At 41.4% G+C, this 67,226-nt stretch overlaps 1 protein-coding gene and 1 long non-coding RNA gene across 3 annotated transcripts in view; both read left to right on the forward strand.

Moving 5' to 3' along the window:
- LOC140610760 (uncharacterized) overlaps positions 1-5,022 on the forward strand; it is a 22,704-nt gene extending 17,682 nt beyond the window's left edge. The window contains exons 2-4 of the mRNA XM_072787160.1: positions 377-503; positions 705-765; positions 1,695-5,022. Of these exons, the coding sequence (XP_072643261.1) occupies positions 377-503; positions 705-765; positions 1,695-3,429 (1,923 nt within the window). The 3' untranslated portion in view covers positions 3,430-5,022. The remainder of the gene's footprint in view (positions 1-376; positions 504-704; positions 766-1,694) is intronic.
- A 20,578-nt stretch (positions 5,023-25,600) lies between these two features.
- On the forward strand, positions 25,601-56,845 carry LOC140610765 (uncharacterized). Of its 2 annotated transcripts, XR_012012290.1 has the most exons (7): positions 25,601-26,216; positions 26,926-27,075; positions 37,963-38,281; positions 38,611-38,846; positions 51,867-52,071; positions 54,883-55,000; positions 56,557-56,845. It is a non-coding gene; the product is annotated as an uncharacterized lncRNA (long non-coding RNA). The 2 variants fall into 2 exon arrangements; XR_012012289.1 differs by lacking the exon at positions 56,557-56,845 and having other exon boundaries at positions 54,883-55,536.
- Positions 56,846-67,226: the final 10,381 nt, after the last annotated feature.

Genomic DNA, 67,226 nt, shown 5'->3' on the forward strand with positions numbered 1-67,226 from the left:
TCGGAGTGCTGTGTGACATTGTGAGTATTTAAGGAGGAGGTGAAAGTTTTTCTCACAAGGAATTAATTGATGGTCTTAAGATGGAAATAGTTCTTTGATTCATACAGCATTTCTCCAAGGTGTTCTGTTTCCTGACAGTAGGGAGCAATGGAGGTTTAAAGTGATGACAATAAAAATGTAGCAGTGAATTCCTGTGGTCATGATGCTGTTAAATTCATGAGGAAGCAAGTGTGACCAGAGAGGAAGAGTCTGATGACCGAGTCATACAATAAATGTTGAAAGATCAGTCTTATGTGAATTTCTTATGAACTGAATATAGATCACCAGTGTTGTCCATCTCACTCCTCCTCCTGTACACATATATGGGATATTTTAGGACACAGTGGCCTTTGAGGATGTGACTGTGAACTTCACCCTGGAGGAGTGGGCTCTTCTGAATCCATCCCAGAAGAAACTCTACAGAGATGTGATGCAGGAAACCTTCAGGAACCTGGCCTCAATAGGTAGGGATGACATTATTCTTACTTACTTAATCAACCAGAAATCCAGCATCACTCACTCGCTCATCAATGCTGTTATAAGAGGTGATAGGTGGAAAGGGCATATGTCAGTAAATAAATCAGCCATGATGACAGTTCATCATGGACCTAGAATCTAAAAAATATTCTTTTATAATGTGTGCTTTTTCTTGGTCTGTATTTTAGGGGAAAAATGGGAAGACTGTAACAGTAAAAGTCTGTATAAACATCATCAGACAAATCTAAGGTAAGAACTGTGTCCCTGGCTAGCTCAGTTCGTAGAGTACACAACTCTTAATCTCAGGGTTGTAAGTTCAAGCCCCATGTTGGGCATGGAGCCTACTTAAAATTAAGAAACAAAACCAGTGTTCCCATGAGAAAATCTTTGTCATATTAAAAAAAAAACAAGCAAATAAAATGAATCAGAGCATTTCTAAGTTTATTTATTTTTAGGATATTTTCATCAAAATTTTTTTCCCTAATATGACCTAGATGTTCAGTGTTTGAAAGATAGTAACATGTGGAAAAATATCCAGAAACTATTTTTATTTTTTTATTTTACAAAATATTTTATTTATTTATTTGACAGAGAGAGAGAGAGCGCACAAGCAGGGGGAACAGCAGGCAGAGGGAGAGGGAAAAGCAGGCTTCCTGCTGAGCAAGGAACCCAATGTGGGGCTGGATCCCAGGACCCAGGGATCATGACCTGAGCCAAAGGCAGACACTTAACCGACTGAGCCAACCAGGTGCCCCACAGAAACCCCATTTTTTTTTAACAAGCTATTTATTTTTTTTAAGATTTATTTATTTATTTATGATAGAGATAGAGACACAGAGAGAGAGGCAGAGACACAGGAGGAGGGAGAAGCAGGCTGCATGATGGGAGCCCATTGTGAGACTCGATCCCGGGACTCCAGGATCGTGCTCTGGGCCAAAGGCTGGCGCTAAACCGCTGAGCCACCCAGGAATTCCCTAAAAACCCCATTTATGATTATCACTTTTGATAATAGCAATGATCATCTCCTTGCAGAACACTTAGGATATACTCACTTTCAAACAGTGTGAAAGCATAGGAAACATACACATTTTTCGAAAAATGGTAAAAAGTCATTGAAATAATTTAATAAATAGGAAATTATTAAGCCATTAATAACATGCTTCTCATTTTTACGACAGGCATGTGATAGAGAGACCCTGTAAAAATAAAGAAGGTAGTAAATGTGGAGAATCCTTCAGCCAGAATCCAAATCATAAGCAGATAAAGAAAACTCCTACTGGAATAAAACTACGTAAATGTAGCTTCTGTGGACAAGTGTTCAGACATCATTCATCTTTTAGCAGGCACATGATCTCTCACACTGGCCACAAACTATATGAATATCAGGAATATGAAGAGAAGCCTTATAAGTGTAAGGAATGTGGGAAGGCCTTCAAGCATCGACAGTCCATTCGAGTACATGTAAGGACTCACACTGGAGAGAAGCCTTACAAATGCAAGCACTGTGGGAAGGCCTTCAAGCATTGCCAGTCCATTCGAAAGCATGAAAGGATTCACACTGGAGAGAAGCCCTATGAATGCAAACAATGTGGAGAAACTTTCAGGTATCGCCACAACTTTCAAAAACATGAGCGAACTCACACTGGAGAGCAGCCCTATAGATGTAAGCACTGCGGGAAAGCCCTCAGTTGCCTTAGTTACTGCCGAATTCATGAAAGAACTCACACTGGAGAGAAACCATATGAATGTAAACAATGTGGGAAAGCCTTCAGTTATGCCAGTTACATTCGAATACATGAGAGAACTCACACTGGAGAAAAGCCCTATGAATGCAAGAAATGTGGGAAAGCCTTTAGTTGTCCAAATTATTTTCGAAAACATGAAAAGACTCACACTGGAGAGAAACCCTATGAATGTAAGCAATGTGGTAAAGGCTTCAGTTGTCCCAGATCCTTTCGAAGTCATGAAAAGAGACACAGAGGCGAAAAGCCTTATGAATGTAAAATATGTGGTAAAACCTACAGTTGTCCTATATACTTCCGAAATCATGAAAGGAGACACAGTGGAGAAAAATCCTATGAATGTAAAATATGCGGTAAGTCCTTCAGTTGTCCAAAGTATTTTAGAAAACATGAAAGAAGTCACACAGGAGAAGAACCCTGTGAATGTAATGAATGTGAGAATACCTTGAGTCCTCTCACTATATTCCAAAGACACATGATGAAGCACACTGGAGATGGACCTTATAAGTGTAAGGAATGTGGGAAAGTCTTTGATTGTCCAAATTACTTTCGATGTCACGAGAAGATACACAGTGGAGAAAAGCCATATGAATGTAAGGAATGTGGCAAAGCCTTCAGTTCCTCCATGTCCCTTCAAAACCATGAAAGAAGTCATAGTAGGAAAAAACCTCATGAATGTAAAGAATGTGGTAAAGCCTTTAGCTTTCCATGTTCCCTTCAAAAGCATGAACGAAGTCATACTGGGGAGAAACCATATGAATGTAAGCAATGTGGGAAAGCCTTTACTTATCTCAGTTCTATGCAAAAGCATGAGAGAACTCATAGTGGAGAGAAACCCTATGAATGTAAACAATGTGGGAAAGCCTTCATTTATCTCAGTTCTATGCAAAAGCATGAAAGAACTCACACTGGAGAGAAGCCCTATGAGTGTAAGCAGTGTGGGAAAGCTTTCATTACCCTCTCAAACGTTCAAAGGCACATGATCAAGCACACTGGAGATGGACCTTGTAAATGCAAGGAGTGTGGGAAGGCCTTTGATTGTCCTAGTTCATTGCGAACTCATGAACGTACTCACACTGGGGAGAAACCCTATCAGTGTAAACATTGTAGTAAAGCCTTCACTCGTTCTAGTTCTTTACGAAACCATGAAAGAACTCATAATGGAGAGTAGCTATGTGAATGTCAGAAATAGGGAAAAGTCTTCAATTGCTCCAGTTCTTTCTGACTACATGAAATAACTTGCACTGAAGAGAAACTATAAACAGAAACAATATGGTAAATTCTTTATTCCCTATTATGTTCATATACATGAAATTCATACTAGAGAGAAACTCAATGTAAGGAAAGTTATGAAAGCTTTCATTTATCACACAGTCTTTCAAGGACATGTGAGAGTGCACATGGGGGAGAAACCATATAAAAAACTAAAGAATCAGGGAAAGCCATCGCTGCATTCCCATGGGAAGCCATGGAAGAACTCACTGGAGAGAATTACATTGAATGGTAAACATTGTAGGAAAATGCACTTGCCCCACCTTTTTACAAAACCATGTGAGGATGTATAATGGTTAGATAGATACCTACCTTATAAATGAAAAATAAAGGAAGCTTTTTAGTTAGAAAAGGATTTTCAAAGTCACTTAAAAACTGCACTGTAAAGAAACTAATATAAGTAACATGGGTAAGCCTGGTGCAGATTACTGTATAATACTCCCCCAGGTTTGACAACACAATAGAAACATTATTAACATTTTACCTATGTTGTCTTCATCAGTGGCTTTTTTTTCCCTCCAGTTTTATTGAGAAAAGTTGACCCATTACTACGTAAGTTTAAGACATGTAGTCTGATGGTTTGATTTACATATATTGCGAAAAAGTTACAGTGGCTCAGTCTTTTTTAAAGATTTTATTTATTTATTCATGAGAGACACACAGAGAGGCAGAGACACAGGCAGAGGGAGAAGTAGGCTTCCTGCAGGGAGCCTGATGTGGGACTTGATCCCAGGACCCTGGGATCATAACCTGAACCAAAGGCAGATGCTCAACCACTGAGCCACCCAGGTGCCCCAAAAGTGGCTCAATCTTAATGTGATTCTCTGTTTGAGGGATTTCTACTTAGTTTTGCAAAAGCATTGAGGTGGGAAAATACTGTAGGTACTCATTAAGCAGTGGTTTCTAAGTCTGATGGGTTATTTTTCCCCCTCAGTAAACAGCTAACATTTCCATTTTTTAAAAAGATTTTATTTATTTATTTGAGAGAGTGCATGAGCAGGGAGGAGGAGACAGAGGGAGAGGGAGAAGCAGACTCCCCACTGAGCAGGGAGCCTGAGGTCTGGGGTTTGACCCCAGGACCCTGAGATCAGGACCTGAGTTGAAGACAGATGCCTAACCAACTGAGCCACCCAAGCACCCCGAGTGTTCCCATTTTGAAGACTGTTTTTCATCCATAGATGAACTAAAGTATGTTTTAACATGCAAGTAGTTTTAATTTTTATACATTTTTCTTTTTCCTTTTTTTTTTTTGGTAAGGATAGGACTTGAATAATGAGGTGTCATCCTTAAAAACTGCCAATTATTTTATCAGCAAAAAATGAGTTTATTCAGAATAGGAGAGAATTGCAATTCAGGGCAAAGATGCTATGCAATGCCATAGGCAATTTTGGAGAACAAAGGAGAGAAATACTCTATATAATAAAGCAGAGGACTTGGGAATGGCTGTTATGAACAAAACATTTGTTGGAATAAACTGGAAGTTCAGAATATAGTGGCTTCTCATTGGCTGAGTTGTTACTGTCATTGGTTGCACTGTTGCTGGGTGTGGAGGAACTCTTCCTCCTGCTGGAATAAAAAGGTGGTTGCTAAAGTGGTATTTCAAGATATGTCTCTTCCTATTGAGTGTGTAACTGAGGAGGAGTGGTAAGGCTGGAAACTTCTACTACTGAACTGATTCCATTTTCAACAGGTTTCCTTTTTTTTTAATTTTTATATTTCTTTTGATAAGATATTTTTTCCTTAAAGCATTACCAATTAAGAGTCAGGTTTTCTGGGATCCCTGGGTGGCTCAGCGGTTTAGTGCCTGCCTTTGGCCCAGGGCACGATCCTAGAGTCCCGGGATCGAGTCCCATGTTGGGCTCCCGCCATGGAGCCTGCTTCTCTCTCCTCCTGTGTCTCTGCCTCTCTCTCTCTCTCTCTCTCTCTCTCTCTCTCTCTCTCTCGTCTATCATGAATAAATAAATAAATCTTAAAAAAAAAGAGACAGGTTTTCTGAGGTGGTTTGATCTTTCAGTGCCAGGAAGGAGCATCCCTGGTTGTTATATCCTACATTAGAGAAAAATTCATAGTTGTACACTACTTATAGCCACATTTGAGTGACTAGTATGGGTAGGGGGGAGAACTCTCAGGCATTTCCCTTCCAAAGTCTGTATCTTCGTTGTCTTTTTTTTTTTTAAGATTTTATTTATTCATGAGAGACACACAGAGAGAGGCAGAGACACAGGCAGAGGGAGAAGCCGGCTTCCTGCAGCGAGCCTGATGTGGAACTCGATCCCAGGACCCCCAGATCACAACCTGAGCCAAAGGCAGATGCTTAACTGCTGAGGCACCCAGGTGTCCCTAAAGTCTAGGTCTTCTCAAGGTGGGAAGTAGTGATCATCTTGGAGTGTTGAGCCAGCATCACCTTATTGGGTACATTTTTAAAAAGAATTTTAAAAATTATTTGAGAGAGAACTCAAGCAGGGGGATGGGCAGAGGCAGAGGAAGAAGCAGACTCTCCGCTGAGCAGGGAGCCCAACACAGGGCTGATCCCAGGACCCTGGGATCATGACCTGAGCCAAAGGCAGATGCTTAACCAGCTGAGCCACCCAGGTGCCCTTGGGTATATTGTTTTTAAACAGCTTGACAGGCAACCAAATATAACCAAAGAAACATGACAATTCTAAATTGTATGATGGTTCAGAACCAAGACTCTGGTAGTAGCTAGTATTGACAGTTATTCCAACTCAGGAAGAAGGTACACTCTATGACTGCAAAACTTGTATCTCTCTTTGAAGTCTCTGCTTAAAGCAGCCATGGATGCAGAATAGTGACTATTGCAAAAACACATGGAAATAATTAACCACGTCCATTTGGGAAGATACAGTACAGGTGTAAACATGAAGCAATAGATGATGAATTTTTGGTAGAACAGCAAAGCTTCAAATAATTTTAAAAGAGTGTTCTTATCTCAAACTGTAACCAAATATGTTATACCCAGTAGGATTGATTGCTAATTCAGAGATCAAGAATTTGGAGGAGAATCCAGAATCCATTAACATTTCAGATGAAAGACTTGTGAATTTTGAATCTTCTAACCCTTTAGAGTAAGCTATTGAGAAGTTTCTCACAGGATTATGATTAGACTATTTTTGAAAGGCCATGGTTAAAAAAAATTTTTTTTTGCAAGGGTTTGGGAAATGCAGACAAGGGCTTTGTGTTTCCACAAAAGTGGGAAGAGGCAACAGTGAGAAAAAGGTATACTGTCCCAGTCCAAACCATTTGGGAAAGCTATCTGGTCAAATGTTGGCCCGTTCAATTATGGGAAATCTTTACCTTCCATCCACCAGAAGGTGTGTGGGTCCGGTCAGTGTTTGGTACTTTCTTGAGATGTATATGTATTCAAGGGTCTGTTCCCTGAAGTTTGGCAACCCAAGGGTTGGTTAGCAGTTCTGAAAAAGACATTTCCAATGAGGTTGAAGAGTCTTTCTGGAGTTGTCTTTTCCAACACATGTAATCTCCACATTGCAAGATGTAATATTTTAAGGTGGTTGACTCTCAGAAGTGCACTATTAAAAGATTGTGCTACCAAGGCATGATTATTATTTTAAAGATTTTATTGGGCATCCCGGGTGGCTCAGCGGTTTGGCACCTTCGGCTCAGGGTGTGATCCTGGAGACCCGGGATCGAGTCCCACGTCGGGCTCCCTGCATGGGACCTGCTTCTCCCTCTGCCTCTGCCTCTCTCTCTCTCATGAATAAGTAAATAAAATAAATTTTATTTATTTGACAGAGCATGCACAAGCAGGGGGAGTGGCAGGCAGAAGGAGAGGAAGAAGCAGGCTGCCTGCTGAGCAGGGAGCCTGACATGGGGCTCAATCCCAGGACCCTGAGATCATGACCTGAGCCAAAGGCAGACACTTAACCGACTGAGCCACCTGGGCACCCAAAGCATGGTTATTTTTAATAGAAGCAATTAAGCCTTTGCAGTATTGAAGTATATTTCCTATTAACTGGGAGTCACAGGAGGCAGGGCAAGTGCATTGGATGTCTTGTGACTCTCCAAGAGTGAGAATCTGTGAGTTTCAAAGAGGATGGTTCTGGGATTTTGGACTAATGGCAATGTTATTGCTAAGGTATTTGGAAGGTCTCTACAGATTTTGCCTAATGAGTCTTAATAGTGTCAGTGCGTTCAGCTAATTCTCAGGTTTGAGGACGATATGCATGATGACCATTGTAAAATCAGACAACACAGAGTTGTGGAAGCACCTGTTAACTTGGTTCCTTGATTGCTATGCAGTCCAAGAGGGGATCCCTAGGTAGGGATAATCTTCTCTAACAATTTTTTTTTAACAAAGTTGTTGGGTTTTTTTAGTAAAGATTTTATGTATTCATGAGGGAGAGAGAGGCAGAGAGGCAGAGGCACAGGCAGAGGGAGAATTTCTACAAGTTTTGGTAGGACTGAGTTATTTGACCCAAACCAGTGTTCTTTTAATCAGACCAATGATTATTAGATTTCTAATATCCTTTATTTCCTGGGGCCAGTGTTGGGTGTCTGATTTTTCTGATTATCATTTGGGAGACTATCCCTTTGGAACATGATGGAGGTTTGGCTATTGATTTCCTTGAATGGCATATTTTGTGGAAATATTAGTGAGGTGGTTTCCTTTTGCCTTGAGGGAATTCAATATGGAATGCCTTTAAGAATAGTCAGAGCGGCTGGGTAATAAATGACATAATGAATTTTGAGCATAAGAGACATTTAAAATTTTTTATTGGAGATAAGGACACCTTGTTCCCATAATATTGTGAGGTCAGGAGCAACCACAAGTAGCTCAGTCTAAGCATTTGTGTTTTTGCCTGTGGATAATGTATAATGTGAAATACAGGCTTATATAACATAGCCTATTTGGCTGAGATAGCCAGAGGTAATGGTGCTGTCTCATTGACTTCAGAAGGAGTTGTAATAGCATACCCAGCACAATAGTTTTTATCTTTTCAATAGGAATAATCAGTAAACCATTAAAAAACCTTCATTAGTTAGAGGAGTTTGCTATACATTTCCTTGAGGAGTCAAAAAGGTAATTTTTCAGCATTAAGCAGTTATGAGGGATTTTGTGTGGATCCATATATAGTTCTTGTTTTGAGATCAGATGCCCTTACTATCAAACTTGAATGAACAAAGTGCAAGTTTTTTGGGCACTTTATCTCTTGAAGGCCAAAAGTTTTGACAGGTGGATACTGTCTCCTGTGAAAGGGAGGCAGAGAAGCTAATTATCTACATCTGTAAGAAAGTAGAACCTACAGAAAACTATATCCTCCCAATCAGCTTATAAGATTTGTGAAAGGTTTCGAAAGACTGTCTGAAACCTGAAGCATGACTACCGTCCAGGTGTATTTCAGTCCTCACGTGAAAGCATAAAAGATACTGGGTATCTGTATCACCAGAAATACTAAAAATGCACTGCATAGATGAATTCTAGTGAAGAATTAGCTTTCAGTGGGTTGGACTGTATGGGAGTTAGAACAATGTAGGGGGGTGCTGGGGAATAACAATGTTATTGCTTGGAGGTCCTGTACAAACCCTCACTCTGCCCATTGCTTTTATTCATAAGTATAATAGGAATATTACAGGGACTAGTGTAGGGGATAATGAGGCCCTGTGCCCTGTGATTGTTTTGGGTGTGACCCCTTGAAAGGCTTATTTGTAGGTTATTGATTAATTCTGGAGAGAGGTTTTGAAGGATCTGGAGCTGGATCATGATGGTAGGTATACTGTGGATTCTACAGTATCAGTTGAAGATGTGCCCATTAAAAAAAAAAGTATGAGGGATCCCTGGGTGGCGCAGTGGTTTAGCGCCTGCCTTTGGCCCAGGGTGTGATCCTGGAGACCCGAGATTGAATCCCACGTCGGACTCCTGGTGCATGGAGCCTGCTTCTTCCTCTGCCTATGTCTCTGCCTCTCTCTCTCTCTCTCTCTCTCTCTCTCTGTGACTATCATAAATAAAAATTAAAAAAAATGATAGCAGTTCTAATAGGGAAAAGTGATGAGTGTTTCTAGACTTAGATATGGTGTCTTCAGAGAGGGAGCAAATAAAAGGTATTTAAAGGTCTTTTAACTCACCAGTTTAGCTATTTTGATTACTCTAAGTCAAGTTTTAGGATTATATGCCCATCTGGGAGAAAGAAATTCCAGGTGATGCTTTTGTAAGAAATTTTGGCACAGCATACAAATGGGAGCCAGGAACTCAGGAGAAAAGCATGTGCATCTCAAAGGGCTATAGAAAAGGGAATTCAGAGACAGGAACCTACTAGCATTTATTACACACACTATTAGGAACTATTTTAATAGTCTGAGGCACGGTTGAGTATTGAATGTGTAGCTCCATTATGCCAGGTCTTTCTCCAAGTTATTTAGAAGAAATGATTATGAAGAACCTTGATAATTTCAGAGCCCTGTCATTGAGAATTTGGAAAGACACTGGAAACACTGACTAGTGAGTGGGCTAAGGGCACCTGGAGGACTTAAATTTGTAATGGTCTTTTTTCCAGTTACTGGTCTGTTTGCAATGATAGAAGAAACTAGGTTTTTAATTTTATTTAGAGATCTTAATTTCGTGGAGTTGAACATTGAGAATATTTTTTAATTTTTATTTATTTATGATACTCACACACAGAGAGAGAGAGGCAGAGACACAGGCAGAGGGAGAAGCAGGCTCCATGTCCCGGGAGCCCGACGTGGGATTCGATCCCGGGTTTCCAGGATCGTGCCCTGGGCCAAAGGCAGGCGCTAAACCGCTGCGCCACCCAGGGATCCCAAACTTTGAGAATTTTATGGTCTTGTAGGTGACTGGTAGCAAGCAAATGAGCCGATTTGTCAGATCTGGAGTGGATATAGTTTCTCATTCCATCTTGGTCCTTTTATTTTTTTAAAGATTTTATTTATTTATTCATGAAAGAGAAAGAGAGAGATGCAGAGACACAGGCAGAGGGAGAAGCAGGCTCCATGTAGAGAGCCCGACGTGAGACTAGATCCCGGGTCTCCAGGTCCTGGGCTGAAGGCAGCACTAAACCGCTTAGCCACCCGGGCTGCCCATCTTGGTCCTTTTAACTAAAGGAGAAAGATTCTGGTTGACAGAGTTAAGTACTACCCTAGTGGATTCAGTGTTTAAAGACCAGGACTTTGTTTTTTTTTTAAGAGAGTGTTTGTGCACACATGAGAGGGAGGGACAGAGGGGGAGAATCTTAAGCAGGCTCCACGCCCAGTGCAGGGACCAACACAGGCTCGATCTCACAACCCTGAGATCAGACCTGAGCCTAAATCAAAAGTCAGATCTTGGGGCACCTAGGTGACTCAGCTGGTATAAGCGTCTGCCTTTGGCTCAGGTCATAATCCTGGGGTCGTGAGTTTGAGCCCCACATCAGGCTTCTTGCTCAGTGGGGAGTCTGCTTCTTCCTCTCCCTCTACCCCTACCCCACTCATATTCTCTCACTTTCTCTCTCTAAAAAATAAATAAAACCTTGGGACACCCGGGTGGCTTAGTATGATTGAGCATCTGCCTTTGGCTCAGGTTGTGATTCCGGGGTCCTGGGATTGAGTCCTGCATCAGACTCCCTTCAGGGAGCCTGTTTCTTCCTCTGCCTATGTCTCTGTCTCCTTGTGTCTCTCATGAATAAATAAATAAATTCTTTAAGAATAAATAAAATGTTAAAAATCATGCTCAACCGACAGACCATTATGAACCCTAAGACCAGGACTTTTTCAGAAGAGTTTGGAATTGTCTGTAATGGTCATGAATCAGATTCATCAGATTTTTGTGTAGAAGCCTCAGTTTTGTTTGAGTCAACAGGATTAGGGAAAAGCTGCTGTATTTGCTTAGTGTAGATTTCCAGTGAGAGTTCTAGAGTTTTGCTAAAAGATACAGGTTTGTTTCTCTAAATCTTCTTCTTCTTCTTTTTTTTTTTTTTTAAAGATTTTATATATTCATGAGAGTCGCAGGGAGAGAGAGGCAGAAACACAGCCACAGGGAGAGGCAGGCTCCATGCAGGGAGCCTGACGTGGGACTCGATCCCTGGACTCCAGGATCATGCCCTGGGCCAAAGGCAGGCACTAAACTGCTGAGCCACCCAGAGATCCCCTCTTTTTTTTTTTTAAGATTTTATTTATTTATTCATTAGAGACACAGAGAGAGGCAGAGACATAGCCAGAGGAAAAACTATGCTCCATGCAGCAAGCCTGATGTGGGACTCAATCCCGGGACTCTAGGATCAAACCCTGAGCCGAAGGCAGATGCTTAACTTCTAAGCCACCCAGGTGTCCCTCTCTAGATCCTTTTTTAATAATTTTTAAAAAGATTTTATTTATTCATAGAAACAGAAAGAGAGAGAGAGGCAGAGGGAGAAGCAGTCTCCATGCAGAGAGCCTAATGTGGGACTCGATCCAGGGTCTCCAGGATCACACCCTGGGTTGTAGGCGGCGCTAAACCGCTGCGCCACCAGGGCTGCCCTCCTTTTTGTGAGGTTTTTTTTAGGCTAGTTTCATTCATTGTCTGGCCTGGCCCTCGTGAAGCATGTAGACTGATTTTTTAAAAAAGATTTTATTCATGAGAGACCCACCCACAGACAGGAGGCAGAGACATAGGCAGAGGGAGAAGCAGGCTTCTCACAGGAAGCCCGATGTGGGACTTGATCCCCAGACCCTGGGATCATGCCCTGAGCTGAAGGCAGATGCTCAACCGCTTAGCCACCCAGGCATCCCTGGGCTCATTGATATGAATCTGGGAAACCAGGCTTGTAAGGTTGAATGACTTTATTAAACCCTTCAGGAAATCTATCAAGGACCTCAGCCATTTTAGGAAACATTTTTAACTATGGCTTGTAATTTACGTTTAGGGAACATAAGAAATCTGGGGTCTATTTAGATAATCAGAAGACTTAACTTTAAAGGGGTATTTTAAATAGGTCCTGGAGAAGTGGGAGTGGGGAGTTAGAGGGAAAAAATGTTCAGTAGATTGAATAGAGGAAAATGGTGCCAGAGTAGGAGACTGGGCACAAAATGGCTTCCATGTGTTTGGTTATAAAGAAGATGCAAGAGGGTAAAAAGAGGCCACAAAAGCCATTTAAACTTTTTTCAGCTGTTTGCCTCAAGTTAATTTAGGAGAATTTTGCTGAGAAGCAAACTACTAAATATAATAATAAAAAATAATATAATAAAACAGACATACTATTTATTCTGTAGCCATTTTTAATTTTGAGAGAAATGTTTAAATTTGGGGAGAATAGGGCAGCCCAGGTGGCTCAATGCTTTAGCGCCGCCTTCAGTCTAGGGCGTGATCCTGGAGACCTGGGATCGAGTCCCACATCAGGCTCCCTGCATGGAGCCTACTTCTCCCTCTGCATGTTTCTCCCTCTGCCTCTCTCTCTCTCTGTCTCTCATGAATGAATGAATGAATGAATGAATGAATGAATAAAATAAATTTGGAAAGAATAAAAGTTCACAATGCCCATTGAGGTTCAAAATTACTTTAGATTGAGTCCATCCACTTAGTTAGAAATGCATATGAGGAGAGACCATTGTTTTTAAAAAACATATATTTGTTCCACACCCAGGAGGCCTTGACACCCTCAAGGCATTTTCATTACTGGGATCCTATTTCTGAGAGTTTTTTTTCTTCAGAGCAGAGAGAAAAAAAAATAACATAGTTTCAATAGGAACAGCCTGGTTCCAGAAAGAATTGGTACAAAGCATACACAGTTGGAACAGGACCGCCCAGTTCTAAAGGAATTAGACCAGAGGTCATACAGTTTCAGTAGGGACTATCCAGTTCTGAAAATGAATCAGTTCAAAGTTAATAACACAGTCTTAAGTGCAATTCCAAACAAGAGAGGAACTGAAGGCCAAAAAGGTACTCACAGAAAGGCCATGTCCTGAACAAAGCCTAGAGAGCTTAGTCCTTGAACTGAAACCATAGCTTCAAACTCCAGGGATAGCAAAAAAGCAGTGAGCTCTGTTACCTCTGTGAGTACTGGCACATTTGTACACCATCCTGAGTTGGGGGTTGTCTCAGGATCCCATTTCTGACACCAAATGATATTAACCAGCCAGTTATTTTACCAGCAAAAAAGGATTTATTTGAGTGTAGCGGATTCAGGAGAAGCAAGCTCTGCCAAAGCCATAGGCAGGTCTGGAGAACAAAGGAGAGGAATACTCTTTTTATATAAAGGAAATGGAAAACAAGAAAAAAATAAAAGGAAATGGGAGGAACGCTTGGGTGGCTCAGCAGTTTGGCACCTACCTTCCACCCAGGGTGTGATCCTTGGGTCCCAGGATCGGGTCCCACATCAGGCTCCCTGCATGGAGCCTGCTTCTCCCTCTGCCTGTGTCTCTGCCTCTCTCTCTGTGTCTCTCAAGAATAAATAGATAAAATCTTAAAAAAAAAAAAAAAAGGAAACAGGAGGTTGAAGCCTAGTGAACTTTTATTGGCAGAATTGTGAGTCTCATTGGCTGGGCTGTTGTCAGGGGAGGAGAAAATCCTCCTAGGGTAGTTAAGTAGTAACTAAAATAGTTGTGTCTCTTCCTGTTGGGGGTGCTATAGTCAGTGAGTGGTGTGAGAGCTCCCCCTGTTGGCCTCCTGACTCCATTCTCTCTCTCTCTTTTTTAATATTTTATTTATTTATTCAGGAGAGACACAGAGAGAGGCAGAGACACAGGCAGAGGGAGAAGCAGGCTCCACGCAGAAAGCCCGACGTGGGACTCGATCCAGGGTCTCCAGGATCAGGCCCTGGGCTGAAGGATGTACTAAACCGCTGAGCCACCTGGGCTGCCCCCTGACTCCATTCTCAAGGAGATTTCTTTGTACTAATTTTCACAGAAACTTTGTTATTTATTTATTTTTTCCTATTGTATTATGGTATCAAGTACTAGATAGGCCTTACTTGTTTTTTTTTTTTTTTAAAGGATTTTATTCATTTACTCATGAGAGACACAGGGAGAGAGAGAGGCACAGACACAGGCAGAGGGAGATGCAGGCTCCACATAGGGAGCCTGATGTGGGACTCGATCCCAGGACTCCAGGATCATACCCTGGGCCAAAGGCAGGAGCTAAACCCCTGAGCCACCCAGGGACCTCCCGCCTTACTTGTTTTGAATATACATTTTATCTTTTTTTTTTTTAGATTTTATTTCTTTATTTATGAGAGGCACAGAGAGAGAGGCAGAGACATAGACGGAGAAGCAGGCTCCCTGTGGGGAGCCTTAAGTGGAACCCAATCCCAGCACCCTGAGATCACTACCTGAGCCAATGGTAGATGCTCAACCACTGAGCCACTCAGGTGCCCTTATATTTTTCTTTTTTAAATATTTTATTTTTAAGTAATCTCCACACCCAGTGTAGGACTCAAACTTACAACCTCAAGGTCAAGAGTTGCATACTCTACCAACTCAGCCAACCAGGTGCCCCTACACTTTACCTTTTTTCATCAAAAATGTTTTCATTGGCCTGAAGAGCCTTACTCTGTTTTCTTTGCCAGTAAATGTTTACCGTATATTTGTAAGTATGCAAAGTTGTTCATAGAGTATAGTCTCCTGTAAATATTTAATCTTTTCTCTTTCAGTTGTCTTTTCTTCTTGGGATTTGAACTACAGATTGTGAATTAAGAATAGAGACCTATGCAAGGACAATAAAATCTAGAGCTAGGAATGACTCTTCTTGACTATGTCAGAATGAGTAATGTTGGGAACTGTAATTTTTAGAATCATGATTTTGTGTTAAAATCCACCAAAGCCTCACACACATGAATCTTAGGATGCAGAAGTGAACTAGGATTTAGTCAGGTTTTGGAGCCAACTTTGTAGAAGGAGATAGAAGCATAGGGCCATTGCAAACATGTGCTTCCAACCTGTATTCCTTATTCCTTGCACTGCCAATCAAGTATATCCTCCAAACCACCATTGCCTGTTAGACTTCCATTTGATCTGAGCAGTAGGGATCTGCAGTTGTCTCCACAGTTCAACTTTGAAGATCCAGTGCAGTTTGGATTTCCTGCAAGTTGTCATGCATTCACCAGGAAACAGATTTATACAATCATGGTTGAGAATGTTTTCTGAAGCACTACTCTCCTCTTCTCTCGCTTATTTTTAGATAAGGTCTAATTTGTATAGTAAAAACTTTGTTCTGTTAATACCCCTAGTGACTGTGTGTTCCTGATTCCACTATGAGAGCTACATGGTGCAGTCCAAAAGAACTATGTGAGAGTTTTCTTCTGCACCGTGCAGTAACTGCTGTGACCCAGTCCTTTCCTGTGGGAATTGACACCTTTCTCATATTAGCAGATTCTGGGTGTTTTGTGTTATGACTCATAGCTAAGTGTAATCCATCAGTATTTTTTCAGTTAAGTTGGATTCTGTGTTATTAAAAGTATGTGCATTTTTTTTCTCTAATGAGTGTTTGTAATTTTTTCTTAGAAATATTTTATTAAATTATCCCTTTGATTTAGGGATTTTTCAGATCAACTTTGTCATTTTCTGCATACAACTACTATATATTCTGAATCAACTTTGTTTGGGATACAAGTTCAGGTATTTTTTTTTTCCTCAGGTAAATTTTATTTTATTTTTCAAATATTTTATCTATTTGACTTGGAGAGAGGGATGGGGAGAGCAAGCACAAACAGAAGGACTGGCAGAGGGAGAGGAAGAAGGCTCCCTGCTGAGTAGGGAGCCCAATGTGGGCCAGGACCCTGGGATCATGACCTGAGCCAAAGGCAGATGCTTAACCAACTGAGCCACCTTGGTGCCCCTATTTTTTTTCTAAAGATTTTATTAATTTATTTGACAGCATAAGCAGGAGGAGTGGCAGGCAGAGGGAGAGGGGCTCCAAGAGAGCCTGACATGGGGCTCAATACCAGGATCCTGGGATCATGACCTGAGCTGAAGGCAGCTGCTTAACTGACTGAGCCACCAGATGCTCTGGCGCCCCTATTTTTAATTCTTTATACTCATTTTTGTCATGAGACTAGTTTCTCATTTATTCATAATACCAAAAACTTAATTCACTTTTTTCAGTGCCCTCTTCCCAAAGACCACCAGTATCACATCTATTATTAATGTGAGTGATATATTATCTAATTTTAAGAGTGACAAAAAAGTATAAAAAACTGTGTGGTGTAACAGTAACAGTGCACTCAAAGGACTTCTTAATTGGATTTTGTTTGTGTTAGATGAATGCTTGTTTAAAGAAGCAAGAATTTTTTTTTTTTGTATTGGATGCCCTAAGGAAGTGAGATTAATTCTATCTTGGGAAATTATGGTAGTTTTTATCTAGAAGGCAGAATGAATGGCTTGATGCTAAACCTAATTTGTAAGAAGCACCATTTGGGGGATCCCTGGGTGGCTCAGTGATTTGGCACCTGCCTTTGGCCTGGGGCATGATCCTGGAGTCCCAGGATGGAGTCCCATGTCAGGCTCCTTGCGTGGAGCCTGCTTCTCCCTTTGCCTGTGTCTCTGCCTCTCTCTGTGTGTCTCTCATGAACAAATGAATAAAATCTTTAAAAATAAAAAAGAAGCACCATTTACATTAGAAAAGAATTTTGGTCATTTTAAGTCTTTGGAATGTTATTTATAGAGACATGGTTACAGAAAGCATTTGTCTTGATTGTGGTCAAAGAGTAGCTTTTTCTGATAATGGACATCTGTGGTATTTATCTCTTCAGGGTATATCTAGGCCTTGTTGGCAGTGCAAAGGTCAGTTCCTAGTCCTCTGGAACAATTTTGCTTTTGTTATCTAGATACTGAAATAATTTCATACAGTGTATTGGATGGTTTCTATAATGTACCTCCATCAAAATGCATGTATTTCTAATCACACATTTCTTAGCAAAGTATATGACTTTTGTTACCTCTTTTATGAGTCAAGTGAGGGTTATAAATTTAGGCAAATTGCCAAAGAACACAAACCAAGCAAGAGAGAAAGTCAGGATCTCTTTTCCAATAAAGATTTTCTTGCTTTAGGGACTATGGTCCTGGTAGTAATTTTTCAAGATACCTCATATGCTAAACAGTCTGAACTGAAAAAATAGCCAGTTTAGGACAAATATTCAGAGCACTCCAGGCGGGCAGCCTGGGTGGCTCAGCGGTTTAGCGCCACCTTCAGCCCAGGGCATGATCCGAGAGACCAGGGATTGAGTCCCACATCAGGCTCCCAGTGTAGAGCATGCTTCTTCCTCTGCCTGTGTCTCTGCCTCTCTCTCTCTGTGTGTCTCTCATGAATAAATAAATAAAATCTTAAAAACAAAAAAACCGAAAGCACTCCAGGCTGTGGATATAATGGTATGAAGGTAAGTTTTTGTTTGTTTGTTTAATGATTTATTTATTTAAAATATTTAGGAAGGGTGCTCGCTTCGGCAGCACATATAATAAAATATTTAGGAAGGGAGAGAGCATGAGAGAGTCAGGGGATAGGCAAAGGGAGAGAAGCAGACTCCCTGCTGAGCAGAGAGCCCAACATGGATATCAGTCTCATGACCCTGAGATAATGGCCTGGGCTGAGATCAAGAGTTAGATGTTCAAACAACTGAGTCACCCAGGTGTCCAAGAAAGAAGTTTTTGTAGTGTTAGTGCTTATGTTTTTGTTGGCTAAGGGAAGTAGTAAATGAGAAAGCTTTACTTTCTAGGTAGAAAATTAAAGGCATTGAAGGAAAGGCAATGCTAGGTAAGATAGGGAAGTAGGTACAATGTGTCTCTTGTCTGTGGAAGGATCGGGGCCTCAGTGAGTGAGAATATCTTTGATCGTTTTCTTCCCACTAATATAAATTAAACACTGTATGAGAAACTGCTTGTATGTAGATGTAAACAGTGGGAAGCAATGCCTAAAGTCCTGCATCCTGGGATTAACAACGATGGTTCCCCATAAAGATGAAGATATAGACATGGTTCTTGGTGTGTATGACTGTGTGTATATCTATACTTATGTATCTACTCGGGAAAATTGCTGACTGTATGACTGGTAAGAAAATATAATAGATGAGCCTGGAGCATCTTATTTTTTTAATATTTTAAAAATTTTTATTTATTTATGATAGTCACAGAGAGAGAGAGAGAGAGAGAGAGAGAGAGGCGCAGAGAGAGAAGCAGGCTCCATGCACCGGGAGCCCGATGTGGGATTCGATCCCAGGTCTCCAGGATCGTGCCCTGGGCCAAAGGCAGGCACCAAACCGCTGCGTCACCCAGGGGTCCCCCTGGAGCTTCTTATAAAATTGGGAAGTATTAAATAAGCCACAATTGGGATGGTATGTCAAAGGGACACAGAACCAACTGAGATCCCAAATGTCAGAGCTGCATCAATTCGAGCAAAAGAAGAAATAGGGCAGCCCCGGTGGCACAGCGGTTTAGCGCCGCCTGCAGCCCAGGGTGTGATCCTGGAGACCCGGGATTGAGTCCCATGTCAGGCTCTCTGCATAGTGCCTGCTTTTCTCTGTGTGTGTGTGTGTGTGTGTGTGTGTCTCTATGAATAAATACTTTTTTTAAAAAAGAAGAAATAGTGTTGCTTTATATAACCCAAAGTTTAAAATAAATATATGTGAGCAGTATGGTTCTTGTGATGAGTAGGAAATAGGTAAATATGCAGATGCCATGATTTATTGCCTCAGTATACAGAAATGCTTTCCGATGTTCTCTTTTGGTATGTTTATCATTTTTAACACTTAACTCTTTAATATGTATAGAATTTGTTTTTTATTTTTTGTTTTTAAAGATTTATTTATTTGACAGGAAGAGCACAAGCAGGGGGAGTCAGAAAGGGAGAAGCAGATTCCCTCCTGAGCCCAACAGGGGGCTTAATCCCAGGACCTGGAATCATGACTTCCCCAGAAGACAGACTCTTAACCGACTGAGCCACCCAGGCTCCCCTAGAATTTATTTAGATATAGTAGATAGCAGAATTAGAGATTGGCACAATTTATCATATATTTTGTTAAATCCTTATATGTGTTTGTAGATAGACCTTCAAGGTATCATCTGAGTAGCTCACAGTTTTGCAACATTGACAATACTGACTTCTTTTTTTATCCATGTTTTGTCAGAGGACACACAATGTTGTGTCTTGGAGGATCCCTAGATGTCTGCAATAGCACCACTACCACCTCCCTGCATCATGACACCCAAAGGTGTCTCCAGGTATTGCCAAATATTCCTGAGTGGCAAATCCCCTCTCTGCCTCATGACAACCAACTGGTCAGTTCCTGTGGTGACAACAGACCATGAAATGATCACTTCTCATTATTTTTGTAATGGGTACCTCTGGGGAAACTTGAGCTTCATTCTTTATTTGCACTACTTTCCTGACCCTTTGGAGTTATTTGCAGACCTATTATTTAGAATTATGTCATGATGGGGCAGAAGAGAAGATCCTGAGGCAAATTCGATTGGAAATTTGTAGGGAGATCTGCATCATGAGTTCAGGACTCTTCTGTGCACCAAAATCGATTACATTACCGTGGAGGCAATGCTTCTGTCCTTCGTCAGAAACCACTAGACTAAAAAAAAAAAAAAAAAAAAAAAGAAACCACTAGACTTCCCTCCATGTAGATCACACATGGCATTAGACTGCCACCTCCACATTTTACATATATCTTGCAAGATGTGTTTTTTAGTCCAATAATACATGTTATGTGTATGGTATGTATTTACACAATGTTTGACTAATCAACTCCTTCATCAGTGGTAGTAGTTTTCCAGTTGTTTCATCTTTAGTTTGCTAAGTAAACAATGCTGTCCCCTCCAATAATAATATTTGCTTCTTCCAACCTATTCTTCATATTGGTCATTGTGTTTTCTGACACGAAGTTAGAAATGAAAGCTAGGATAAGTAATTGGAGTGTGGATAAACTTCTTTGGATTTTGATTTGATTCCTCCTTTTAATGGGAGGCTCCTCACACACTGGTTCCTCATCATGCTGTGCTCCCAAGCATCTTGAATGAGTCCTAGGCCAGCTTGGTACTTACTGTGTCTGAAAATGACCCCAAGAGCTGAGCACTAAAAAGTGGCTAACACTAGTATGGCACCCTTCTCAGATTTCTTTCTTTCAAGATTTTATATATTTATTCATGAGTGACACACACAGAGAGGCAGAGACATAGGCAGAGGGAGATACAGGCTTCTGCAGGGAGCCTGATGTAGGACTCGATCCTAGGACCCTAGGATCATGATCTGATCCAAAGGCAGATCCTCAACAACTGAGCCACCCAGGCATCCCTTAGATTTCAACCAGGGGCCAGTGAAATCGATTCCATAGTGGGGATTTTATTTTATTTTACTTTTAAAATACTTATTGATTCTAGAGAGAACATAAGCAAGAGGGACAGAGGGAGAGAGAGATAATCTGAAGCAGACTCTGCTGAGCACAGAGCCTGATGCAGAGCTCAATCTCACAGCCCTGAGATCACAGCCTGAGCCAAAACCAAGAGTGGCATACGTAACTTACTGGGCCACCAGGTGCCCCTGTAGGAGGGATTTTAATAAGGCTAGAGGAAAATAATAAAGATGTTTTTGAGTCACACAAAGGAGTCCACTCTAGGCAATGAACCATTTGTCCCAATTTCCTAATGAGACGTGAAGTCTATTGGGTGGCAAAGGTTGGTCTGAGTCAGACAGCCTGGTGCTGAATCTGAGCGCCCCTACTGATGGCCTTTGTAATGTGAAACAGGTCACTCTGTCCTGCTACACCTCCATTTCCTCTCTCATCAAATGGGATCATATTAGTACTTCCTTGCTAAGAAGTCTGTGAAGCTAATGAGTAAAGAGCTGATCCAACTGTAGTACTGAGTGGGGTGCCTAACCCTTAGTAAATCTCCGTAAAGTATCTAATATTGGTGTTAGCATTCCTGTTACTACTCTCATTGTCATGGTCTTCATCATCTCTATAAAGACTTAGGATTAGGAAGTAAAACTTCTCCTAGGGGTGTCTAGGATATTTTACACTGCAGATGAATCAATGTCCCTAAAAATGTAATAGTACACTTGACTGTAAAACTGAGAAGTAGTGTTCATAATGACATTCTGTGATGACTATTTTTATTTATTTGGGTGGTACTTTCCCATACTTTGAAATCTTCACTAAGTAAATGCTGTGATTACTCACTTTTGGTAATTCATGCCTTCTTTACCAGATAGAACAGTTTGGTTGATCCTTCCTCCTGTTACTACCTAAAACACCATGTCAATATTTCAATCAAACCATGAAGAAACAATTAAAAAATACAAACCTAGGGGCATCTGTTTGACTCAGTCACTAGATCATGCAACTCTTGATCCCAAAGTTGTGAGTTCAAGCCCCACATTTGGCATAGAGCCTATGTATATATATATATATAAATCCAAACATACATGTATTTTTTAAGATTGTTTATTTTAATAAACAGAGGGGCACCTGGGTGGATTAGTGCGTTAAGCATCTGACTTTGGTTTAAGTCATGATCCCTCTGGGATCAAGTCCTGCATCAGGCTCTCTCTCTTCAGTGGGGATTCTGCTTCTCCCTCTTCCTGTGCCACTCCCCCTACTTGTGTTCTCTCTATATATCTATCAAATAAAATATTTTAAAAACAGAGCAAAGAAAAAAAAAAAAAAAGGACAGCCTGGGTGGCTCAGCGGTTTCGCACTGCCTTCCGCTCAGGGGATGATCCTGGAGACCCGGGATCGAGTCCCACGTTGGACTTCCCTGCATGGAGCCTAATTCTCCCTCTGCCTGTGTCTCTGCCTATCTGTCTCTCTCTGTGTCTCTCATAAACAAATAGATTTTTTAAAATCTTAAAAAAATAAAAACTAAAAACAGAGAGCGTGTTGGGGTAGGAGGGGCAGAGGGAGAGAGAATCCTCAAGCCAATTTCCCATGGAGCATAGAGCCCGACTCAGGGCTTGATCCCAGGACCCGGAGATCATGACCTGAACTGAAATCAAGAGTTGGCTGCTAACCAACTGAGCCACCCACATATTCCAAAATACAAACCCATATCTTGATGTTCTATTTACAGATAGTTCATGCTTTCTACCACAAGATGGATTGGTTGCTACCTTGTCTTTCATTCAGAGCTGAGAACAACTTCTTGAACCTTGGGTAACTCATTCCATTAGGGGCATACCTAGTTCAACATCATGGGAGAAATATCTCCATATGTACAAAGAACTCCCTGAGTTCTGTAAGTGGAGCTTTGTGTTTGGCTTAGGAGACCATCTTTTAGGATGGGCCTTGAGTTTTCACATGCTCTCCTCAGGGCAGGATGTACCAACACTCTAAGTACATTCTGGCCCACATGTTGCCATGATTAGAGGTCAAAAACTACCTGCTCTTATGAAACACAACCTCAGGATTTAACATGTTGAGTGTGTCAACCACAGTGATAAAAGGGCTTTTGAGAGCACCATGATGTGACCTCAGGACAGGACCAGACTATCCCTATTGTTACTGAGCAGAACAATTCAGTATATGTATTTTTTTTTTTTTACAATTTTTTTTTTTATGATAGTCACAGAGAGAGAGAGGCAGAGACACAGGCAGAGGGAGAAGCAGGCTCCATGAACCGGGAGCCCGATGTGGGATTCGATCCCAGGTCTCCAGGATCACGCCCTGGGCCAAAGGCAGGCGCCAAGCCGCTGCGCCACCGAGGGATCCCTGTATTTTTTGTTTTTAAGTAGGCTCCATGCATGGAGCCCAAAATGTGGTTTGAAATCATGACGCTGAGATCAAGACCTGAGGTGATTTCAAGTGTCAGATAGTTAACCAACTGAGCCATCCAGGCACCCTGAGAAGCAGAACAATTCATGACTATCTGTGCAGGAAGCACATCAGCATTTTCTGTCTAGATGGGGCCACTACTGGAACTGTACAATCCCCACAGGTGTAAATGAAAGTAAGGTGGGAAATGCAGAGATGGAATGTAGCTTTATCAGCACCATATTCCTGCAGCTCAATAGTGTGAGAGCAGGGAGCTAGACTTAGGCATCTTCTCTGGTGAATGCATATTCTTAGTATGGTGGGTGTTTTATATGAGGTGGAGATGAGTTAGGAGATAAAACAAAAAAAAATCCAGAGGTGTTCCTGACTTTAGGAAATCAGTGATTTCCTGGGAACCTGCTCTCTAGCTGTTGTTTCAAGTCAGTTCTGGAATGGACAAATGAAAAACAGAATACTGAAATTAAAGTATCTTCTCCATCTCCTGATTCTTGAAGCTGAATATCCACAGAACTCTTCTGTTTTATGGGGGACCAGTTTATGATGCTACTGCCTGCAGTGTCCCCTTTGTGTGAGGAGCCCTCGTTGACAACTGGCCCTTTTTGTCTCCTTTCATTGAGATTAGTTATGGTTCTTTAGCTCTCCCTTTCCGTTGCCACCTGATAGATGTCTCCAGGGATGCTTCTTAATTCTTGGTCATGGTGGAGATTGGTCGGAATGGTCATTGCTGTAGTCTGGGAGGATTTAGGTGGTTCAATTCGACTCAGGTGATCATAACAGTGACCATTTTCTCAAATAATTGCAAGGTAGTAATCTCTCAGTGTGATTCCATCGTTGTTAGAATGAATGCTATTCTGTTATCCTAGTCTCATCAATCAGCAGGTTTGTTATTTTAATCACAGGAGAGAGACCACTGGGAGTGATTGGATGACTGGTGAGAAAGAGTCCTGTTTGTATTTTCACATGGTATCTGCATTTTCATGTCAGAAGCATTTTCTAAAGTTAACCATTATAAATACCGAGAAGTAATTTTTCTTCTGAAATGCTGGTTTGTTTTGGTTCCAGTGTTCTTTTTCTGACTGTGAAGTTCTGGAAGGATGCCCACCTAATGCATTCCTGGCACTGTGCCTGTGCACATTTTTGGCAAAACCACGACAGAGTCCAGCTGTCAAGAATCAAAGAGCAAAATGGGGCTGTAACCAAACCCAAGTCTCTCCCGGATGCACAACAAAGCTAATTATGGAGACAACAGGTTTGCAGCAAGGAAAGATTGTTTGATTGGCAGCCAAAGGAAAAGATATAAGGACAAGCCTCAAATTCACCTCCCTGAAGTGGGAGAAAGGTTTCTTTTTCTTTCTTTCTTTCTTTCTTTCTTTCTTTCTTTCTTTCTTTCTTTCTTTCTTTCTTCTTTCTTTCTTTTTTTCTTTCTTTCTTTTTTCTTTCTTTCTTTCTTTTTCTTTCTTTCTTTCTTTCTTTTTCTTTCTTTCTTTTTCTTTCTTTCTTTTTCTTTCTTTCTTTTTCTTTCTTTCTTTCTTTTTCTTTCTTTCTTTCTTTCGCTTTCTTTCTTTCTTTCTTTCTTTCTTTCTTTCTTTCTTTCTTTCTTTTTTATAATCAGGGGTGTGATAACACACATTTCAATGAAAAGGGTGTGCATGAGGAAAAATGGAGCATGCACATTGAACAAACATTAAGGTGGAGACACCACCAGGAAGAGGCAAAATTCCACTCCTGAGGTTAAGAGGTTCTCTTAGGGAAAAAAATAAATAAATAAAAGAGGTTCTTTTAGGATAGGAAGGCGCTTTGGACATGCTCTGAGATCCTGTAAAAACTGGATAGGGTCTTAGGCTGGATTAATTGATAAGGAATGTAGGGCCTTTCCTGTTCATAGGCTGGAACTATACTAGATGACCTTGAGTCCTGGCTTCTGCAGAGATCGCTGGTGTTTTCTTTTTCTTTCTTTCTTTCTTTCTTTCTTTTTTTTTTTTTTTTTTTTTTTTTTTTTTTTTACTGAGGTCTGAAGAGACACAATAGCTGATAAGGGGGTAAAAGTTCTCCAAAAAACAAGCTTTAAATTCAGGTAGTTTCAACCACCTGAACGCCATGGTGAACGGTCAGAGTAGACTATGTGAGTCTGGAGAAGTGATTTTTAAGTGTCTGTGTTTGCGAAGAAGGATCAGACTTCCAGGAGTGGACTGGCAGCAAGCAGTACGTTACCACGCACAGGTCCGCGGACGGGTCGTCTTAATAGCAGGTGTTAGGCTCAGACACCTAACCTCCGACCCCGCGGTCACTCAGGTGTGTGTGGGGGGGGCCGAGGCCTTGCGAACTGTCCAATCAGAGGCGGCGGCGGGGCGGTGGGTGGGGCGTTGCTGCGCAACCGAGGCGGAGGTCTGCTCTTTTCAGCCTCGCTGGGTACCCCAGGTCGCTTGCCTTTAGGGCCCACGTTGCCCTGGCCTCGCTTCTGTTCCGCTGTGATTCCTTTGTCCGCGGGAGTAAAGGGAAACCATTGGGTAACCCAGGAAACGTACAAAGGGTGGTGCGCCCGTGGTGTTGGGTGACGAACGTGTCGCTCTCAGCAGGCGCGGATCCGCAGTGGCCCGACTGGCCTCCCCGCGGTCATCTCCCGCGTCTGCGGACCCGAGGCCCAGGTGGCGCCGCTCGGACTCTGATCCCCTCCGGCGCGTGGCGTCCCGGCAGGTCCGAGAGCGGGGACCCCATTCCAGCGCACCCCGACTTCTGCGCCCGCGGCAGCGTCTCCGACTGTGCGGTGACCGCGGGGTGTCGTCAGAGGACCATTGTGACTCGTTCTCGTTACTGCGTGGGAGGAGCTGTGGTCAGTGGGGTCCCCGCACCCTCCTTGGTCCCCATCAGCGGCCCGTTTCCTCCTGCGCGTTCCAGACGTTTGGGAAGCAAGGTCTGAAATCCACGACTGTTTCCACGACAGCCAAGCCCTCCTTAAGGCTCGGAGTAAATGCCTGAACTTCAGGTACATCCCCGCCTGCCAAAACGTGAGATTCCCATCTTCCATTTACAGCGTCATGACCAACTTATTTTTTCTCTGTGGTGCAATTCTAACAGTCCCAATATTTTACTTGTTCATCATTTTCCCACAGTGAACGGATGGCTCATTTTAAATGGTTTATTTTTTTGTCTGTGGATATTTACATCTGAAGATAGCAGAGAATAACTACTTGGAATTACGTTTGTGAAAGAAAATTTTTTTAAAGATTTTATTCATTCATTCATGAGAGACACACACACACACAGAGGCAGAGACAAGGGCAGAGGGAGAAGCAGGCTCCAAGCAGGGAGCCCAATGAGGGACTCGATCCCGGGTCTCCAGGATCATGCCCTGGGCCGGAGGCGGCACTAAACCGCTGAGCCACCCGGGCTGCCCACGTTTGTGAAAATCTTGTGTTTTTCCTCCCAGGGTCTTTATTGGGTGCAGGCGCCTGGGTGGTTCAGTGGGTTAAGCAGCGGACTCTTGGTTTTTGGTTTAGGTCAAGTAAGGGTGGTGTGTTGGAGCCCTGCGACCAGCTCGGGGCTCAGTGAGGACTCTGATTCAGGAATCTCTCTCTCCTTCTGCCCTCTCAAATAAATAAATACATCTTTAAAAAAATTCTTTAAAAAATAAATAAAAACTACTCTTTTAAGTGTAATTTTAATTATTTATTTTTTATATTTTAAAAAAATAGGTCTTCTGTATTTATGTAAGCTCTACACCCAATGTGGGGCTTGAACTCAGAATCCTCAAGAGGAAAGGTTGCATGCTCTCCAGCCTGAGGCAGCCAGGTCCCCCTGCTTGTATTAAAAATTCTTGCTCCCCTTTTCTCCTCATACCATGGGTGAGTAACATTCTTAAATTTTTTTTTTAAATTTTGGTTTGTTCAATGGATTTCCAGGGCCTATATGTGCAGACCAGAAGTGTTCAAGTATAATTAAGAGTTTTTTTTAAAGAGTTTATAAAACTTTTTCTTGCCCTGGAAATAATAATTAGCTTTTAAAAAAATAATTAACATTTTTCGTTGAATTTTATTTGTTTTTTTAAAGATTTTATTTATTTATTTGGGAGATAGAGCACAAAAAGGGGGAGGAGCAGAGGGAGAGGGACAAGCAGACTCCCTGCTGATCAAGGAGCTCTACTGGGGCCTCAATCCCAGGAACCTGAGATTGTCCCCTGAGCCTAAGTCAAAACTTAATTGACTGGGCCAACCAGGCACCCTTAATCTTTTTTTGAATCTAATAATTACTTGTGGGGTTTCTTTTCCTTTTTTTTTTTTTTTTAGATTTTATTCATTCATTCATTCATTCATTCATTCATTCATTCATTCACAAGAGACACACAGAGAGAGAGAGAGAGGACATAGGCAGAGGGAGAAGCAGGCTCCATGCAGGGAGCCTGATTTGGGACTGGATCCTGGATCTCCAGGATCACGCCCTGGGCTGAAGGTGGCGCTAAACCGCTGAGCCACCGGGGCTGACTCCTTGGGCCTTTTCTAGATAGAAATTGGAGTTTTGCATCCATAACATTGGTGCACCTCAGAGTGTGAATTGTTTACATTGAGAAAGTCTGGGAAAATCAAATTCTGTGTTCTGGATTAGAGTCAGTGACTGGGGCAGTTATTTGGGTCAGAACCTTGAGTTGAATTCTGCTGAGAGTTTCCACACCTGTGAGAATGGAGGCCTGAGGTAGGGAGCGTATCCATCATGCTCCAGGGAGGGGAGGGTGTGTGGGGCACCCAGAGGTCATTCCTGTGACTGCTCAGGTGTCCCTACCCTCCCTCACCAAAGACTGAGCCACTCCAGGGCTTCTGTCTCCACGGGGACAGTCTAGAATGTGGAACCTTCTGAATATGGCTTTCCTTCTGTCCTGGGGGAAGCAGGCTGCTCATCTGTGCTGAGTCCAGTGTTTCTTTCCTTTGGATTCTTTTATTGATTGATGAGGGCAGCCCTTTGGCTCTGGTTTCCCCCAGTGCTTGGGCTCCTAAACTGTAAGTTGATTGAGAGATAGGGTGTGAGGAAAGCTAGAAAATTCTGGAAACCAAGTAGAATTTATTTAAGTAGCATTCATTTAAGTTCTCAGGTCACTTTTCATTTTAGGATCAGTTTTTGTTTGTGTGTCCCTAGAGAACATTGATACTCAACAGGCTAAAAGCAATTGAATTCATTTTTTTTAAATTAAGATTTTATTTATTTGAGAGAGTGTATGCATGAGTATACACACACACAGAAGTGGAGGCAGGGACAGAAGGAGAGGGAGAAACAGACTACCTCTCAGTGAGGAGCTCCTCATGGGGCTTGATCCAGGACCCTGAGATCATGATCTGAGACACGGTCAGATGCTCAACGGACTTTGAGCCACCAGGCGCCCCTAAATTCCTGTTTTAATTGATGTGAGGAAAACTGCTCAAAGCTTATATTAATCTTTGAAAATCCAATGCATTTAAGGAGCTAAACTCAAACCTCTATATGCTACTTAATCCTGAAAATAGAAAATATCCCAAGTGGTGGATAGAGGAAGGACAAACTACACTGCTCCATGTTGTGTTTGAAAGAGACTTGAGGAGGGAAAAGAGACTTGAGAATTTTTATTTTGTGTGGTTTACACTTTTTTATCTGTTAGTATTATAAGGAATTAAATCTTAGAATGGCTTTTTAAAAAAGATTCAATTCGTTTATTTAAGAGGATGGGGGAGGGCCAGAAGGAGAAAGAATCTGGAGTGGACTCAGTACTGAATGCGGAGCCTGTCTTGCACCTCAGTTCAGTCCTGGGGCTTGATCCTGTGACCACACAATCTTGACCTGAGCTGCAATCAAGACTCAGTAGTTTAACTGACCAAACCACCTAGACACCCCTTAGAATGGCTTCTCATATATGAAAGTTAAAAATAAAAATATAAATATGTCTTTATTATAAGGAAATCTGTAAGACAGGAAGTCTAACTTTTTTTTTTTTTTTTTTGGAAGTCTAACTTAAGAAGACTCAATGCTCATAAATCCTGGACCCCTCTAGGTCATTTCTTGAGCCTCCTGTTAAGGTTTCCTTTTTCTTAATTTAAATTCAGTTTATTAATATATAATGTATTGTTAGTTTCAGAGGTAGAGTTCAGTGATTCCTCAGTTGTATATCACACCCAGTGCTCATTATATTACATGTCCTCCTTAATGCCTGTCACCTAGTTACCCCATCCCCCCCACCTCCCCTCTAGCAAACCTCATTTTGTTTCCTATGATTAAGAGTCTCTTATGGTTTGTCTCCCTCTCTGATTTCATCTTGTTTTATTTTCCCCTGCCTTCCCCATGATCCTCTGTTTTATTTCTTCAATTCCACATGAGTGAAGTCATATATTTGTCTCTTTGATTGACTTATTTTGCTAAGTATAATCCCCTCTAGTTCCGTTCATGTCATTGCAAAAGGCAATATTTCATTTTTTTGATGGCTAATATATATATATACACACATTTTCTTTATTGGTTCTTGTGGACATGGCTGCTGTAAACATTGGGATGCAGGTGCCCCTTTAGAGCACTACATTTGTATCTTTGGGGTAAATATGTAGTAGTGCACTTGCTATATTGTAAGGTAGCTCTATTTTTAACTTTTTGGGGAACCTTCATACTGTTTTCCAGGGTGGCTGGGCCAGCTTGCATTCCCACCAGCAGTGTAAGAGGGTTCCCCTTTCTCTGCATCCTTGCCAACATTTGTTTCCTGACTTATTCATTTTAGCCATTGTGACTGGTGTGAAGCGACATCTCATTGTGGTTTTGATTTGTATTTCCCTGATGCTGAGTAATGTTGAGCATTTTTTCATGTGTCTGTTGACCATTTGTATGTCTTCTTTGGAGAAATGTCTGTTCATGTCTTCCGCCCATTTCCTGATTGGATTATTTGATTTGGGGAGGGTTTCTTAATATTAAAACAAGCAATTGCAAATTCCTATTTTCTTTGCTATGTTTATTTATTCTTGGAACAAGTCTTCAGGCTCTTAAGCTAAGAGCTTAATTAAGCCTCACCCTGCCCTCTGCCCTCTGCCCCTTGTGCTCCCTGCTTTATGAGTGAATGAAAAAGCCTAGGTGGTCTCTCTTCTAGAGCAGGTGGGATATTCCAACCAGAAAAGTTCCTGCTTGTGTACAGAACTCTTGCCCTTTCCCCACTTCCCAACTGCAATGAAAACCCAGGCCAGGCTCATTTCCTCACTTTCTGATGCTATTTCAGAGCTGAGCTCTTTATTTTGGGAGTCATAAGCTTTTTCTTCTCTTATCTGTACAGGTGAGCCCACATGTGGGACACTGCTCTCTGTGTGAATCGCACATCTGCAGGTGACCATAACAGTTGATGCTCTGAGCAGCATGTCCATACATGACCATGACCCATGGTTCTGTCTTCTCTTGCTCTGACTTGCCCATCTGCTCTGCTGTTTGATGAGGTCATATACTGTGAGCTGCAGGGTGCTGGGGAGCTTATGCTGTGACCTGTGCTGGCCTGTGCTGCATTCGTGACCCCATCAAGCCTTAGGTCTAGATTAGGTTTATCTGAGTTGGTAGTTTGGAGATTTCCTAGGCATTTTTTTAAAGTTTTTATTTATTTATTTATTCACGAGAGACACACACACACTCAGAGAGAGAGAGATAGAGAGAGAGAGGCAGAGACACAGGCAGAGGGAGAAGCAGGCTCCATGCAGGAAGCCCGACATGGAACTGGATCCCGGATCTCCAGGATCACGCCCTGGGCTGAAGGCAGGCGCTAAACTGCTGAGCCACCTGAGCTGCCCTTCCTAGGCATTTGGGAACAAGAGTATAGGTTCAGGGCTCTCCTCAATGTGGTCCTGGGTTAGGGTCTTTGCCAGTGTCTACCTATGTTTTAGAATGAAACTATGACAGGAGCTGAGTTGGTCTAGATATACCAGGGGAATGGGAGTGGCAGAGGAGAGTATACCCTGTGGAAGAGGAGGGCCCAATGGGGATTGCTCCTAAAACAACTGTCATTTATTTTATTTTATTTTAAAGATTTTATTTATTTATTCATGAGAGACACAGAGAGAGAGGCAGAGACATAGGCAGAGGAAGAAGCAGTCTCCCCACAGGAAGCCCGATGCAGGACTTGATCCCAGGATCCCGGGATCATGCCCTGAACCAAAGGCAGAGCTCAGCTGCTGAGCTATCTAGGTGTCCTGACACAGCTGTCATTTAAAAAGAGACAAGAGTGGCTCAGTCAGTTAAGTGTTTGCCTTTAGCTAAGGTTATGATCCCAGGGTCCTGGGATAGAGTCCCACATTGGGCTCCCTGCTCAGTGGGGAGTCTATTTCTCCCTCTCCCTCTGCTCCTACACTCTGCTCGTGCTTTCTCTCCCTCTCTCAAATAAATAAAGAAAATCTTTTTTAAAAAGAGAGAGATAAAGATGAGAAAGGAGAAAGGTGGCCATTAGAATACAAGCTGAGTCCAGACTCTTAACCCTAGAGGGTTCACCAGGACACTGAAGTCCCTCTGCTGCTGCTGCTGCCACTCACGTTCCGTCACCCACTCTTCATTCTTATTTCTCTTTAGAGTTTCCCTCTGTGGATGAGGTCTCTACTATTGCAAAGATCCTGAGCCTCTAGGTATAGGGGACAACACAGGTCCCCCTGTGGCATAGCAAAAGGATTAATTCAAACCTGACTTAAGTCCAGGGTCCTTAAATCCTATAAGGCAACCAGTTGTCATCAGGGAGGCTCCTAATCCTGATGGCACTGCTTTGAGGGTCTCTGAAGGGAAGAAAGAAACTTTACATATATATACCAATCTAGAGAGGACACTCCCTTCCCCCAAAGTGCATCCAGTCAACAACAACAATAACAACAACAACAACAACAACAAACCAGAGAGGGCAGCCTGGGTGGCTCAGCGGTTTAGCGCCGCCTTCAGCCCTGGGCATAATCCTGGATACTGGGAATGGAGTCCCACGTTGAGCTTCCTGCATGGGGCCTGCTTCTCCCTCTGCTTGTATTACTGCCTCTCTCTCTCTCTGTTTCTCATTAATAAATAAATAAATAAAATCTTAAAAAAAAAAACAGAGGAAGACAGGAGGGAGGGAACAAAAGGAAATAATACTGAAACAAAGGTTTATGACTTGACCCATTTGGAAATCCAAAATATACAAAAAGAACTGACATAACAAAGCAGATAAAGGTCCACTGATTGGCTTTTCAGCCTCTACAACATAAATTCCAGATTAATTTTTTTTTCAGATTAATTTCTCTAGTGATGTAGTGCACTAACCCAGAAACCTTCAAGCAGTTAATCAATACTAGGTCTCAAATTACAGATCTACCTGGGATCTCACTACATTTAAGCAGGGTGCCCCGATGATCTCAGGGCTGTAACTGTAGGGGACAAATAGAGCAGCTATTTCTCCTTGACCATCAGAAGTATGATCCTGTCTAAACCCCCATGATCATAGCACGTACTGTCCTAAAATATCCCATAGTGAGCTGGGAAGCTCTGAACAAATGATTCGTAGACTAAAATTAAAGAAAGCCATTGCCACTTACAAATGATCTTGAAAAAATGGGACCCCATGAACCTTATCCTTCAAATAGAGTGCTTGATATGGCCCAGTGGAAATTGCACAGGCCCTAAAAGGATTGAAAGCATATACAAAGTCTGCTTAGTGAAGGGTTGATTATTCCCAGTGCCTCTCCTATGAACAGCTGACTTTGGCGTGTTAAATCTGGCATGAACAAATGATACCTCCCAGTGGATTACCACCACCTTGTAGCTGTGGTTGCACCCAATAGACCTCTATGCCCAGTCCCCAGCTTTATGGAAATTACTGACTCCCACTTAGGACCAACAGGCAGCTATCCTGCCACCACAGATTCAGTGGGGTCTGTTCTGTCTCAACAGCCTTCACTTTGAAGGAACAGAATATACCTTTAAGGAGTTTTCCTGACAGATCTTGAACACCTTTGCCATCCCACACAGTCATTGCAGGCAAGATCTGAACTGTGTCCTAAGTGCTCCAAGAACACAGGTGCCACATTACATTAATGACTTCCTCCTCCTCCAAAGACTTATAGGAAATTCAAATACCAAAAAGAGTGGCTAGCAAAAAGTAGAACATTGTCATGCATATAAAGTGAGCACTGCCAACTTTGTTAAATTTCTGGAACTTTTTAAAAAAATTAATTTATTTATTCAGGAGAGAGAGAGAGAGGCAGAGAGGCAGAGACACAGACAGAGGGAGAAACAGGCTCCGTGCAGGGAACCCGATGTGGGACTTGATCCCAGGACTCCAGGATCACACCCTGAGCCAAAGGCAGGCGCCAAACCACTGAGCCACCAAGGGATCCCCCTAAATTTCTGGAACTTATTGATAATCTGATACCCTGTGCTTCCATGATAGCATGACAAAATAGCTGTTCTCCCCCCAGCACCCACAACATCTGCTACATTTTTTTGTTCCAGAGGTAACATATTCCTTGTTTACAAATCTTACTTGAACCCATTTATGCTTATTAATTGCAAATTGGCTCAGCTCTAATGGACTCCTGTACCACAAATGGGTGGAGGCTCTTCAAATCATCATGTAATTGGCACTCCTAGCACCCACAGACTCCCTCACTAGAGACTTCATTGACTTCATCTTATGTTTCCTGGAGTTACTTGTGCTGCTTTAAGTTGTCTATAGGTATCTGATGCAAGAACTTGCCATAGGCCTCACACTATATGCCAGTAGGGCTGCAGTTACTTCTGCTTAAGGGGTTGTCTTTAGTAGATAGCTTTGAGTATATGACCACCTATCCAGTGGTCTATTTTGCCTTGGAATCTGGAAACAGCACCCCAAGGACTCAGTACATAGACCCACTTGAGACATGGTAGAGCAGATGCTTGCCCTCTATGATATTCCTCCTGAGGGAGAGGGTCTCCCTCCCTTTCCTCTTGTGAGATGCCCTAGTGCTGGAGGAGGTCCTCCCATAGGATTACTTGAGGGAAAAGCAATGGAAATTCATAGACATTAGGTATAACATCACCACACTAGTACATGATGGAGCTCAGGCAAAGATGTTGCTTTTCATGTCTTAAGTAGGATGTTTTATGAAGGAATAGGCCCAAGGGTCATCACAAGTGACCACACAATATTCATTTTTACACTCACCAATAGTACCAATAGCACTCACCTATTTGCTACTCTAAGAGTTGCATCTTTGGGTAACTGGGAAGCGTTGCCACAGTTACCCTCATTATCAAAGTGGCTCTTTTCTCTACATATACTATAGCCTCACCAGGACACTCCTCATGTATGTCAGAGTTCCAGACACAACTCAGAGTAATAAAGGGAGTCATTTCATTTCCCAGAATATACAATGTTGGGCTCTCAAACAAGGCATTCAATGGAAGTTTATTATATTTTTTTTATTAGTTTTGTTTGGCACTGAATTAAAATTTGCTATGGAAGGGACACCTGGGTGGCTCAGTGGTCGAGCGTCTGCCTTCGGCTCAGGGTGTGATCCTAGTCCAGGGATTAAGTCCTGCATTGGGCTCCCTGCGAGGAGCCTGCTTCTCTCTATGTCTGTGTCTCTGCCTCTCTCTTTCTCTGTCTCTCATGAATAAATAAATAAAATCGTTGGGATCCCTGAGTGGCTCAGGGGTTGAGCATCTGCCTTCTGCTCAGGGCCTGATCCCAGGATCCAAGATCGAGTCCCACATTGGGCTCCCTGCAGGGAGGCTGCTTCTCCCTCTGCCTATGTCTCTGACTCTCTCTCTGTCTCTCATGAATAAATAAATAAATCTTTAAAAAATAAATAGAATCTTTTTTTTTAATAAATAGAATCTTAAAAAAAATTGCTGTGGAAGAAACCAGGAGCAAGCTTTCAAATGTAGTCTCAGTGTAATCACAGAGGATAGGCTCAATTCTTCAAGCAACAAGTTGTGAGTACACAAGTGAAATGTCTACCAGGGAAGCTTTGTAGAGACTCGGTGTCCAGAGTGATTTTGGGGTGGCTGATTGTATCAGCCCCTCTGCTTAAGGTGTAACAATAACAGATTCTCAAAAAGGAAGACAGGAATTTACCATGTACCATGTTTGCATAAATGCTTTAGACACACTGAGACACTCATTGATACGGTTGGTGAGGTCACTCCCAAAATCCCGTTTCCCAGACACCAGCGAAGGATGAACTTTGTCATCCAGGATTTCTAAGGGTAAGCAATCTCAGGGCTGCTAATGTTCACTCTCTACCTCACACTAGATAATAGAACTGTTTGTGAGCATGCTCTGCAGTTCCCATGTGGAAAGAGTTGTTAGAACTGACCCAGGCAGCTCATTACTCCCTGGGTCCACAAGAGAGGTTTCTAGTTTGCTGTCACTCTACAGAATAAGTCAATCTTAGCACTAGAAATGCTGGGCTGAATTGCTAGAATTAGAATTGCTAGTACTAGAATTTCTCTGTTCCTTTGACATGGACATCATTGGGTTACTGATCTCTTTGAGGGACCAACATTTAGAGGAACTAATCCATTGAGGGATTCCTGTGCTTGGGATGGGCTATCCTGCTGCCTTCCCAGCGAAAGAACTCAGAAATGAGTGAAGCTGGGAGGAAAGCCTCTAGAGTGGCTAGTTGGAGACCACTTGCAACAGAAATGGAAAAAAGGGATTTGGTGAGGTTTTTGGAGGAAAGCACTGTTGAACTCTATGTTTCATATTATGATCAAATTCACAGAATTCAGTGAAGTCCCTTGCAAATTCCATGTCTAACATGTTCCTCAAGGTCTCCAAGGCCTTGGTTAGAGTGATAAGATTCTGTTGGAAAATCTCTTCTGGTATCTTAGCATCTCACTATGTGTGCCTTTATATCCTGTAAATTAGCAGGAGGCAACTTTGAGACTCATGAGTATATGGACTTGGGAGATGTCTAAGTTGTCATGCCTTTTTCTCATATCTGAGTTATATATTCTGACTATCTTCCTAGTCTATGAAATGAGACAGAAAAGGTAAAAATGAATCAGTGATAAATATTATACAAATTATAATGATAATATATTATAAGTATACTCCCTGTAAGATTAATCTTGTTCATCCAGCTGGATATGATTGTAATGGTCTGGGGGACTTCAAGACATTCTGACCAGCTGGGTATTGTAACAGTTTGGATTCTCCTGGCCTCTCATGTTTGGGGATGGGAATAGAAGAAAAAACTTCCATTTTTTTTCCTGTGTTTGTTCATAAAATATTATGCACTTGTGACCCTGTGCTTCATGTACTGTGTGGTATAGTGGGTATTTAAGAAAGAGTTGAGGAGCACCTGGGTGGCTTAGTTGGTTGAGTATCTAACTGTTGATTTCATTGTGATATCAGGGTTGTGGGGTTGGGCCCTGCATTGGGCTCTATGCTCAGCACAGAGTGTGCTTAAGATACTCTCTCCCTGGGGGATCCCTGGGTGGCGCCTGCCTTCGGCCCAGGGTGTGGTCCTGGAATCCCGGGATCGAGTCCCACATCGGGCTCCCTGCATGGAGCCTGCTTCTCCTTCTGCCTCTCTCTCTCTCATGAATAAATAAATAAAATCTTAAAAAAAAACAAAATAAAAAATAAAAGATACTCTCTCCCTGTCTTCCTTTTGCCCTTCCCCCTGCTTATGCTCTAAATAAATAAATATATAAATAAATAAAATCTTTAAAAAAAAAAGATGAAAGTTTTTCTCACAAAGAATTGATGGTCTTAAGATGGAAATATTCTTTCATTTGTATAGCATTTCTCCAGGATGTTCTGTTCCCTAACAATGGAGAGCAATGGAGACTTGAAGTGATCACCATAAAAATGTTGCAGTGAATTCCTGTGTTCATGATGCTGTTAAATTCATAAAGTGAGGGATCCCTGGGTGGTGCAGCAGTTTGGCGCCTGCCTTTGGCCCAGGGCGTGATCCTGGAGACCCGGGATCGAATCCCACGTCGGGCTCCCAGCATGGAGCCTGCTTCTCCCTCTGCCTGTGTCTCTGCCTCTCTCTCTCTCTCTGTGACTATCATAAATAAATAAAAATTAAAAAAAAAATCTTTAAAAAAAAATTCATAAAGTGAGTGTGGCCGGAGAGGAAGCATCCGATGACCAAGTCATAGAATAAATGTTGAGAAATCAAAGTCCTATGTGAATTTCTTATGAAATGAGTATAGACCACCAGTGCTGTCCATCTCACCTATCCCTGTAGATGACAACATTCTTACTTACTTGGTCAACTAGAGATCCAGTGTTACTTGCTCATCAGTAGTTAAATAAACCAGGCATGGTCACGTCTCATCATGGACCTAGACTCTAGCAATTTTTCTATAACCTTTTATAACTTACAATGTTTTCCCATATCTGAATTTTAGGAGAAAAATGTGAAGAATATGACAAAGATGAAAATCACGAGACAAATCTAAGGACAAATCCTATTGCATGTGAGAACAAAATGTTCTGAGAGAAAATTAAAGTTTGTCATGAACTTTTAAAAACATGCAAAGAAATAAGCTCATTTTCAAATTTATTTTAGAATATTTTCGTCAAAATTTTTTCCTCACAGGCCTAGATGTTCAACGTTTGAAATAAATATCACTTTTGATAATAGCTTGAAGAGCATTTAGCATATTCACTTTTAATCAGAAAGTGCAAAAATATACACATTTTTGAAAATGGTAAAGTTTTAAAAGCATTGTAATAACCATTAATAAATATGAAGTCATTAATAAAGAGCTGTTAGTGATATGCTTTTCATTTCTTATAGCAGGCATGTGATAGAGGGACTCTATAAAAGTAAAGAAGGTTGTCAGTGTGGAGAGACTTTCAGCCAGGTTGCAAATCACAATCAGAAAAAGAAGACTCCTACTGGGATAAAATTATGCAAATTCAGTTTGTGTGGACAAGTATTCATGCATCATCCATCCTTTACCAAGCATATGAGATCTCACACTGGACACAAACCACATGAGTATCAGGAATATGAAGGAAGCCTTATAAAAGTAAGCACTGTGCAAAATCCTTCAAGCACTGCCAGTTTATTCAAGTCCATGAAAGGATTCACATTGGAGAGAAACCCTTTTAATGTAAGTGTGGAGAGACTTTCAGAAATTGCCACAACTTTCAAAAACATCACCATAACTTTAAAAAACTTTCAAAAGCCTGAGCAAACTCCCACTGGAGAGCAGCCCTATAGAGATGTAAGCACTGTAGGAAAGTCTCTAGTTGCCTCAGTTACTTTGAATTCATCAAAGAACTCACACTGGAGAGAAACCATATGAATATAAACAATGTGATAAAGCCTTCGGTTTTTCAAATTCCTTTCAAAAACAGGAAAGAAATCACATAGGAGAGAAGCCTCAAGAATGTAAGGAATTTTTTTTTTTAAGTAATCTTTCTCTCTTTTTCTTTTTAGTAATCTCTACAACTAACATTGGGTTTGAACTCACGACCCCACAATCAAGAGTCACACACTCTTCTGACTGAGCCAGCCAGGTGCCTTGTTCCAGTTCTTTCAAAACCGTGAAAGAATTCAATGGAGAGTAGCCATGTGAATGCAAGGAAAGTGGGCAAACCTTCAGTTGTTTCAGTTCATTCTGAATACTTGAAAAACTCACCCTGCAGGGAAACCGCATGAATGAAAACTGTATGGTAAAGTCTTATTATGGTCATATACATAAAAGGTCTCATATTAGAGAAATTCTATGAATCTGAGGCATTTCAGAAAAGCCTTTATTTATTAAATGACTTTTTAAAAAATATTTTATTTATTTATTCATGATGGACACACACAGAGAGAGGCAGAGATATAGGCAGAGGGAGAAGCAGGCTCCATGCCAGAAGCCCAATGTGGGACTCGATCCTGGGACCCTCAGATCACACCCTGAGCCAAAGGCAGGTGCTCAACCGCAGAGCCACCCAGGTGTCCCTTGAATGACCTTCTGAAGTATACAAGAAGGCACTTGGAGAGAAACCACATTAACATAAGGAATGTGAGAAAGCCATCAGTGCATTTCCCTCAGAAGCCACTGAAGAACTCACACTGGGAGAATTGTATTGAATGTAAACATTGTAGGAAAATTCACTTGCCCCCACATCCTTAACAAGGACATAATTTTTAATTTATAAGATAGATACCTTGTAAATGAACAACATAGGAAACTTTCTGATTTTAACAAATATTTTCAAAGTCATGCGAAAATTGCACTGGAAAGAAATCATATTATTCTGGTGTAAATTAATTAGTGTATAACATTCCCTAAAATTCACAACCTGAAAAAAATTATTATTATTATTATTTATCATAGTCACAGAGAGAGAGAGAGAGGCAGAGACACAGGCAGAGGGAGAAGCAGGCTCCATGCACCGGGAGCCCGATGTGGGCCTCAATCCCGGGTCTCTAGGATCGCGCCCTGGGCCAAAGGCAGGCGCTAAACCGCTGCGCCACCCAGAGATCCCCTGAAAAAAATTATTAATGTTCTACATATATTGCCTTTATCAATGGTTTATTCTTTTTTTCCAGTTTTATTGAGAAATAATTGACATGTATCACTGTATAAGTTTAAGACATACAGCATGGTGGTTTGATATATATATATATATATGTTGTCAAACAGTTACAATGGTTCATTCCTTTTTTTCTTTTAAAGTAGGCTCTACACCCACTGTGGAGCCCATTGTGGGCCAGCTGAGCCACCAAGTGGCTCATTCTTTTTTTTTTTCTTTTAAAGATTTTGTTTATTTATTTATTCATGAGAGACAGAGAGGCAGACATATAGGCAGAGGGAGCCTGATGCGGGACTCAATCCCAGGACCCTGGGATCATGCCCTGAGCTGAAGGCAAGCACTTAACCACTGAGCCACCCAGGCATCTCTCAGTGGCTCTTTCTTTTTTTTTTTTTTTTAAGATTTTATTTATTTATTCATAGAGACACAGCTAGAGAGAGAGAGGCAGACACAGGCAGAGGGAGAAGCAGGCTCCATGCAGGGAGTCCGATGTGGGACTCGATCCCGGGTCTCCAAGATCACGCCCCGGGCTGCAGGCGGCGCTAAACCGCTGCGCCACCGGGGTTGCCCTCAGTGGCTCATTCTTAAAGTGATTCTCTGTAGTATGGATTTCTATTTCATTTTGAAAGTATACATGGATGTGTGGTCATTTTGTAAATGCTCATTAAAACACAGTTCCTAAAATTAATAGGTAATTTTTCCCTTTAGTTTCTAAAATGTTTGTATTTCTATTTTGAAGTTTGTTGGACCCATGAAAAAAATTGATGTGTAATTCTAATATGCAAGCAGGTTTAATTTTTTTTTATAATTTTTTTTAAATTTTTATTTATTTATGATAGTCACAGAGAGAGAGAGAGAGAGAGAGAGGCAGAGACACAGGCAGAGGGAGAAGCAGGCTCCATGCACCGGGAGCCCGACATGGGATTCGATCCCGGGTCTCCAGGATCACACCCTGGGCCAAAGGCAGGCGCCAAACCGCTGCGCCACCCAGGGATCCCAGCAGGTTTAATTTTTTTTTTTTTTCAGGTTTAATTTTTAATCATGAATTTTTCTGTAAGAAGAGGAACATTGAGGGATCCCTGGGTGGTTCAGCGTTTTAGCGCCTGCCTTCGGCCCAGGGTGTGATCCTGGAGTCCCAGGATCCAGTCCCACATCGGACTCCCTGCATGGAGCCTGCTTCTCCCTCTGCCTGTGTCTCTGCCTCTCTCTGTCTCTGTGTCTCTCATGAATAAATAAATAAAATCTTAAAAAAAAAAAGAAATGAAACATTGAAAAATGACACTGGGTATTTGTTGATTCTTTTCCTACCATCTTCCTGTGGCAAGTACTGCATATGCCTTACCCATTTTATATATATTTATATATTACTAATTATTTATAACACATATAATATATATTCTACCTTCTTAAAAATTATTTATTTATTTATTTATTTATTTATTTATTTATTTATTTCACAGAGAGTGAGCACAAGCAGGGAGAGCTACAGAGGCAGAGGGGGATGCAGGCTTCCACTGAGCAGGGAGCCTGATGCAGGGCTCCATTTCAGGACCCTGAGATAATGACCTGAGCCAAAAGCATATGCTTAATCAACTGAGCCACCCAGGTACCCCTCCCCCAAAGTTTAACATTGAAGATCCAATGCAGTTTAGATTTACCTGGAAGCTCTAACGTGTACACCAGGAAGCAGATTTTTACTGTCATGGAATATTCTCTGAAGTGCTACTGCCAATTTCTCTCGATCATATTCATATAAGGGCATAATCTGCATAGTAAACACCTTGTTCTGTTAATACCTCTAATGACTGTGTGTTCCTGATTCCTACACTGGTGCAGTCCAAAAGAACTGTATGGGAGTTATTCTTCTGCACTGTGCAGTGACTGCTGTGACCCTGTACTTCCCTCTGAGAACTGGCATCTTCCTCACATCAGGCAGATCCTGGGTGTTTCACATTATTTGTAGCTGAGCAAAATCACTTAGTATGTTTTCAGTTAAGTTTGATTCTACGTCATTAAAAGTATGTGCATTTTTCTCCTCTAATGAATGCTTCTGTGATTTTTCCCTTGAAATATTTAGTAAAATATCCCATTGTGGCCTTTTGGCCCAGAACCACCATCTCCCAGTAATTTGCCAAAATGACCAATACAAAGAGAAAGAAGAGAGGCACCTGCCATATGTTCTTCTTTTTTTTTTTTTTTGCCATATGTACTTTAGGCCTTTTAGAACACATGGAATTGTTCCTTTGGCCACATACATGTGAATCTACAAGAGAGGTGCTATTGTAGACATGAAAGGAATGGGCACTGTTTAAAAAAGAATGCCCCACAAATGTCACCATAGCAAATCTGGAAGAGTCTACAATGTTCTGACCCAGCACACTGTTGACACTATTGTAGACACACAGGTTAAGAGTAGAGTTTTTGCTGAAAGGATTAATGTACATATTGAGCATGTTAAGCACTCTAAGAGCCAAGATGCTTTCCTGAAGCATGTGAAGGAAAATGATGGGAAAAAGAAGGAGCTGGGGTACCTTGGCGGTTCAGGCGATTAAGTATCTGACTCTTGATCTCAGCTCAGGTCTTGATCTCAGGGTTGTCAGTTCAAGCCCTGTGTTGGGCTCCATGCTGGATGTGGAGCCTACTTAAGTAAGGAAAGAAAGAACAGAAGAACAAAGCCAAAGAGAAAGGTACTTGGGTTCAACTGAAGCGCCAGTCTGTACACCCAGAAAAGCACAGTTTATGAGAGCCAATGGAAAGGAACCTGAGCTGTTGGAACCCATTCCCTAATAATTCATGGCATGATAGGTGTAAGAAAAAAAAAAAAGAAAAAGCCCTCTAGACTATTAAAATCCTATTGTAATTATGGATTTTTAGATCAATTTTAATTACATATTCTGAGTCAATGTTATTGTGCATACAAGTTGAGGTATTTTTTCCCTCAGGAAAATTGCATTTTTTATTCTTTCATACTTATTATGAAAGTAGTTTCTCATTTATTCATAATACCAAAAGCTTACATCACAGTATTTTCAGTCCCCTCCTGCCAGTGACCACTGGGAGCACAAGTGGAGTAAAGACAAGGGTATATGAATTCTAGTGAGGCCTGGGTGGCTCAGCAATTGAGCATCTGCCTTTGGCTCAGAGTGTGATCCTGGAGTCCTGGGATCAAGTCCCACATCGGGCCCCACAGCGAGTCTGCTTCTCCCTCTGCCTATGTCTCTCCCTCTCTCTGTGTGTCTCTCATGAATGGATAAATAAAATCTTTAAAAAAAAGATATATGAATTCTAGTTGTAAGAATGACCACACTGTAAATGACAGTGGGCTGTAACAATACCAGTGCACACTGAAAAGTCCTTGTAAAAGGATTTTCACTTGTTTTAGATTATTTCATTGCTACTCTTGGGAGCAGGACATTTGTGTGTGTGTGTTGGATGCCGTAAGGAAGTGAGATTAATCATCCTATCATAAGTAATCATAATCATTCTTATCTAGAAGGCAGAAAGAATGGTATGATGCTAAACCTGATTTATAAGCAGCACCAATTGTATCAGAAGCTGGAAATTTGGGTCATTATTACTGTTTGGAATGTGTTCTCTTTTACTATTTATAGAGACATGATTACAGAAAGCAATTCTGTCTTGATCCATCATGGTCACAGAGTAGCTTTGTCTGATGATGGACATGTATGACATTTTTCTCTTCAATAAGGTATATCTAGACCTTGTAGGGAGTCCACGGTCAACTCCCAATCCTCTGGAACAATTTTGCTTTTTTGTCATTTAGATGCGGAAATATTTTGTCCAGTGTACTGGACACTTTCCATAAAGTATGTCAGTTAAAACGCATGGTTGTTTTTTGTTTTTGTTTTGTTGTTTTGGAGAGGTAGAGAGAAGGCACAAGGGGCAGAGGGAGTGGGAGACAATCTTAAGCAGGTTCCATTCTGGACATGGAGCCTGATGCAGGGCTTGATCTTATGGCCCTGAGATCAAGAGTCAGACACTAAACTGACTGAGCCACTCAGGCCCCTCAAAATGCATGTATTTTAAATCATGTATTCCTTAGCAAACTATGACTTTTGTTATATCCTTTATAAGTCAAATGAAGCTTATAAGTTTAGATAAGTTGTCAAAGAACACAAACCAAGCAGGAGACAAAGTCAGGATCCCTTTTCCAATAAAGACTTCCTTGCTTCGGGACTATGGTCTTACTACTAATTTTCCAAGATACCTCATATGCCAGACAGTGTAGACCGAAAAGTAGCCAGTTTAGCACAAATATTGAAGGCAGTCTAGGCTGTGGACATATATGCATGAAAGAAAGAAGTTCTTGCACTCCTGGTGCTTATGTTTTTGTGGAATAAGTGAGATGGTTAAATAAAGTTTTACTTTCTAGGTAGAAAATAAACACATTAAAGGAAAGGAAATGACAAGTGAGGGAAGCTGGGAGGTGAGTTGTATGTTGGTTGATGTCTTCTATGGAGGGCAGGGACCTCAGTGAGTGAAGATATTGTCATTGATCATTCTCCTCCACCATCTAATAAATCTTAAATGCTGTTTGAGGAACTGCTTGGGTGTACATGTAAACAATGGATAGCAATACTGAAAATCCTGCATTTTTAGAATTAACAGCAATATTTCCTCATAAAGATAAAGGTATAGACATGGTTTGTCTTTGTTTTTGCCATGTTTAAAAGTTTAGAGCCTGTGCTAGTTAATTATGAGTATGGCCACTGTTATATAACTCCTCATTGCATTGGGTCCTGCGTATTTGTTCATATTATGCATATTGATTTAAAGATCACTTAAGAGGTGCCTGGGTGGCTCAGCCAGTTAAGCAACTGCCTTCAGCTCAGGTCATGATCCCAGGATCCTGGGATCGAGTTCCCCATTGGGCTCCTGCTCAGCAGGGATTCTGTTCTCCCTCTCCCTCTGCCTGCTGCTCCCCCTGCTTGTGCTCTCTCTCTTTCTGTGTCAAATAAATAAATAAAATAAAAAAAACCCTAAAAACATCCCTTATAGATTACATTTATTGACTTATTACTTACTGATCTAGAACAAAAGAGAAAAGATTCAAATTCGTGCAATGAAAAAGAAAGAGGGACATTGCTATGGACATTACAGAAATAATAGGATAATGAAAGAGTTTAATGAACAATTTTATGTATGGCAACAAATTAGATAACTCAGATGAAATGGATAGATTCCTTAAGAGAACAAACAACTGAAACTATAATAGAATAAATAGACGGGGTGCCTGGTGGCTCAGTCTGAAGAGTGTGCAACTCTTGATCTCACAGTCAAGAGTTTGAGCCCCACACTGGGGAGTACAGATTACTTAAATAAATAAACCTAAAAAGAATAAATAGAAATCTGAACACCTCCATAACAAGAAAAGGGTTGAATTAATAAATAAAGAACCACCACAAATTAAGGCTAGGCCCAGGTGGCTTCAACACAGAATTCTCCAAAATATACCAAAGGGTGTTTTTTTTTTTTTTTTTTAAGATTTTATTTATTTGCTCATGATAGACATAGAGAGAGAGAGGCAGGCTCCATTCCGGGACTCCAGGATCGTGCCCTGAGCCAAAGGCAGGTGCTAAACCGCTGAGCCACCCAGGGATCCCCTCCAAAGGGTTTTTTAACACCAATCCTTTTAAGAATCAAAATGAAGGGACAACTGGGTGGCTCAGTGGTTGAGTGTCTGCCCTTGGCTCAGGGAGTGATCCTAGGGTCCTGAGATCGAGTCCTGCATCAGGCTCTGCTTCTCTCTCTGCCTATGTCTCTGCTTTTCCCTCTGCGTCTCTCATGAATAAATAAATAAAATCTTTAAAAAAAAGAATTAAAATGGAAAACCAACAAAACATAAAGATAGCCTACTTAATGCAAGAGGGTATGTGTAAATGATATATCAGGTACGGCATTAATGTTCAAAATATATCAAGAATTCATACAACTCAACACTAAAAATCCCCAAATAATCCAAATGAAAAATAGGAAGAGGACCTGAATAGACATTTTTCCAAGGAAAACATACACATGGCCAACAGACATATGAAAAGATATCCAGCATCAGTCATTAGAAGGGAAATGCAAATCAAAACTACAGTGTGATATCTCACAACAATCACAATGGCTATTACCCAGAGGACAAGAAATAACATTTTTTTGGCAATGGAAAAAGTGAATCTTGGTGAATGTTGTTCAGAATGGAAATTGGTGAAGCCACTATGGAAAATAGTGTGGAGGCTCCCCCCCAAAATTAAAAAGGTACCATATGATCCCATATGGAATAGAGGTACCATATGATCCCATAATTTTACTTCTAGGTAGTTACCCAGGGAAAACAAAAATACTAATTCAAAAAGATATATGCACCCCTATGTTCAGTGAAGCGCTATTTACAATAGTCAAGATACGGAAACAACTTAAGTGTCCTTCGATTAGGTGAATGGATAAAGATGTGGTATATGGGGGATGGATCCCTGGGTGGCTCAGTGGTTCAGCACCTGCCTTTGGCCCAGGGCATGATCCTGGAGTCCTGGGATGGAGTCCCATATGGGGCTCCCGGCATGGAGCCTGCTTCTCCCTCTGCCTGTGTCTCTGCCTCTCAATCTCTCTCTCTCTGTCTCTCATGAATAAATAAATAAAATCTTAAAAAAAAAAAGATGTGGTATATATACACAATGACATAATACTCAGCCATAAAAAAGAATGAAGTCGTGCCATTCATGACGACATGGATGGATCTAGAGGGCATTATGCTAAGTCAGAGAAAGACAAATCTCATGTGATTTCACTTATATGTGGAACATAAAAAACAAAACAAAGGAACAAACATCTTCATTATGAACATCTATAGAAAGCCCAAACTAATAGTTTTAGTAATGAAAGACTGGATGCTTCCTCCTGAAAGTAAGGAACAAAACAAGGCTATCTGCTCTTGCCACTTATATTTAGGGATGTACTGGCTATTTTAGCCAAACTATTATCGATAAAAAAGAAACTAAATGCATTTATATTGATTAGGAAGAGTAAAACAATCTCTTCCTAGTGAGATGGCTTGTTGTTAGAAAACTCTAAGAAATCCATTAAAATAAAAAAACCTCTTAGAACGGATAATTGATCAGCAAGTTGGTTGGATACAATATCAATATGTAAAGATCAATTGTAGGGGTACCTGGGTGCTCAGGTGGTTAAGCATCTGCCTTCGGCTTAGGTCATGATCACAGGGGCAGGAGATGGAGCCCCGCATCAGGCTCCTTGCTCAGTGGAGAGCCTATTTTTCCCTTCCTCTCTCCCTCTGCCTCTCCCCCTGCTTGTGCTTGCACTCACTGTCAAATAAGTAAGTAAAATCTTTTCTAAAAAAATCAATTGTGGGCAGCCCCGGTGGGCAGCGATTTGGCACCGCCTGCAGCCTGGGGTGTGATCCTGGAGACCGGGGATCAAGTCCCATGTCGGGCTCCCTGCTGGAGCCTGCTTCTCCCTCTGCCTGTGTCTCTGCCCCCCCCCCCCCGTCTCTATGAATAAATAAATAAATAAATATTTTTAAAAAATCAATTGTATTTCTGTATACTTGTAAGGAACAATAATAATGGAATTAAGAAATGAATTTACAATATAATCAAAAGGAATAAAACATTTGGGGATAACTTAGCAAAAGATGTACAAAATGAATACTCAAAAATATAAAACATTAGCAAAATAAATTAATAAATGTGTAAATAAATAGGAAAATGGATCAGAAGACTTAATATTGTTGAAATGGCTCTAACCCCTTAAATGATCTAGAGACTCAACACAAAACCTATCATGATCCCAGCTTATTCCTTTATATAAACTGGCAAGATATTTTAAAGAATTATATGGAATTGCAAGTGAACCAGAATAGCCAAAGTACTCTTGAAAAAGAAAAACAAAGTGGTAGGACTTGGATTTCCTGATTTCTCCTCTTTGAAATATGCAGTGGTAATCAAGAGTGTGGTACTGACATAAGGGCAGACCTATAGGTCTGAGGAATAGATTGAGATTTGAGAAATAAACCCATACATCTATAGTCAACTGATTTTTTAAAAAAGAATTTATTTATTAATTTGAGGGGGAGAGAGAGGAAAAGAGCACAAGCAGGGAGAGGGGCAGAGGGAGAGGGAGAAGCAGACCCTGCTGAGCGAGGAGCCTGACTCAGGCTGGATCCCAGGACCCTGAGATCATGACCCTTATACGAGGAAGACAGACACTGGGCAGAAAGAGCTGCTAACCCAGGCACCCCTTAATTGATTTTTTGAAAGAAAAAAAAAGCCAAGAATAGTGCAAGAATGCTCTTTTCATAAATTTCTACTAGGCCAACTGAATAGCCATATGCTAAAGAGAGAGGTTTATCCTTACAGGGTACCACATACAATGGATTTACCAGAAAGGATAAACACTTAAACATAAGAGTAAATTATAACATTTAGATAAACATAGAGAACAATTCTTGACTTGTATTTGGCAAAGAATTGGTAGCTAAGACACCAAGAGCAAGAATGGGAAAAAAATAGGTAATTTGGACTTCATCAAATCAGTGACTTTTGGGCATTGAAGGATGCCATCAAGAAAGTGAAAACACACTTTGAAGCCCTTGTGGCACTATTGCTGAGAATATAAAATCGTGTTGATGGTATGAAAAACAAACTGACAGGATAGTTTTTTTGAGGTGATGAAAATGTTCAAAATTGTGGTGATTGCATAGAACTGCGAATTTTTTTAGAACTACTGAAGTCTACACTTTAATGGGGGGGGGGGTGCAGCATGTGCCTTACATCTCAGTAAAGCTATTCAAATAAAGAAGTGCATCAAGAGTTTTGCAATGGGAAAGAGTACTGCAATCCAGGCTTTAAGGCATACATGGATTTCCAGGTTAATTAATTAATGCTACATCACCTCATGGTGTGTGTGTATGTGTGTGTGTGTGTGTGTGTGTTGTAAAAAACAAAGTTCAAATTGAGATAGTTTTTTGGAGTAGGATTGTTTTTGGGGTCTGGAGCGAACAGCCAAGGAAGAATTCTTGAGATGTCTTATGGTGTGCAAAAAGGCAATTTTTTAAAGTACAGGGACAGGACCTCTGGGCAGAAAGAGCTGCTAACCCAGAATTGTGAGGGGAACTGATTATATACTTTGAGTTGGAGAGGTAAAGACAAAAGGAAGTTCCAAAAGGACTTTGGTCTTGCTATTGTCAAACTAAAGTTGTTTTTTCCCTCTAGCAAAGCAGTTGGGTGCTTCAAAGCGGAATGTTATAATCTGCCTACATCAAGTATTTGTCAATGGGATGCAGGTTATAAGGACATTTTATCTACTTTCCTTCCAGCTTTGTTTCCCACAACAAAAGGAGTAAATTGGAGATCTAATTGGCTTTATTAAGTGATTTGTAACTCTGGCAGCATCCCAAATAGCAAGAAGTGGGGTTTTCTGCTGAGTTAAATGAAAGGGAAGTTTTTAAAGGCAAAGAAAGGGCACAAAGAAAGGAATTTATTAGCAAGGAATGCATTGTTTAGACAAGGCCACTTTCCTAAGGGGAGCAGAAGGGGGTGTAGCAATAAATTTCATAGTATGGCCAGGGAAATTCCATGTTGACTGATTAAAGGTTTTATGGGAGGCGGGGGGATTTGAAACTGTAGGTAAGTCAGGTATTAAGTAGTTTGTTGATTTGGGGCCTTAAGTGGCTACATCGTACGTCTGCAGTTTCTTTTTAACTGTGTGTGTGGTGGGGCTTAAGATCTGATGGGGGAAACAAAGGCAAAAGTAAAATTATTAAATTTCCTCACTACCTACAGCCCATTGACGAGTCCTTGAAACAGGCAGGGTGACATTCCTCTAGGGACTCAACTGCCTGGATGTTAATACTTTGCTAAGGGCAAAAGGCACTTTTAGTCCAACCCCCAGGATCCTGTAAATCTACTTTGACATATAAAAATTCCTTTGGACACTTCCTTTATCTCTATACTCCCTTTCTGCTGATAGATATATGTTGGCATATATGTTGACAATCAACCCCCAAGCATATGGCCCACCGATATACATCTGAAGGGTCTCATGACTAAGGTTTTATTAGATGGTAATAAATTCTCTTTTCCCAACAATAGTTAGCCCCCTGAAGGTCCTGGAGACCTTGGTTCCAAATTCCTTAGAGACTTAGGCTATCCCCAACCCCCTCCCAACTTAAACATATACAATGGGCCACTCCTCATGACCCCAGTGCAGTTCTTTCTGCCCATGGGTCCTGTCCCTGTGATGTGGGAAACAAAGGCAGAAGAAAAATTATTAAATTTCCTTACTACCTACAGCCCATTGACAAGATCTTGAAACAAGTGGAGTGAGATTCTTCTAAGGACTCAACTGCCCCGAAGTTAATACTTTGCTAAGGGCAAAAGGCAATCTTAGCCCAGAATCCTGTAAGTCTACTTTGACGTATAAAAATTCCTTTAGAATTTTACTCACTTATTTATTTATAAATTTATTTATTTATTTATTTTCTTCACTTTACTTACTCTCACAGGAGAGTGAGTAAAGCAATAGAAGTTTATTAAGCAAAGGTACAGAGAAAGTTCTCAGAAGTGAGAGGGGTCCCAACAGGGTTGCCACTGCGGGCTTTTTGACTGGCCTGTTATTGGGAACCTAACCAGGGAACCCAAGGCCTTGAGACTTCTTTGTGCTGTCTCAAGTGTTTGACATATGACTGTTTTGGGGTCTGTTGAATCTTTGGGATTGTTTGGAAAACGTCAAAGGGAGATACTTTGGAGTTAGGGAGCCTAATTTATTTTCTTCTCTGTTTTTGTTGTCTTATCTCTGTTTTCTTGGGAAGGGTAGGAGCCTGTCTCTGGACTGTTTGGTGTCCTTGGGATTTATGGGAGCCCAACTCTGGGCCTTTCCCTTATCTTTTCCTGCCTAGCCCCGTCTGTCCCTAACTCATTCCTGCATCACTGGGATGGAGTCCTGCATCAGGCTCCCTGCAGGGAGCCTGCTTCTCCCTCTCCCAGTCTCTGCCTCTCTCTGTGTATTTCTCATGAATAAATAAAATCTTTAAAAAATAAACAAAACAAAACAAAACAAAACAAAACAAATAAAATAAAATAAACCTGATCATTTAATGAACACATCTCACAGATCAGATCGTGGTTAGACTTAATGTAGTTTTGGAATGTTATGTTGTGAAAGAATTCCAGAGACATCTTTGGTGCAAGAGGGTGATTTTATTAAAGCACAGGACAGGACCTGTGGGTGGAAAGAACTGTTACCCTGGGATTGTGAGGGGAACTGATTATATACTTTAAGGTTGGGGGAAGCAGGGCAGCCCCGATGGCGCAGCAGTTTAGCGCCCCCTGCAGCCCAGGGTGTGATCTGGAGACCCTGACTCGAGTCCCAAGTCAGGCTCCCTGCATGGAGCCTGCTTCTCCCTCTGCCCGTGTCTCTGCCTCTCTCTGTGTGTGTGTCTCAATAAATAAATTTAAAAAAATCTTAAAAAAAAAAAAAAAAAGGTTGGGGGAAGTAAAGATAAGGTAGGTTCCAAAAGGACTGGGCAGCCCCCGTGGCGCCCCGGTTTAGCGCCACCTGCAGCCCAGGGCGTGATCTTGGAGGCCCTGGATGGAGTCCCACGTCAGGCTCCTTGCGTGGAGCCTGCTTCTCCCTCTGTGTCTCTGTCTCTGTCTCTCTCTCTCTCTCTCTCTGTCTCTATGAATAAATAAATAAAACCTTTAAAGCTTGGGATCCCTGGGTGGCGCAGCGGTTTAGCGCCTGCCTTTGGCCCAGGGCGCTATCCTGGAGATCGGAGATCGAATCCCGCGTCGGGCTCCCGGTGCATGGAGCCTGCTTCTCCCTCTGCCTGTCTCTGCCTCTCTCTCTCTCTCTCTCTCACTGTGTGCCTATCATAAATAAATAAAATAAAAAAGAAATTAAAAAAAAACCCTTTAAAACAAAAAACAAAAGGACTTTCATAAACTAAAGCAGACTCGCAGGATACTTGAGGCCTCACTGTTGCCAACCTAAGGCTCTTTTTCCCTCTAGCAGGGCATTAACGTTAAACAGTTGGGAGCTGTTTTACTCTGGCTGCCTCAAGTCTTTGTCAATGGGCTGCAGGTTTTAAGGGCGTTTAATTTTATCTACATTTCCTTCTGCCTTTGTTTCCCACGTCAGACTGAAAAGAGCCCCCGAGCCCAGCTACAGCTACAGGGTCCAGGCTTCTCACTGAACCAAGTGCCCTTGGGATTCTTTCTCTTAAGGACGAAATGAGTGGGGGCTGGAAAGGGATAGCTGGAAGGCTCAACACGAGCAAGGAGGAAAGATAAAATGGATCCAGACTCTTCATTATGCAACCCAACCGACCTGAGTTCCCCGCTTGGTGAGTCACAGATAGAAATTACACTGAGTTGCTGCATCAAGAAAACTTTATTTGCAGCAACTGAGGAGATCCTGGGGATTAACTTCCAAAGCCACAATTCCCTGAGCAACAGTGAGTGGGTTCCTTTAATTTAGGGTTAGGATGAATATTTACATAGGAAAACCTTGTCATTGTATGTAGAGGTGCTGTGTGTGCACCTTCAGAAAACATGCCTATACAGATGCTGTACGTCATGTAAACCAGTTTCTTGGTCCTCCTTGGGTGGAGATTACAATGAGGTAAAGGTGGCTGTCCGTCATTCTAGAGGGTGCTCCGTGGTCCATCGTGTGTAGGCACCATTGGAGGATTACCCTCAAACTGGTCTGGGTGGGCTAGGCTGGCTGGAGGTCTTGACAGGGCAGTCGATATCGCTTGAGGGGTGGTTCCCTTTCCGTTTGCCTGAATTGAGAGAAACTGGAAAGAGCTTAAGGAAAAATATGGGACAAAGGTTGGTGAGCACAAGCAGGTGAGCAGTAAAGGTCAGGTCTTGAGGTCTAGTTAGTGACAGTTACATATCATTAGGTCACATATAAGTGTGCATTTCTAAACAAGGGTCAGAGTCCCATGAGTGGCCTCGGAGCCTTATGCACCAAACTGTTGACTCCTGGAGGATATAAGACCTCTAGTTTAAAAAAAAAAAAAAAAGACCTCTAGTTTAGTCTGTCCTGACCTGAACCATCCTCTTACCTGTACTACCTTCAGCTAGAAACTGAATCAGCAATTCCCTGTGCACACCTGTAACCACGCATTCAGGAGCATCCACAGAAAGACAATGGAGTCAGTGCCAGTTCAGAAAAAGTTCTGTTTAGGGACACCTGGGTGGCTCAGCGGTTGAGTGTCTCCCTTTGGCTCCGGTCATGATCCCAGGGTCCTGGGATCGAGTCCTGCATCGGGTGGGGAGCCTGCTTCTCCTTCTGCCTGTGTCTCTGCTTCTCTCTCTCTCTTTCTGTGTCTCTCATGAGTAAATAAATAAAATCTTAAAAAAAAAAGAAAACCCCAAGTTCTGCTGCCTGTAACTCAAAAGGCCAATACTCAAGAGAAAAGAGATTGGAAAGGAATTTGAGCTTTATTCAGGCCAGCCACCTGCAGAGAAGGCCGACTGTTGTCCAAAGCCTTCCCTGGAGGTTTCTGCCAGGCATAGGAATTTTTTAAGGAGTTTAGACCGTTGAGGGAGTGCAGTAGTCCCTAACATTTCTTAATTAGGTGCAGAACCAATAGTGCCAGCTACATATGTTTTCTCAGTGTTCAGAGGGTAGTTCCTTATGGGGGGGGGATTGTGAAAGGGGGTCTGGTTTCCCGACCTGTGGGAGTGCCCTGTTCTCCCTTCCTTCCTTGGTATTATTTGTTTGTGAGGGAGAGGGAAAAGCAGACTCTGAGGTGAGCAAGGCACAGAGCCCAGCCTGGGGATCCATCTCAGGACCCTGATCTCCTGACCTGAGAGAAACCAAGAGTCTGTCGCCTAACAGACAAAGCCACCCAGGCTCCCCTGCCCTGAACTTTCTAGGAAAGAATGTAGTTCTATGGATATATAAAGAAAGGTTAATCAATCACAAGGGCTAAGGGTTTGTTAAAGTTTAAAGACTATTATTTAAGTTGGCCAGAGGGGCTGAGGTGTCTTCAGGACATTTCCTTTTTTTTTTTTCTTAAGATTTTATTTATTAATTCATGAGAGACAGAGAGACAGAGAGAGACAGACAGACAGACACAGGCAGAGGGAGAAGCAGGCTCCATGCAGGGAGCCCAAGGTGGGATCCTGGGTCTCCAGCATCACACCCCGGGCTGCAGGCAGCACTAAACCACTGAGTCACCCGGGCTGCCCTGTAAAATATATTTTATTAATAGAAATTAATAAAACTCAAAAGGCAGTATAGAATATTTTCAAACCAGCAAAAAAGAGGTGAATTTCTGAAAATACAAAATATTTCAGCATTACATTCCATTTGTTAAGAGTTTTGGAATCGGTCTTTCTTCCTTTGAGTATGTGTATTAAGGTGCTGAGGTCTGCTCTTTACTTTTGAGTGACTTTATGGGGTGCCTGGGTGGCTCAGTTAAGCATCTAATTTCTGCTCAGGTGATGATCCCAGGGTCCTAGGATCAGCTCCACCTCTGGCTCCTCACTGAGCAGGGATTCTGCTTCTCCCTCCCCCCATACCTCAGCCCTCCCCGCTCCCCCTCTCTTCCCTCCCCCCCAAGCCCTGTGCTTGTGCTCTCTGCTCCCCCGCCTCTGTCTCATATAAATAAATAAATATCTTAAAAACAACAACAATAGTAAAGAAGACTCCTGCCCACATTTCCTGCTCCATTCCTCTGCCTTTACTCTAGCCATACCATCAAATAACCAGTTTTGATGACTATGCCATCATCTGACCAGTGCTTCTTTATATAAAAACAAGCCTGTGTGAATGTCTATTTTCCTTACATGTGTTTGCTCTTTTCATGAGTGGTTGGGGTCCATATGCTGGATGTTTAACTACTGAAAATTTGAGGGTCACTCCTCCCTTTTCCCCTAGTGCTCCTTATCTGGACAGGCAGATAAGAAAGCCTTGGTGGCTCCCACCCTGTGAACTGCTCCTTGCTGGGGAGCTGCTCCTGTGTGCTGTGCTACTCTGCATTGTGTTTTTATTCTTTAAAACCTCCTGCAGATTTGGCCCTCTGTCTCATTGAGTGCTGTAAATTATGAGTAATAAGGTGAAAGAAGTTTTCTCACAAAGAATGATGATCTTAAGATGATAATATTTGGTTCATTTGCATTGCATTTCGGTCATTTCCCAGCAACCTGTGGACCCTGCCATTGGAGAGAAACAAGGCGGAATGTGATCACAGGGAAAGTGTGCATACAACTTCCAGTATTCATAATGCTGTTAGATTTATGAGGACGTGTGCAGAGAGAGTAAGTTTCTGATGATCAAGTAATGAAATAAATGTTTGGAGAAGAAAGAATCGTTTATAACCTTCCTAGAAATGGAATCTAGTTCTCCAGTGTTGTCAGTTTTACACATCCTACTGAACACATATTGAAGATGTGGCTATGAACTTCACCCTGGAGGAATGGGCTTTACTGGATCTTTCATAAAAGAAACTCTACAGAGATGTGATGCAGGAAACCTTCAGAAACCTGGCTGTGGTAGCAAAGGATGATGGCTTACCTCACCTTGTTAATCAGAGGACAAGCGTTTCTTGCCCATCAGCATTGCTTTAAGAGGGGTGGCTGGGTGGCTCAGTTGGTTAAGCATCTGCCTTTGGCTCAGGTCAAAGGGTCATGAGATCTAGCCCCATATCAGTCTTCCTACTAGCAGGGGAGTCTGCTTCTCCCTCTCTCACTGCCTACTCCCCCCTCTACCCCCCCTTGTGCTCTCTTCCTCTTTCTGTCTCAAATAAATAAATAAAATCTTAAAAAAAAAACAATATTGCTCTAAGATGTGGAATGTGGGAAGGGAGGACACTGGTAAATAAACTAAGCATGGTCACAGCTAACATATGCTAGAGAATCTAATAATTTTTCTAAAATTTATAGTATTTTGAAATTCTTTGTCTTGGCTTTGCATTTATTTTTTTTTTGTTTTTGGTTTTTTTTTGTTTTTGTTGGCTTTGCATTTAAGAGGGAAAAAAGGAAGATCATGACATTGAAGATTAGTATAATAACCAGGGGAGAAAACTAAGGTAATAGCAAGCAGTGTTTCCTGTGAGAATGCTAGTATGTTATAAAAATTTAAAGGAGGGATCCCTGGGTGGCGCAGCGGTTTGGCGCCTGCCTTTGGCCCAGGGCGCGATCCTGGAGACCCGGAATCGAATCCCACGTCGGGCTCCCGGTGCATGGAGCCTGCTTCTCCCTCTGCCTGTGTCTCTTTCTCTCTCTGTGACTATCATAAAAAAAAAAAAAAAAATTTAAAGGAAAGAAACATAGCAACCTCTGCTTCAAATTTGGTGATTCTTACAAAATTTTCATCCCAAATATTTTTATGTGTGCGTAGTTGTTCAGTGTTTGCAAGATAGTTCATTTGGAAACTGTATCAATCTCTACCTGTGAATATCACTGTTTTGTTTTTTTTGTTGTTGTTGTTTTAATTTTATTTGACAGAGAAAGAGAGAGCATGCATGCATAAACAGGGGATGTGTCAGAGAGAGAGGGGGAGAAGCAGGCTCCCCACTGAGCAGGGAGCCCAATGGGCTCCATCCCAGGACCCTGAGATCATGACCTGAGCTGAAGTCAGATGCTCAACCAGTTGAGCCACCCAGGTACCCAAATATCACTGTTTTGATAATAGCATGGGTGAGGTCCTCTTGCAGAGCATTCCTTCTGTTCAACTTGAAACAGTTTCGACAAGGGAGATAATCTACACTTGAGGTATAAATCGTAAAAATGTTGTTCAAATACTTCCTATTAACAAATATGAAATTTGTTAATAAAGCAATAATTGATAATGTGTTTCTTGTTTTTTTTTACAGAAGTTTTATGGTAGAGAGATTCTGTCCAGCTAAAGAGGCTGGTCACTGTGGAGACAAGTTCAGCTTTATTCCAAATCTCAATCTGAACAAGAAACCTAGTGAAGTGAAACCATATGAATGCAGTGCATGTGGAAAAGTCTTCTTGTATCTTTCATCCCTTAATAGGCACATCAGATGTCATACTGGACACAAGCCATAGAAGTACCAGAAATATGGAGAGAAGCCATACAAGTGTAAGGAATGTGGTAAAGCCTTTAGTTCTCCCCAGTTTTTTAAAAACATGAAAGAAATCACATGATCCCAGGGTCCTGGGATCGAGCCCCAAGTCAGGCTCCCTGCTCAATGGGGAGTCTGCTTCTCCCTCTTCCTCTGCTGCTTCCCCTGCTTGTGCTGTATCTGTCTCTCTCTCTCTCTGTCAAATAAATGAAAATCCTCAAAAGAGATAAAGTTGCATATATGTCGTGTTTACTGAACCTCATTCTAAAAGCAAATTGTTGCAAGGTGAATTTCTACTAATTACTCTCAGAAATGAATTTAAAGTGAGAGAATTCAGAGTTGTCTTTCAACAATAGCACTTAAGATTATAGGTAGTGTTTTTCCTAAATCAGTTAATAATATTTGAAAATCTTAAAAAAAAAAAAAACAGGAAACAAGTGTTGGTTGGTAAGGACATGAAGGAAATGAACATTTGTACTCTGCCAGTGGGAATGTATGTTGGTATAGCCATTGTGGTAAACAGTATGGAGATTCCTCCAAAAACTAAAAATGAAACTAACCATATAGTTGAGCAAACCACCTTCTGATTATACATTCACAGAATATAAGTTCAGTACCTGTAAGACATATGCATTCCCATGTTCATTGCAGCATTATTCATAGTAGCCAAATTATGGAAACAACCTGTTTCGTCAACAGATGAATGGATAGTGAAAGTGTGGTGTGTGTATACAATATTCAGCCTTAGCAAAGAAGGAGATCCTGACATTGGACAACAGGCATGACTTTGTAGGACATTATGCAAGGTGAAATGCATGATCTCACTTATATGTGGAATCTAGAAAGTCATGAAGCAAAGAGGAGGGGGTATCAGAGTGGCTCAGTCAGTTGAGCATCAGACTCTTCATTTCAGCTCAGACCCTGACCTCAGAGTTGTGACTTCCAGCCTGATGTTACGCTCCAGGCAGGGCATGGAGCCAATTAGAAAAGGAAAAAAAAAAAAAAAGGAGAGAGAGTAGCACTGTGGTTGTCAGATGATGGTAGATGGGGGAAATGGAGAGATGTTGGCCAGACTGTATAAGGATACAATTATGTAGGTGAACAAGTCTGGAGATTTAATGTGTAACATGGTTGCTATATTAAAAATACTAGGGGTCCCTGAGTGGCTCAGTCAGTTAAGCGCCTGTCTTCTGCTCAGGTCATGATCCTGGAGTCCTGGGATCAAGCCCCACATCAGGCTTCCTGTTCAGCAGGGAGCCTGCTTCTCTCTCTCTCTCTCTCTCTCTCTGCTGCTCCCCCTGCTTGTGCACTCTCTCTCTCAAATAAATAAATATTTAAAAAAAATAAAAAATAAAAATACTGTATTAGATACTTCTAACTTTCTAAGAGTAATTTCAGATGGTTTCATCACAAAGAAATGGTAATTTTGTGAGGTGATACATTAATTAGTGATACAAGTTAAGTTAACTTGTAATTTCACTACATATGTGTATATCAGATCATGTACACCTAACATATATACAATTTTATTTAAAATATGTAAATTGGGACACCTGGGTGACTCTGGTTGAGCGTCTGCCTTTGGCTCAGCATGTGATCCCGGGGTCCTGGAATCAAGTCCCACATCAGGCTCCCCATAGTGAGCCTGCTACCCTGCTACTCCCTTTACCTATGTTTCTGCCTCCTCTGTGTCTCTCATGAATAAATAATATCTTTAAAAAATATATATGTAAATTAATAGTAGTTATAAAGACCATCTAAAAAGCTCTGGATGGGGATCCCTGGGTGGCGCAGTGGTTTGGCGCCTGCCTTTGGCCCAGGGCACGATCCTGGAGACCCGGGATCGAATCCCACGTCGGGCTCCCGGTGCGTGGAGCCTGCTTCTCCCTCTGCCTGTGTCTCTGCCCCTCTCTCTCTCTCTGTGACTATCATAAATAAATAAAAAAATAAAATAAAATAAAAATTAAAAAAAAAAAAAACTGCAGTTCTCTGTTAAAAAAAAAAAATAAAAAAAAAAAATAAAAAAATAAAAAGCTCTGGATGGTGCTTACTTTGGGGGGTAGGAAGCAATGGTCAGGGTGGAGCTGCACAGGACAGCTATGAACTGCCGAAGTCTATTTATTACTGTTGTTAAGCATCTGCCTTTGGCTCAGGGTGTGATCCTAGAGTCCTGGGGATCGAGTCCCACATTAGGCTCCCTGCATGGATGCTGCTTCTCCCTCTGCCTATGTCTCTGCCTCTCTCTTTGTGTTTCTCATGAATAAATAAATAAAATTTTAAAAAATAAATAAATTATACATCTTTCATAAATATGATCTGTTCACTTCAAAGAGATGTTGAGGCATGAAAAAATATTTTCAAATATTGTGTATTATTTTCTAACCACCTCCTTATTTGGTTTTTACACATTTAGCCCAGCAGGGAATTTCAAGTGTTTCTTTAATGGGCCTATTGATATTTACCTTGATACTCATTTTGACTAAGGAATGAGTAGCCAAAGATCGGGAACATGTTCAGTGCCTAAATTTAGAAAGAACTGATTACATAAATTCGTATCATCTTATGTTCCTTCATAAAAATCCAGAAAGCCACCTATTGATATGAAAACAAGCATCAGGGTTTATTTTTCAAAAAACAAAAAGTATATAGTACTATACTTTCTATAAATCTATTACCTTTGTATATTAAAAGGAAAATAGAAAAATGTATAGTTTAAATAATTTGTTTACACAGGTGCTGAAAAGACTAATAAGGAACGAGTGAAATGTATGGGAACTTGAGAAAGAACAAATGCTAAAGAACATGCTGGCAGTGAGTGAGCCAGCAGACTTATAAATAGGCTGAGTTTTGTGGTTTTTTTTTTTTTGTGAAGATTTTATTTATTTATTCATGAGAGACACAGAGACACAGGCAGAGAGAGAAGTAGGCTCCACGCAGGGACTCGATCCCGGGACCCCAGGATCATGCCCTGAGCAGAAGGCAGGCACTCAACCGCTGAGCCACCCAGGCTGAGTTTTTGAATCTTGATATTCACTATATTCAGTTCATGCTAAACCAAAAAAGTGTTTGTTATCCATATTTTATTTTTATTTTTTTAAAGATTTTATTTACTTATTCGTGAGAGACACAGACAGAGGCAGAAACATAGGTAGAGGGAGAAGCAGGCTATCTACGGAGCCCAATGAGGGAGTCAATCTCAGGACCCCAGGATCAAGCCTTGAGCCAAAGGCAGATGCTCAACTACTGTGCCACCGAGGCATCCCTGTGTTATCCATATTTTAGTTTTAATAGTTTATAAATCAGTGAATTAATGGAAAGTCACTTCTGTAAGTGTTAATCTTCTAGGGAGTATTTTTCATGAAGTGTCCAGTATGGGTTTGCACACCCTCAATTTATTTTCTCAATTGTATTTGTATATAAATGATAAGTGGTATTATAGCTTGTAGGGCCATCATGTTTTAAATTACAGAGCATTGGGATTCCTGGGTGGCGCAGCGGTTTAGCACCTGCCTTTGGCTCAGGGCGTGAATCCCACGTCGGGCTTCCGGTACATGGAGCCTGCTTCTCCCTCTGCCCATGTCTCTGCCTCTCTTTCTCTCTCTGTGTGTGACTATCATAAATAAATAAATAAAATTAAAAAATAAAATAAAATAAATTACAGAGCATTTTCTGATACAGCATTTTATTTTTTTTTAAATTTTTATTTATTTATGATAGTCATACAGAGAGAGAGAGAGAGGCAGACACATAGGCAGAGGGAGAAGCAGGCTCCATGCACCGGGAGCCCGACGTGGAACTCGATCCCGGGTCTCCCAGGATCGCGCCCTGGGCCAAAGGGAGGCAACAAACCGCTGCGCCACCCAGGGATCCCATCCCTGCTTACAGCATTTTAAATGCATCAAGTTGCTGTATGAGCATGAGGAGCTCTGCTGACATACTGCACAGTGAAAGTCTTAAAAATTATGTTTAAAACAATCATTCAGAGTCTCTGGAATTGATTGTAACAGTAAGTAGGAAACAGGGAACATCAATTTAAGGGATTCTATGAAAATTCTACAAAAAAGGTATGAATCTGTGGTATTTAAACAATGACTGCCCCCTCCCTTCACCCTCTCAACTCACACTCCACTCCAGGGTAGTGTATCCAAAAATACAAAGTTTTCTGTTCCAACTTCCTTTTGGAGGGCTTTTTTCCCCTAGGAATAACAGGAATTCACCATATCTCAACCTGTCTCTAGCTACCCATTACATGAGGTTATATTGCACATGATATACTTGAGAAGTGGGAGCACGCTTTTTTGCACCTAGCCCCTGCTCTTGTTACATAGGCTTTACCATGGGCATGATATGCTAATACTGGGATACTGATCACCCTTGCCTCAGCTCATAAGTTTGTGGTTCCATGCCATCAAGAGGCAAAAGCAGAGAGAACATCAAGCTCTTGTCCCTCCCCTCCACTGAGTAGTCAATTCCTAGAAAGAATGTAATCCAGACAGAAGCTTGCCATTATCCCTACCCATGTTCCAGAGCCCTAAGCAGAGAAATTCTGCTTGTAGGTGAGGGAAGAGCAAGCTGTGAAACATAGTTCTTGATCTCCTGGCAAAGACTTAACTTTAGTTACTACATTATGAGAGTTAAAAGCCAGAGGGCACTCCACTCTCAAGACAGGAAATAGATGCGAAAGACAATTGGCAGATTTGTGGATTTAATGAAGATGCAGCTTGGTCTATAGGCCAGCTCATTCACAGGAGAGAACCAGGGAATAAGACTGCAAAGAGGAGTCTGCTAAGGCTCAGAGCAAATGTCAAACTGTATCTTCAGACAGTATTACTATAAAGGATCCACACAGTATTACTATAAAGGATCCACAATATGTTTGGATTAGTTTCTAGGGCAAATTTGTCCAAGAACTTTGTTGAAAATAGTAGAGCCACCAGTCAGCAATTAGTCCATTTTATCAACTGGCTGTGGTCCAAGAAGGAGGAGAAGAGTTTCCTGCTAAAACCAATGTACCAGATGAAGGTGGACATAATCAAAGCTGTATCTCCCTTCTCTGCCAAATGGCAACATCAGAGGCCTAACGCTGTGAGGCAGAAATAAACTTCATCAAGATAATCCAGGAGGTCATCAAACAACAAAAGACAAATAGATAACACTAACAAGGCCTGGAAGAGTGTGGGATACCCACTGAAGGTGCAATATATTATCTAAAATGTCCAGTTGTTGGGGGATCCCTGGGTGGCTCAGCGGTTTAGCACCTGCCTTCAGCCCAGGGCATGATCCTGGGGTCCTGGAATCGAGTCCCACATCAGGCTCCCTGCATGGAGCCTGCTTCTCCCTCTGCCTGTGTCTCTGCCTCTCTCTGTGTCTCTCATGAATAAATAAATAAAATCTTAAAAAAATAAAATAAAATGTCCAGTTGCAACTAAATCATGAGAAATGCAGAGAAACAGAAAGATATGACTCATCCACTGGATGAAAAAGAATAGGCAACAGAAAATGCATATGAGGCTTTAACAGATGTCAGAGTTAGCAGAAAATATGTCAAAGTAGACATTACAAGTATATTCACAACTAAAGGAAAGCATGATTAAAGGAGTAAAGGAAATGACCTCACAACCCTTAGGAATTCCATCAAATACAACAAAATAACAAGGTTGGTGAGAATCTAGACAAATCGGAATCCTTGGACTCTGTGGTAGGAATGAAAATTGGTGTATCTGCCATGGAAAACCATATATTAGCTTCTTTTAAAAAAATATTTTGGGGATCCCTGGGTGGTGCAGAGGTTTAGTTATTTAGAAATAGTAGTGCTATTATTCGATTAAAGCCTATAGACATAAGTTCTAAACAATGACTAGAAAAATTGAAATCAGTTGGCCCAGGGCGGGATCCTGGAGACCCGGGATCGAATCCCACGTCGGGCTCCCGGTGCATGGAGCCTGCTTCTCCCTCTGCCTATGTCTCTGCCTCTCTCTCTCTCTCTCTGTGTGACTATCATAAATAAATAAAAATTTAAAAAAATATTTTGTTTATTTGAGAGAGAAAGCATGAGCAGGAGGAGGGGCAGAGGGAGAGAGAGAAGTAGGCTCCCTGCTGAGCAGGGAGTCCCAAAGCAGGGCTTCATCCCAGGACCCCCGGATCATGACCTAAGCTGAAGGCAGATGCATCCAGGTGCCCCCATATATCAGTTTCTAATAAAATTACTGTATGATCCAGCATTTTCATCTCTAGTTTTATAGTAAAAAGAATTGAAAGCAGATTGTTATAGAGCTATTTGCATATCCATGTTCATGGCGGTATTTTTCACAATAGTCAATGGTGGAAGCAACCCAAGTATCTATTAATTGATGAATTGATGAACAAAAAGTGATATATACATATAATGGGATATTTTATTGAGCCGTAAAAAGGAAGGAAATCCTGACACAGGTTACATGTGGACCTTGAGGACATTATACTAAGTGAAAGAAGTTAGATACAAAAGGACAAATATTTCATCATTCCACCTATATAAGGTACAGAGTAATCCAGTTCATAAGGATAGAATGTAGAATGGTGGTTGCCAGAGGCTGGAGGCACAGGGTCTGGTAACTTTTATTTAATGAACATAGAGTTTGTTTTATGAGATGGAAAGAGCCATAGAGATGGATGATGGTGATGGTTGTACATTATGAATGTATTCAATACCAGTGTACTCTGTGTTTCAAGATGGTGAAGGGACGCCTGGGTGGCTCAGCAGTTTGGCACCTTTGGCCCAGGGCGCAGTTTGGTACCTGCCTTTGGCCCGGGGCATGATCCTGGGGACCCGGGATTGCATCCCATGTGGGGCTCCCTGTGTGGAGCCTACTTCTTTCTCTGCCTGTGTCTCTGCCTCTCTCTGTGTCTCTCATGAATAAATAAATAGAATCTTTAAAAAAAAAAGATGATGAACATGATGGGCACCTGGGTGGCTCAGTTGGTTTATCAACCAACCCTTGATTTTGGCTCAGGTCCTGGAATGGAGCCTCACATCCAGCTCCACACTGGGCATGGAGCCTGCTTAAGATTCTCTCTCTCCCTCTCTCTGCCCCTCCCCCATTTCTCTCTCTAAAATAAATAAAATAAAATCTTTTAAAAAAGAGAGAGGTGTATGTGGAGGCTAGATCCAACATGAGGAAGTGTGGCCAGATCCTACTGGCCGACTACAATAATCCTATTCCCAGCCTCCTCCTTTCTTTTTCATTTGAGAGATAGTATAGGTGGGGATGGGGCAGAGGAACAAGCAGACTCCCTGCCAAATGCAGAGCCCAACACAGGGCTAGAACCCAGGACCCTGAAATCAAGACCTGAGCTAAAATCAGACACTTAACCAACTGAGCCACTCAGGTGCCCTTCCAGCCTCCTTCTTTCATTGACTCCACTCTGGAGACTAGAATGTGAAATATGCTCATTATCACTTCCCTTGCATTATAACATGGTTTGGCCAATGAGCCATAAGTCCCCAGAGAGATTTTTGGTTTTTTCTATAATGTTTCATCTATAATGCATATGCATTTGGTACAACACTTTTTTCTCCTTTCTTCCCATGTGTTTGAATACAATGGAGCTGAAACAGCATCCTGGTACAACAATGACTAAGAATATCAAAGAGCTGCCAATTGAAACCCTATTTGTTGAATAACTGGATCTAAGCCAGCAAATTGCCTACCTTTGGGCTGCTTGTTAAATGAGAAAAACAGGCACTTATTGGTTCAAATCATTCTTTACTCATGAAAGTGAACATAACTTCATTCAATTTAAGAAGTTAGAAAAAAGACTGGTCAAATGTATTCCCCACTTTCACAAACATAAGAAAGAGGATAATAGGGGATCCCTGGGTGGCTCAGCGGTTTAGCGCCTGCCTTTGGCCCAGGGCGCGATCCTGGAGACCCGGGATCGAGTCCCACGTCGGGCTCCCGGTGCATGGAGCCTGCTTCTCCCTTTGCCTGTGTCTCTGCCTCTCTCTCTCTCTCTCGACTATCATAAAAAAAAAATTAAAAAAAAAAAAAGAAAGAGGATAATAAACTTACAAATCAAGAAATAGTAGTGCTAAAAAAAAAGAAATAGTAGTGCTATTATTCGATTAAAGCCTATAGACATAAGTTCTAAACAATGACTAGAAAAATTGAAATCAGTTGCTTTTGGGGGATAGGAATTAGAATTAGGGAGGCAGAGTAAGAGATCACTTTTTAATTTAAAGATTTATTTTAATTTTGGGGAGGATGAACACTTTAAAAATTTTTTTTAATTTTAAAAATTTATTTGAGAGACAGAGAAAGAAAGTGGAGGGAGGGACAGGGGGAGAGTGAGAATCCCAAGCAGACTCCCCGCTGAGGTTGGAGTCTGACATAGGGCTCAATCTCAGGACCCTGAGATCATGGTCTGAGCCAAAATCACAATTTGGACACCCAACTGACACTCACCCAGGTGCTCCTGAGACCACTTTTTATTGCTAGAAGTGTTATGGTATTATGTGATTCTTGAATTAAAGAAATACATTACTTTGATAAAAATGTAAATTAAAAAAAATTTAAAGAGTGAATGGAAAGTAGATCTAGGAACTTTGACCCATCATGATATAGTAGGAAGAATATGGAGAGTCAGAGCTGAATTTAAGTCTTGCCTCTGCTGCTTATTTATTTTTATTTTTATTTATTTATGATAGTCACAGAGGGAGAGAGAGAGAGAGAGAGAGAGAGAGGCAGAGACACAGGCAGAGGGAGAAGCAGGCTCCATGCACCGGGAGCCCGATGTGGGATTCGATACCGGGTCTCCAGGATCGCGCCCTGGGCCAAAGGCAGGCGCCAAACCGCTGCGCCACCCAGGGATCCCTCTGCTGCTTATTATTAATACAGTCTTGGGTGATTCATTTAGCCTTTAAGTCTGGTTTTTTTCCACTGTGAAATGGGGTATTGACTTGCTCAACTACTTAGGTGGGTACAAGGACAGGCTCCACCCTCCTGGGATAGATCAAGTGTCCACTCCCATCCCCTTTCCTAGCTCAGGTAATACCCCAGCCACAGATACTTGCAGAGTAACTCCAATTCTGTATTCCCTGGTTTCAATTCTTGATTGAAAGTGTTGTTTTGGTTTTGTATTTCTATAAACCATAAGAATTGGGGTATTTTCCATAGTCTCCAGGTCCCTGGTCATTAGTCAAACTTTGAGAATTTCAAGCAGAAAACAGGTAAATGTTATATTTGAGAGCATTAGGGACAAACTTCTCTACATCGACATTTGAAGATAAAATGTATTTCTTCATACTTGGAACACTGTAAACAGATAAACTACAAAAATAAAACCCTGGGGCAAAATTCTAAATCATGAGAATAATCAAGCTCTCATATTGTTGTAAAAACAACAATGTGCAGGGTATTTTTGTTAAAACGCCCTTACATGGATGTTTCTAAGAAATATCTCAGGGGAAGCTGGTTGGCTCAGTAGTTGACCATCTGCCTTTGGCTCAGGGCATGATCCTTTGACTCAGGGCATGATCCCAGGGTCCTGGGATGGAGCCCCACATCAGGCTCCCTGCTCAGTGGGGAATCTGTTTCTCCCTCTGCCCCTCCCCCTGCTCATTCTCTCTCTTGCTCTCTCTCTTTCAAATAAATAAAATCTTAAAAATAAAGAAATATCTTATTAGCTCTGTTTTCAAATGACTTGTATACTAACAAATGTTATTGTTTTTACTTTTCACTTCCTGAAAGCATATATTAAAATATCCCTTGTCAATAATGGATATTCAGATCCACTTTGTTACTTTTTCCATTTAACTATTATACATTCTGAGTCAGTATTGGCCCATGCATGCAAGTTCAGGAATTACTTCTTAGGGAAATTTGATTTTTACCCTTATGCTTTTAAAATTTTGTTACTAAAAAATATAAATAAATAAAAATAAAATAAATAAAATAAATAAAATTTTGTTACTAACCTGAAACTTTTTATCCACTCATAATACCAAATACTTAAATCATGTTTGTGTCAGTACCTCTTGCCAGAAGCCACCAGGACATACCTGTAGTCATGGAGAGCAGCGTACCCACTTGTAATCAGCAGGACTGCAAAGGACTGTGGGTGTATCATGAGAGTCTCCAGAAGTACTTCTAGAATTTGCACCATAGTTTAGAACACCAAACTGTGTTTAGTGATCTGTATGATAGTCAGTGAAGGAACATGTTGCTCTCTATTGGATACTGTGAGGAGGTAAATGTAACTGTGATTGCTAATCATAATTGTTTGGAATGTTTGGTCATTTACCTGTAATGCTTTCCTTGTTTTAAATCTTTTTTTTTTTTAAATTTTATTTATTTATGATAGTCACATAGAGAGAGAGAGAGAGAGAGGCAGAGACATAGGCAGAGGGAGAAGCAGGCTCCATGCACCGGGAGCCTGACGTGGGATTCGATCCGGGGTCTCCAGGATCGCGCCCT

Source organism: Canis lupus, chromosome 19 (assembly GCF_048164855.1).
Source record: "Canis lupus baileyi chromosome 19, mCanLup2.hap1, whole genome shotgun sequence".
Lineage (NCBI taxonomy): Eukaryota > Metazoa > Chordata > Mammalia > Carnivora > Canidae > Canis > Canis lupus.